The sequence below is a fragment of the Petaurus breviceps genome, unplaced genomic scaffold, assembly GCF_028583685.1.
Source record: "Petaurus breviceps papuanus isolate PSGF00001 unplaced genomic scaffold, PetGlider_PUasm1.0 90847, whole genome shotgun sequence".
NCBI lineage: Eukaryota > Metazoa > Chordata > Mammalia > Diprotodontia > Petauridae > Petaurus > Petaurus breviceps.
Window position 1 is genome coordinate 14,097,917 of NW_027187360.1, and position 70,733 is coordinate 14,168,649.

General features: G+C 39.2%; 1 protein-coding gene across 1 annotated transcript; it reads left to right on the top strand.

The window, feature by feature from the left end:
* The first annotated feature begins 8,929 nt into the window (after nucleotides 1–8,929).
* Nucleotides 8,930–30,513, top strand: CIMIP1 (ciliary microtubule inner protein 1). The gene is made up of 4 exons (XM_069072779.1): nucleotides 8,930–9,252; nucleotides 16,851–16,932; nucleotides 19,696–19,800; nucleotides 29,221–30,513. The coding sequence occupies exons 1-4, from the start codon at nucleotides 9,149–9,151 to the stop codon at nucleotides 29,374–29,376; spliced, it is 447 nt and encodes a 148-aa protein (XP_068928880.1). The 5' UTR covers nucleotides 8,930–9,148; the 3' UTR covers nucleotides 29,377–30,513.
* The last annotated feature ends 40,220 nt before the right edge of the window (nucleotides 30,514–70,733 follow it).

The following is a 70,733-nucleotide window of genomic DNA, read 5'->3' on the forward strand; positions in this document are numbered from 1 at the left end:
CTGCAACAACAGTACTGTCCCTCACCAGTGGACAGTATTCACTCTCTGTCTGCAGGACAGTCGCAGGCCTTCTTAGCGAACAGCCAGGTTCCAGGACTTCTTCAACAAAAGGACAGTCTTTCACCAGTGGACAAATCTGGCAAAATAACATCAAAACAGACAGACAAAGTACCAGCAAAACAGCCATGTCTCCTCAGTCCTTGGCAGCTCAGGGGGCAGGCCCCAAAAGTCCAGGGCAATCCAAAGCGGCCACCAGCAACTCTCCCAGTCTCCCTCTCTCCACGAGGTGCTGCTTCCAAAAAAAAGATCTTCCGCCTCTCTCTAGTGTCTCTCCAAATCTACATCACCAGCTCCTCCCAATTCAGGACTTTCTTTTCACATCAACAAGCCCATCCCACAGGTGGGATTAACAAACTCTGGGTTTTAACACAATCAATTTGAAAACCAAGCCAATACAGGGGAATCTTTAATTGCCATTACTATCACACGGTCTTAGGATGAAGAGGAGAACTAGCACACTAGTGCTTGAGTCACAGGAGAGAAGAGGCCCTGGTCACAGTCCCAGGTGGAGAAGAGAGCTTGCGATCACTCACAAAACAGAGCACAGACCAGGAGAGCAGTGGCCACACCTTTCCTTAGATCACAGCTCCTTGGAAGAACAAAAAACTTACAGACCCCAAAGTACCATATAATGCATCTAAACTCTTTAAAAAGGCTAAATTGGTGAAAAGGAGGAAATAGAGTAAAACCATACTAGTGGAGAACCTCAACTTTTCTTTCTCAGAACTAGACAAATCTAGCCCAAAAGTAAACAAGAAAGAAGTTAAAGAGATGAATAGAATATTAGAAAAGTTAGATATGACAGAGCTGTGGAGAAAATTTAATTTTATCTATATGGCTATATATGGTGCCTTCACAAAAACAAACCATTTATTAGGGCATAAAAACCTCACAACCAAATGCAGAAAGTAGAAATGTTAAATTCATCCTTTTCATATCATAATGCAATAAAAATTATATTCAATAAAGGGCCATGGAAACATAGATAAAATTAATTGGAAACTAAATAATCTAATCCTAAAGAATGAGTGGGTGAAAGAATAAATCATAAAGAGAATAAATAATTTCATTAAAGAGAATGATAGCAATGAGACAACATATCAAAATTTATGAGATGCAGCCAAAGCAGTATTGAGGAGAAAATTTATATCTTTAAGTGCTTATAACAATAAAATAGAGAAAGAGGAGTGGCTAGATGGCACAGTGAGTAAAGCACCGGCCCTGGAGTCAGGAGGACCTGAGTTTGGATCAGGCCTCAGACACTTACAACAAAAAAATTAGCCATGTAACCTTGGGCAAGTTAAAATAAAATAAAATAAAATAAAATAGAGAAAGATCAAATCAATGAATTGGATATGAAACTATTAAAAAAAAACTAGAAAAAGAAGAAACTAAAAATCCCCAATTAAATACCAAACTGAAAATTCTGAAAATCAAAGCAGTTATTAATAAAATTAAAAGTAAGAAAACAATTGAACTAATAAACAAAACTAGGAGCTGGTTTATGAGGAAAAAATCAATAAAACAGATAAACCATTGGTTAATTTGATTTTTTTTTAAAGAAAGAAGAAAATTAAATTACCAACATCAAAAGTGAAAAGGTATATTCACCACTAATGAAGAAGAAATTAAAGTAATTATTAGGAGCTATTTTGCCCAATTATATGCTAATAAATCTAATAATCTAAGTAAAATGGATGAAAATTTACAAGAATATAAATTGCCCAGCTTAATAGAAGAGGAAATAGAATACTTAAATAACCCTATCTTAGAAAAAGAAATTAAACAAGCCATAAACAAAGTCCCTAAGCCCCAGTACCAGATGGATTCACAAGCAAATTCTATCAGACATTTAAAGAAAAATTAATTAAAATACTACATAAACTATTTTTAAAAATAGGTAATGAAGGAGTGATACCAAATTCCTTTTATTACACCAATATGATGCTGATACCTAAGCCAGGAAGAACAAAAACCAAATAAAATTATAGATCAATTTTCCTAATTAATATTGTTGTAAAAATCTAATAATAAAATACTAGCACTAAATAAGTATAAATAAAATACTAGCAAGGGGATTATAACTATATTTCACAAAGATCATACATTATGACCAGATGGAATTTATACCAAGAACACAGGTCCAGTTCAATTTTATGAAAATATCAGCATAACTGACCATATCAATGTCAAAAAAACCAACAAAAATCATATGATTATCTCAAAATATACAGAAAAATATTTTGACGAAATACAGTACTCACCCTACTAAAAATACTAAAAAGCATAAGAATAAATGTAGCTTTTCTTAAAATGATAAGTAGTATCTATCTCTATAATAGGGATAAGCTAGAAAATCTCCCACAAAGATGGGGGGAAGGATGTCCATTATCACCACTATTATTCAATATTGTACTAAAAGTGCTAGCTAAAGCAATGAGAGAAGAAAAAGAAAACAAAGGAATTTGAATAGGTAGTAAAGAACCAAACTATCACTGCAGATGATATGATGGTATAGTTAGAGAATTCTAGAGAATGGTCTAAAAAACTAGTTGAAATAATTAACTTCAGCAAAGTTGCAGAATATAAAATCAACCAACATAAATCATGAGCATTTCTATATATTACCAATAAAATCCAGCAGTGAGAGATAGAAAAAGAAATTCCATTTAAAAGGACACCAAATAATATAAAATACTTGGGAGTCTGATGGCCCAGAAACTATATGAACACAATTACAAAACACTTTTCACACAAATGAAGTCAGATCCAGACAACTGGAAAAATATCACTTGCTCATAGTAGGACAAGCCAATATAATAAAAATGACAATTCTATCTAAGTTAATTTACTTATTTAGTGACATGCTGATCAAACAACCCCCCCCCCAAAAAATCTTATAGAACTAGAAAAAATAACTAAATTCATCTGGGAAAATAAAAGATCAAGAAAATCAATGAAAAAAATGTGAAGGAAGATGACTTGGCAGTACTAGATCTCAAACTGTATGACAAAATGGTAATTATCAAAATAATCTGGTACTGGTTAAGAAATAGAGTAGAAGATCAGAGGAATAGATCAGGTACACAATACCCAGTAGTAAATGATCATAGTAATCTAGTGTTTGATAAACACAAAGATCTAACCCTTTTGGACAAGAATCACTATTTTACTAGATAGATCACGATTTTATAAAAATTACTGGGAAAATTGGAAAGCAGTTTGGCAGAAACTAGGTATAGAGCAACATCTTACACCATATACTGAGAAAAAGTCAAAATAGGTACGTGATTTAGACATAAAGTGTGATATCATAAACAAATTAGGGGAACATGGAATATTTTATCTATCATATCCATAGATAAGGGGAAAATTTTATTACCAAACACGAGATATAGGGAATTATAAGATGTAAAATGGTAATTAAATTTTAAAAGGTTTTATGTAAATAAAAGTAATGCAGTAATGTAGCCAAGATTAGAAGGAAAGCAGGAAAGTGAGAAAAATATTGCAGGAACTTTCTGTGATAAAGACCTCATTTCTGAAATATAGAGGGAACTGAGATAAATTTATAAGAATATGAGCCATTCCCCAATTGATAAATGGTCAAAGGATATGAGCAGGCAGTTTTCAGGAGAAAAAAACACAGATATCTTTAGTCATATGATAAAAAAAATGTTCTAAATCACTATTGATTAGGGAAATGCAAATTAAAACAACTCTGAGATACTACCTCACACCTATCACATTGGCTAACAAAGGGAAAATGATAAATGTTGGAGGGGGTGTGGAAAAATTGGGACACTAATGTACTCTAATGTACTATTAGTGGGATTGTGAACTTATCCAACCATTCTGGAGAGCAATTTGGGACTATGGCCAAAGACTATAAAATCACGCATACCCTTTAACCCAACAATATCAACACTAGATCTATATTCCAAAGAGATCAAAGAAAAAGGAAAAGGACGTATATGTACCAAAATATTTATAGTAGCTCTTTTTGTGGTGGCAAAAAATTGGAAATTGAGGAGATGCCTATCAACAGGAAATGACTACACAAGTTGTGATATATGATTATGATAGAATACTATTGTGCAATGAGAAATGATGGGCAGAATGCTTTCAAAAAAGCCCAGAAAGACATTTGAACTGATACAAAATGAAATTAGCAGACCCAGGAGAACATTGTACACAGTAATAGAAATATTAGTGGGCATGTGAATGATTTAGCTATTCTCAACAATACAATGATCCATGATAATTCTGAAGGATTTATAATGAAAAATGCTATCCACCTCCAAAGAAAGAACTGATAGAATCTGAATACAGATCAAAGCATACTTCTTTACTTTCTTCATTTTTCTTGGTTTTTTTTTTATTGGGGGGGGGGGGTATGTATTTATTTTGCAGCATGGATAATATAGAAATACATTTTGCATGACTGCACATGTATAATCTATATCCAAGTGTTTGCCTTCTCAGTGTGAGGGTAGGGAATAAGGGAATTCAGAACTCAAACAATTTATTAAATGAATGTTAAAAATTGTTTTACATGCAGTTGAGGGAAAAAAAAATTTAAGAGTACCAGCCCCAGAGTCGGGAGACCTGGGATCAGTTCCTGGTTCAGATACTTAACACCCACACAAAAACATGTAACCTTGAGCAAGTTACTTAACCAGGATTGCTTAAAAAAAAATTTTTTTTAACAACTTCTTATTTTGATAAGGGACTACTCTGATCAACTACCTCACGCACATCTAAATGAGGAAAGTAAGACTCAGAGAGATTCAGTGACTTGTCCAAGGTGGAAAACAGCAAAGCTAGAATTTGAACCTTGGTCTTCTGACTCCTAATGCATTGCAGCATGGAATAATTGTTTTATCTCCCTATTTAAAGGGAAAACTTGGACTCACAAAGAAATCTAAAGAAATCTCATAGCCTTCCTGTTTGCTGTAAACCCCAAGCTCAGTCACTGGCATATTGTGAATACATGTTAATTAATCCAGAATCAATTCCTGTTCCCTCTTTTAACTATTTTGGTTGAGTGGGCATGTGTGACCCACCCTGATTTTGAGCCTTTGCCATGCGTTTCTAGCAGCCAAGAAGACACCACCCGGCTAGGGTCTGGGGAAATTGGTTACAATAGGAAAAAACACCAGCTGTGAAACCTTCCAACGCCCCGTTAAAGTACAAATCTGTTGATAAAGGGAGGTCAGAGAAAGGGAGAGAGGCAAACAACCCCCTGGGATTGTGACAGAACAAATAAGTGCTATCAGACCTGGGAAAAACAGCCTTCCTCTGCTGCTGAGGAGATGCTTGGCTAATTAGCTGCCATGGATTCTGTTAGTCAGCAAAGAGCCCAATCACACAAAAGGAGTTCACTCACTGCCTTAGATTTCTAGAGCTTGACAAGCATGAGAAAACATAAGCAAGAGAGAGTTTGCTTCTGTGTCACTAAAGTTCACTAAATTTTCTGTTCTTCTCACATATGTCTATTTTACAGATCTATATCCTTTCCTTTCCAGGCATCATAGAATTTTGGAATTAGAAAGGATCTTAAATGCCACCTGGTCCAACTTCTTATGGATGAGGAAATTGAAAGCCATAGGGGCCATGTAGCTTGCTCAAGGTCACAAGGTGGCCTCAGCAAAACTGGGGTTTGAATCCAGTTCTGATTCCAAATCCAGAGTTCTTTCCAGCTCCATCTGCCAATCTGGGCCCGAACCTTCTTTAGAATGTCAGCTCAGGCCCTATCTGGAAGCCTTACCTGACCACATCAGCCACACCAACAGTTCTCTCATCTGTCTGTCTGTCTCTGTCTCAGTCTATCTGTCTTTTTCTCTGTTTCTGACACTCTGCTTGTCTCTGTCTGTGTGTGTGTGTCTCTCTCTCCTCTCTCTTTGTCTCTCTGTACCTCAATCTGTCTCTCTGTCTCTCTCCCCTCTCTGTGTCTGTCTGTCTCTGCCTCTCTCTGTGTGTCTGTCTCCCCCTTCCTCTCTTAATATCTCTCTCTCCCTCCTCACTCCCTCCCTTCCTCTCTTTCTCTTCCCTTTTTTCCCTCTTTCCCTTCCTCCCTGCTTCCTTTACTACCTGTATCACAAATGTGAGATTTATAGAATGGCAAAGCCAGAAAGGACTCAGGAGATCATTTAGTCCAACCCTTTATTTTTCAGATGAGGGATTAAGCATCTATGGCTTTATATAGTTAGTTTTCTTTGCATGTGTATAGGTACTGCTTCCTAAAATAGATTGTCAGCTCCTTTATGGTCCACAGCTTTTTGTCATGTGCATCATTGTAGCCCCCAAGTGTCTAGTAAACACTGAATTGCTTATTACATGAAGAAAGTCAGAAGGAGAGCTGTCTCCTTACAGTAAGTAAATTTTCTTTGCTGGGGGAGGGGAGAGATATGAGGCCCAGGGTTTTGAGCAACTAGGAGCTGGTAGAAAAAAAGGAAAGGGTTTTCTGGAGTGTAGAGGTGCTAGGTAACATCACTGGAAGGCAGGAGAGCTTTAGAGTGGGGGATAATTTTGATTATCTAAATTGAAACAAGGATGGGGGAGATGAAAAAATACCAGAGAAAAGTAGAAGTGGGAGAGGGATTAGAGAAAATGTTAGGGAGTGAGATGATTTAAAGGGAGGGTAAATTCCACTATTATTTAGTTTGTTAATAACACTTTATACATGGTTATTGGGGGTTAGTGTTTGTAAGGCATTGTTATATCCATATTCATATTTAATGTATTTAATATTTAATCATAGCAAAATCCCTGTGAGGTAAATATGATATCTTCATGAGGAAACAGAAGCCAAGGTTGGTTAAGCCCAAGGTTCTATCCTTAATAGTTTAGTATTCAATGATCAATTAATCAACAACCAATTTATTAAACATCTACAAAATGCCAAGTACTATGCTAAGCAATAGCAAAAGAAAAAGAAAAAACAATCTCTACCCTCAGTGGGTTTACAATATTGCAGGCAAAGACAAAATGTACTTATTACATATGTACATACGTACAAAATATATATTGAGTTCAAATCTGGCCTCAGACACTTCCTAGTCTTGTGATCCTGGACATATCACTTTACCCTGTTTGCCTCAGTTTCCTCATCTGTAAAATGAGCTGCAAAAGGAGATGGCAAACCACTACAGTATCTTTGCCAAAAAAAAAAGGGGGGGGGTCATAGAGTCAGACACAATTGAAACAGTTGAACAAATATGTAAAATAGATACAGAATAGATACAATGTGGCATAGTAAAGTTCTAGGCTTGTGGCTGGAAAGAAAAGACCTGGTTTCAAATTCTACCTCAGATACTTTTAGTTATCTAACATGAAAACTTTAGAGAAAATTTATAATCTTTGATTTGGGGAAAACAAAATCTTTCAGCCTCAGTTTCCTTATTTGTGAAATGAGGATAATAACAGCACCTACCTCACAGTGTTGTTACAAGAAACAACTGAGATAACATTTGTAAAATTCTTTGCAAACCTTAAAGTGCTACATAAATGTTAGCTTTTATTATTAAACAAAGGGACAGGATAGGGTAGGTAGAGTGTCACTGACATCTTCAAGGATCAGTAAATGTTTGGTGTTAATTAGAAGATGGTGCTTGACAGCTTTTTTCATGGTGGCTAAGAACTGGAAATTGAGAAGATGACCATCAAAATTGGGGGACAGAAAAACAAGCTGTGGTATATGATTATGGTAGAATATTGTTGTGCTATAATAAATGACAAGCAGGATGATTTCAAAAAAACCTGGGAAGACTTACATGAACTGATGCAAAATAAAGTGACTAGAAGCAGGAGAACTTTGTACAGAGTAACAGCAATATAATACAATGAAGAACTGGGAATGACAACTATTCTCAGCAATACAATGATCCGAGACAATCCCAAAGGACTTATGATGAAGCAAGCAAGCTATCTGTCTCCAGAGAAAGAAATGATACTGTCTGAATACAGACTGAAGCATGCTATTTTTCATTCTTTTTTTCATTCTTTTCTATTCGAGTCTTCTTGCACAAAATGATTAATATGGAAATGTTTTACATGACTGTACATGTATAAATTATATCAGATTGCTTACTATCTCAGGGAGGGAGGAGGGGAAGGAGGGAGAGTAAAACAAAATTTTTTTAATTGCTTTAATATGTTATTGGGGGAAAATAAATAAATACACATACAGAAGGAGGGAGAGGAGGAGGAAGAGGAGAAGGAGGAGGAGGAGGTGCTTGGGCTGAACCTTGAAGAAAACTAGGAATGCTGAAAGGTGAAAATAAAGAGGGAGTACATCCCAGGCATGGATGTCAACTAGTTCAAAGATACAGAAGGAGATGGGGGTCAATGACCTTGAAGTCAAAGAATTCACAAGACAGGGGTTCCAGTACTCGCCAACTTCATGTGATTCTGGACAAACAAATCATTTGACCACTCTGGGACTCAGTTTCCTCCTCTATGAATGAAAGTTCAGAATGGCATAAGGATAGAACTTTGGGAAACACACATCTTTAAGTAATCAGAGGATGCTAGATTCAGAGCTGGAAAACACCTTACACATCATCCAGTCCAACAAACTCATTTTATACATAAGGAATCTAGTGAACAGAGCGGTTAATGACTTAACCTAGGCAGTAAGCAGCCAGGCTGGGATTTGAATACAGGTCTCTTGACTCCAAATGTCCCAGTGTTTGGGATCTAAGGTTCCTTGCGGTTCTGGCATTCTATTCTGTGAAGTGGCATAGCAGGAGAGGGATGGAATTCAGGGAATGGAACCCAACCCCACCTTGATTGCCAAACCAGGATTCTTTCCACCTTACCCCACTGCCTCTGAAGAAGGGAAAGTGGGGCTTTCTTGAGGGACAAAGGAGAGAAGGTGGATGGGAACACAGAATAATTTATTTCGAGCTTAAGGTACCTTAAGTAAAAGCGAAGAGGGAAGGGGCGGGGCCTCCAACAGCTTCAGAAGGGAAGCCTGCGACCTGCACAGGTGGCCTCCGCCTCCCACTCACCATCTCCCGGCAACACCCAGTTGCCAAGGGTAACTGTAAGGACACAATGACCCAGGCAGAAGCCCAAGTCACCCATGCCATTTGCACTCCGACTCGGACCAGAACCAGCCATGGCCCAGAAGCCCCTCACCAACTCTGCCGCCGATAAACTCAATTTCGTTGCACAGGATGAGATCTGGTAACTGCAGAGCCGCTGGGCCCCAGCAACTATCTGCCGACTGCCCCTGACCCCTGCTCCAGCCCGCTGCTCCACCTCCACCTTCTTTCCCTTCTCTCCTTCTCACACCCGCTCCCCAGCTCCGAAATACACTGCCCGAGACCCAAAGTTCCCAGAAAAACTGCCCGAGATCCCATGACCACTCCCCCGAAACAATACTACCCTGTCTGTGGCTCTTTGACTAAAAATGCCCTGCTCCCATCCATCTGCTTTTTCCCAGTACCCCATTCCTTTCTTCACAACCTCCGAATTCTTAATTCTAGAATTCTCAACCCTTCCTTTCCTAATCCTAACCCCTTAATCCTTCAGACTCTAATTTCCAGCCATTCACTCACCAATCTTCTATTCCCCCATTCCCTAGTCCCCAATCTCTAATCCTTCATTCCATATTAATCCCCAAACCTCTTAATCCACAATTCCCCATCCCCTAATCCCCAAAACCCATTGCTTAACCCTTCTTTCTCTAAATCCCAAGTGTTCACTCTAGAAAACCCAAAACCGAATTCCCTAATCCCCAAACCTCCTTTCTTTAATCCTTCAAACCCTTATTTCCAATTTCCCAAATCCTGGTATTTCAGTTCAATATCTATTTTAGGTTCTAGCCTTGACTAGGAAAGGTAAAGAAGCTAAAAGTGAGGCATAAGGAATCTGGTTGAAAAACTGTCCCCAGAGAATTATTCCAGGAGTGATATGACTAACCTCTGAACTTCCACCAAAATGCTTTGCCTCATAACTTTACTTCTTACTGTCTCATAACTTCATGAAAAATTACCCTCTAGTACTGGAATGTGCCAGGGTAGGTTTTTTCCTTGGTTGATTGTTTTTTTTTTTTTTGTAATCAAAATGGATTCGGTAGTTTGGGACTTTGCCTAATTTGAAAACCATGTTCTTTTTGAGCAATTAAAGATGTGGGGGTTACCATTATTTTTAGTTCTCTGATAAATTTTAATAAATTAAACTTGACAGGCTAAAGTTTCCAGATGTTTTACAGTCCCAACATTCATTTTCAAGTAAAAAAAAAATTGAAACTTGTTACAGCTTATTGGCAGTAGTCACAAGTTTGAGTATCCAGAATCTTTTTGTGACTTCTTTTCTCGTATGTTTCACCACTGAGAAATCTCTACCTGTCTACCAATTTTCTCCTTCTGTTTTTCCACACTTCAATATTAAAGAAAATACAGGCTAATGCAAGTTGAATAATACAAGAAGTATTTTGAGGTTATAAGGGATGGTGCTTTCATATTTCAATGATGTATTTGATCAGTGTGGTGTCTCCCTCCACTGATGAAGATAAAACTTCCTTAGTAGGCTGTTATAAGAGTTGCTAAGAGAGAAAAAGGGGGGAAAGTACATTACCCAGTAGCCAATTTTCTGCTTGTATAACTTCACATTTGGTTAGAGTGGTTCTCCAAAGACCAGCATAACCCATTACCTTCCACATTCTAAATTTCATTTCAGTTGAACTTATCAGAGTTCAACCAGACACTCTGCTGACTGCAAAGATGACCAAATAGGAAACATGAAATTTGTCTATACTAAAAATCATAAGATAGTCTTCCCAAAAACGTGATGAAAACTATGAGATAGTTGCATTTTCTCTAGAAGTAACACAGAAAAGTTGATAGGAAAATGGAACTTCATTTTAAGCAAAACCTCTGTTTGTTTGCTTGATTTTGTTAAAACATTCCAAACATCCCTTGCTCCAAATTTCAAATGGTTCTCTGATCTCTTGGGTAATTTTTATTTTAGTCTTGTTCTAAATGATTCTAAAAGCAGTGAGGTTCTTGCTTAAGCAACATTCCTTATGACCTGCTACGACATGCATGGTAGCAATTTGGAAGACTAGGTTTCAATGGATTCAGAGAAAGTATAAGTAGGATCTCATGGGCTAAAATTCTACAGGGGAAGTCAACCATGGTGGAAAGAGAAATTGTCAAGAATGGGATTCTTAAGGCATAAAAATAATTCCACTGAGGTTTAAAAAGGGATTGTCCAAAGAGATTGCTGTAAATGCACAAGGAAGGTATTGTCCAACTTAGAATGTGAAAAGAAACAACTCAGAAGATAGAAGTGAGGGCAGGTAATAAAAGCTGAGTACAAGTCCTACAAGAATAGTGTCAGAAGCACTAATACTGAAGATGAGCTGAGTTTGGCAAGGAATGCTAAGGGGGAAAAAAAAGAGTTTTAAGCTACAGTGAGGACAAAGGGGGTGGATAGGACAATGATAAATGTCAACAGAGAGAATGCCCATGAGAAGGATGATAAGAAACATACCAAAAATTATTACTAAGGCATTTATACTCAAGATAAATAAGGAGACAGTAAAAGAGCATTAAGGTATCCTTGATGAATCCAAGTCACCAGCCCCAAATGGAAAACAGCCTAGAATTATGAAAGCTCTGGCAGATAAGAATCCTTGTTAGAGATTTCTGAAAGATCATAGAGAATAGGACAGAAATCAGAGAAAGGTAAATATTGTCTCTATCTTTAGAGACTTTCAACTATAGCCTAGTGAACTTGATTTTTGTTCCTGGAGAGATTCTAGAACAAATTATAAAGGATGGTTAGTGAATAGCAAGAAAAGGAAGCTGTGATCACAAAGAATTATCCCAATTTTATCAGGAACCAGTAATGACAGAAGAGCCTCATTTCCTTTTTAGACAAGGTTATTACTGAAATGGACAAAAAAGGAGATAGTATATTCTTACCCAATTTGCAAATGACACAAAATTAGAAAAAAAAAATAGCTAATCCATTGGATGACAAAGGCAAAAGCTTTACAACAATCTTGAATGGATAAACCTTGAGCCAAACCTAGAAAAATGAAATGTTTTAAGGACAAATGAAAAATCTTCAACGCGTTTGTTTCCTTTTTTTTCTAATCACTTTTGCCGTTATAAAAAGTAGGATGTGTGTCTAATTTGCAATTCTTCTGGAAAAAAAAAAGACCAGGGATATTTAATGGAATGCAACTGAGTATAAGTCAATAGGGTAATGTGCCAGCCAAAAGCAAAATTAAATGCAATCTTAAAGTGTATTAAAAAAAGAAGTCTTATGTCCAGGACTAGGGGAGTGAGGATCCTAATATATTTTGCCCTAGTCAGACCCTATCTGGAGTATTGTGTTGAGTTCTAAACATCCTATTTTAGAAGTAGCATTGATAAGCTAAAGAACATTTTAAAAAGGGCCACCAGGATCAATTCAACAACAAATAGTTTATTAAATGCCTACTGTGGGCCAAGCACTGGGGATACAAAGACAAAAATAAAAGGGTTCCTACACTCAAGGAGCTCACATTCTATTAGAGAAGATATGTACTCATATAAGTACATATACAGAAAAAATATATCTCATATAATATGTATTTATACACATTTTATAAAATACATATTTATATGTATATGTGAGGTAGAAAGATACATACATACATACATGATATATAAAACATATATGAAGGGCATCTTTCTGATTTAAAATCTGGCCTCAGATACTTACTTTCTATGTGACCCTGGACAAATCACTTAACCCTGTTTGCCTCAGTTTCCTCATCTGTAAAATGATCTGGAGAAGGAAATTGCAAACCACCCCAGTATCTTTGCCTAGAAAACCTCAATTAGGGTCACAAAGAGTTGGACTCAACTGAACAACAACACTAAAATTTTCCTGGGTCTCCTTCTGATCTTAGCTACCTGGCTGACAGATCTCACCTTGATCTCAGAATGACTGAATTCTCTTAATTCTGGATTAAAGGAGAGCAGTAGCCAAAGTTGAGAGCCAGTAGCCAGGCTTTCAGCAGGCATTTCAGGGCTAATATTTCTACCTAAGAGACTAAGAATAGGGGGGAAAGGGGTGGTTGGAAAGGCAGAAATAAAGCCAAGGTGGCATAAAAGGAAATATAGTTGAGTTGGGACTAGGGAGTACAGACAGGCAAGTAACTTCAAAGAATTTACAGAGACATGACATAGACTGATGACCTAGACCTTAGCTTTGTATTTTTCTCTCTATTGAAAAGATAAGCCATGCCTTATATTGATCAATCAATTAATATGTATTTATGAAGCACCTACTATGTGCCAAGGCACTACCAGGTGCTGAAAATATAAGTAGAAAAATGAAACAATCCCTAATCACAAGGAGTTTACAGTCTAATGCTATGAATAAGATTATAGACAGGATAAATAAAAAGTGAATTAACACAAATATATACTAAGTAGTGAAATACAAAGTAGTTTGAAAGAAGAGGGCTTGAGATACATGGAGTAAATATAGCACAGGACCCGGACAACTCAGGAACCCTTCCCTACTTCATGTTCTGTGTGGATTATTATGGATAATAATAGCTATTCACAGTTAAACAAATATTACTCTCAAGCCCTGCCCACCCACACACTCCCCCAAGGCACTCTCTGCCAACAGACCAAGAATAATAAATCAAATAATAAAGCCTTTAATTAGGACAGAATGGCAAAATAAATCACACAAAAATTGATTACTAGACTCTTTTTACATCCTGCTCCCCTGCACAAAGGTGGCTAGGTAGTATAATGGATGGAGAGCTGGACCTGGCATCAGGAAAACTAAGTTCAACCTGACCATGGGCAAGTCACTTAAACTTAGTTTAGTAACATAAGCCTTAGTTTTCTCGATGTAATATGGGGATAATAATAACACCTACCTCACAGAGTTGTCATGAAGATAAAATGAGATATTCATAAAGCCTGGTACATAGTAGGCACTATATGAATGCTGGTCATTTTTTTATTACAAAGGGCTATATTATCCCACAGAACTCCATGTCAGCAAGGTAAAGGAAACACTCATCAGACAGTTCATACTCCTAGAATTGTATACCAGCTAGAACATTTCCTTCTTAATCCTTTTATAAATCATATAAAAGAGCTATCACAGGATGTAGTGAGTTTCCCATCACTGAAGGTGTTAAAGTAGAGTCAGATGTTTTTTTCCATTTTCCATGAATTCTGGAGAAGGATTTTTGCTGAGGTAGATGTATGGATGTCCCTTCTAGCTCTGAACGTCTGTGAAATCTTTGAGATAGGATTTTTAAATAAGATATACCTCTTTGCTTTATTTCCCAATTAGCATACATTGAGGATTTGACTTGCATTTAAATTTTAACCCCAATCACTAAGACTTTCTAGATTTAGCAATTCTAAACTATACCTAAATTTTCCATAATGAAAGGAAAGTATTCAAAATGAGAAAATCTATAGTCCTGCTACCACATGCCCTAATAAGCTGTCCATATCTGGAAAACTGAATTCAGTTCTGAACAAACTTTGACAGAAAAACATTGACAAATGAATCATGTCCAGATGTAAGTAACCAGAATAGTGAAAGCATCTCATACAAGGATCAAAGAAGTAATGGTGGGGTTTATACTAGAAAAGCCTGCATATATGATCATGTTCTTCAGATATTTGAAGAAAAATCCTAATAAAGATACTTTTTTTTTTAACTTGGCTCTGAAGAACTACTCCAAGATGGTGGAAGCTTCAGTAACACAAGTTTCGGCTCATCTGGAAGAATTTCCTAACAATTAGCACTGTCCAAAAGTGTAATGCTATGCCTTAAGAGGTAGTAGTTCTTATCTCTATTCTAGCCAAGCCTGAATAACCACTTGCTGAAGTAGCTATTGAGGTGATTATCGATATATCAGGTTTAGATATTCTCTTCTCTCTGGGTTCCATGACTCTTCTCTCTTGGTTGACCCACAACCTGTCTGGCCACTCCTTGGTGTTCTCCTCTGCTAGTTCAACATCTAAGCCCCATTCCCTAACTGTGAGTGTCCCCTAGAGCTCTCTTCTCTTAAGATTTCTTCTCTTCATTCTGCTTATACCCTTTCTCAGTCACCTTATCAACTCTCCCAGGTTAAAGTATTATTTTGATTGTGATGACTCCCAGATCTATGTCTCTCTTCTAAGCCAGAGTCACAAATCACAAACTGCCTATTGGACAATCATTAGATGTCCCATAGGCTCAATATGTCCAAACAGAGTTCATTATCTTTTCCCTCAAACCTACCTTCTTGCTAATTTCTTATTAATCTGTTGAGGGGACCACCATCCTTCCAGATATCCAGGTTGACAACCTCAAAATCATTTTAACCCTTTCATTTTCCCTCACTCCACATGTTCACTCAGTTACCAAGTTGATTCTTCCCACATAACATCTCTATTCACATAACCACTACCCTACCTTAGACCCTAATCTCCTCTCTTCTAGACTATGGCAATCATATTCTAATTGGTCTTCCCAACTCTCCTGTTCTCCAATCTATCCTCCACACAGATGCCAAAGCAATATTCCTAAAGGCAGAGGTGTAACTATGTCACTTTCCAGACCAAAGTGTTCTAGTGGCTCCCTACAGCCCTTCACAAAACTGCTCTAGACTTTCCAGGCTTATTATATGTTACTCTATTTTTACTGTGTTCTAGGGTGGAGTGGGGAACCTGCAGCCTTGAGGTCACATGTGGCCCTCTAGGTCCTCAAGTGCAGCCCTTTGAGTGAATCCCATCTTCACAGAACAAATCCCCTTAATAAAAGGATTTGTTCTATAAAACATGGATTCAGTCAAAAGGCTGCACCCAGGGACCTAAAAGGCCACATGTGGTGTCAAGGCCAAAAGGTTCGCCACTTCTGTAGGCAAACTGACTGGTCTGCTGTTCCTCACATTCAACATTCTGTCTCCTAACTTCTCCATACTTGGAACATACTTCCTTTCTACTGAATTCTGTCTTAAAATCCCTGGGTTCCTTTGAGGCTTGGTTCAAATGTTATCACACATTTGAGGCCTTTCTTAATTCTCCCAGAGGTTAGTGCCCCCCCCCCCCAAATGATTTTTGTGTATGTATTTTGTATTTACTTCCATTTATTCCTATTGTTTCTCCCAGCTGAATGCAAGTTCCTTGAGGACAGGTAGTGTTTTATTTTAGTGTCTGTATTTCCAGAGCTTAGCACACTGCCTAACACATAGTAAGCACTTTCTAAATGTTTTTCAAATAAATGAATAAATGAAGGGAGAGGCTGTACCAGCTGCTCTCTGAGGTCCCTGCTAACTCTGAAATCCTGCCATTCTGTTAATGATCACCATATAATTGGAAGTAGGGAGGTGGATAGAGTGCTATGCCTGGAGTCAAGAAGAACTGAGTTCAAATCCAACCTCAGATACCTACTAACTGTGAACCTGGGCAAATCGCTTAACTTCTGTCTGCCTCAATTTCCTTGACTACAAAATGGTGATTATAATTGTACTTACCACCCAGGGTTGTCATGAGGATTAAATGAGATAAGGTTTGTGAAGCATTTAGCACAATGCCTGGCATATAGAGTATATTTAACGAATGTTTGTTTCCTTCCTTTTGTCTTGCTAATTCTAGCCCAGGTTTGTTAGGTCACTTTAACTGTCTAACTTGGGAAATTAATAACACAGTACAAATTAATAATGTAAGTCAATGATGGAGCACAACTTTATGGGTTTGATTATTTGCTAATATAGCTCTGAAAATTTGCTTTCATAACTCTGAGATTATTAATTTCAGGAAATACCGCCTTCAAGCTGAGTCAGATGCGCGGCATAATTGGCCTAAGAATTGGGGATTTTTAACAATCTCTATGGAAGAGGTAATAGTTAATTTTAAGAGGCACATGGCTATGAAATGTACAATGTGCAAGAATGAAATTGCAATGTATCAGATAATGACTGAAATGACTATAATCTGTTAGTCCTCCAAATTTTATTTTTTTTGCCAATAAAATAGCCAGTGTCAGACAAAACTAAGAAAAATATCATTTCTTGGGGAGAGGGGAACACAAAATGAGGTTTTATAAAGACAAATATTTAGAAACCAGAAGAACTTTTCCTTGATTCTTTCATAGGGTTATTATTATCTTCATGTTCCAGAAATCAATAAGGAAAAATTTTCTTCACAGAAAATAAGCCAGCCCCCATCATTCTATTTATTTGGGACATATGTTCTATGAGGCAAGGGTAACAATGCTAGAAATACTTAAGGTTTCTATGATTTAATAGAAATAGCAATGAATTAATAACAATCCACTGGGGTCAGAGGATCTGAGTTCAAAACCCAGGTTTTCTTTTTTACTTATGACCTTGCAAAATTAATTTCAGCTCTCCTGCCCTCAGTTTCCTCATCTGTAAGTAACAATGATGAGTTACTACATGTCTTCTAAGGTCCTTTCCAGCTCTCTGGGCTTCAGACTCCATCTCTAAAATGTGAGGGTTGGATTTGATTACTTCAAAGGTTCCTTTTAAATCTTAGATCTTGATGCTGAAGTGCTTTATGCTAGGGAAGCAGCAGAATGTAATGGAAAGCACATTGGATTTTGAATTAGAGAAGTTGGGTTCAAATCCTCTTCTGCCACTTATTTCCCATATGATCCTATTATCTCTCCTCTCTGGGCCTCAGTTTCATCTGTAAAATGAAGAGGTTGAACTAGAAAACCTCTAAGGTTCCTTCTAACACTGAATCTATGACTATATAAATGTGAGATATAATCATTATTCTATTGGTCCAAATTTAGGTTACACTTTGCTCAAAAATTGTCCTAAAAGTAAACCACAGTTGTGTTCTGTGTTTACAATATAATCTATGTATTTTTTTCCTTTCCAATATATTTCATTTGAGGGGAGTAGTCTACATTTGGGTAGGCTAAAATGGTCATTTTCATCTTAGTGAAGATGACTCATTTTCTATGGTTCTGTTTCCTAAAAACCATATTCAAAAGAAGTCTATATCCAAGGGTGTGCTGGAGCCAGTTCTTACCAGCCAGAGCCAATTGTTAAACTTTCTGAGAGTGAATGCTTATACCTGAGAAATTTTCATATTCCAAATCAAGACTTAATTTGTTGTTTTGTTGATTGTCTAGACTTAAGAAAGTGATGGAGAAAATGTTAATGATGCAGATTGAATTTTAAATTGTCGAATAGCTTTTGAGAGCAAGTTATTAAGTATTTATTAAGTATTTATTAGCATACTACTGCCTATATCAATGCATTCATTCAAATTAGAAATTCAATAAAACCTAACCAATCTTAGATAAAATTGGACAGGCCATTTTGAATTAACAAAAAAGTTTGAATTGCCTTTAAAAAGAAACTCAGTTTATAACATTCCCTTCAGCAACTCAAATTTGGCTAAGGAAATGTTAACTAATAAAAGTGAGGGATCCTTAACTTTAACAGAAACAGTAGTGGTTTATATCTCTATTGTTATTTAAGAAAAGTGCTTTCTTCAAAACAACCCTTGTGCAGTAGTCAAGGAATTGTTATTACCTCCATTTTACATATGGAAATTGATGTTTAAAGAGATTCTAGCAGGCAAATCTCTCAGCCTTTATGAGCTTCATTTTCCTCACCTGTAAAATGAGGAGATCCATGCCATTCAAAGACTCTTCCAGCTGTAAATCTTTAACAATTCTATTCTATAGGGTAGAGAGTTACCCAAAGTTACCCTACTAAGGAATTCTAGACACCAATCTTGAGTCAATCAGTCATTAAACATTTATTAAGCACCTACTATGTGCCAGGCACATAATAAGTATAAAAGACAGTTCGTGCTCTCAAGGAGTTCACAGTCTAATGAGGAAACAACATTTAAACTCATGACCCCTTGGTCCTTGTCTTTTCCACTACAGACCAAATATTGTTATCATAGTGAGTTTGTGTTCTTTGGGATAAACATTACCCCTACCACAAATCTTGTTTATATTTCCTATGCTTTCGACAAAGTCTTTCTATAGAGATAATGCAAGTTAAAAAATTCAAGATAACATTTTCTTCAGTAATTGGAGATTTGCAATTAACTCTGGAGGGGTTGGAGAAGATTTAAAGTGGCTTTGATTACACACACACACACACACACACACACACACACAGACACACACATACACACACACAATCTCAATTTTAAGTTCCATTGAAGTCGGTATCAGTTATGACTGACTCCAGAGTTTAGAAGTCTAAATTCAGGGATAGGTTACAATGCATCCAAAGATCATTTTATAAAGAAGAATTTAACAAGGTAAAACATGACCCACTTGCCATTTATAAATCACTTGAAGTGGTCTACACTAGGCAATTACTCCCAGGTTCTACGAGTATTGACGTGATAACAACTATAGATTTCAAATTTTTGAGATTTGGTACAACAGAGCATGTTCTGCTTCTGTCCTTGCAAAGTACATATATATGTAATGCCAACATTAAACTTCAGTCTTAAGAAACTGGGCAGATTTTCAGGTATGAATTCATTATCTCCAAGTTTAGTTTGGGGAATTAAGCTGGGAACATTTTGGACAGCTTTCTGGGGGAAATAATCATGCTGAATTCAAATATTCTTTGGTGACCTAGACATTCTGTTTTAGTTACTGAGGAGAGAAGGGGAAGTACCTAAGCCTCCGAAGCCCAAGATAGAACTTCCAGGACATTTACGAATCCGGCCCGTGACACCAGTGGAAAAATATATTAAGGTTAGAAAATGGAATTTTCAATACTGTTTTCATAAATAAAAAATGAACCACAATGGAAATCATCTTCATTCTGGATGCAAAAAAAATAAAAATTCAGAGGCTAGAAGGATACACCACTGCACTGAATCTTAATTTAGAACTATAGAAATATCCCTTTCTAGTTTTCAGGACATTGAAGGATGTGCTGTGTTGTATATCAGATACATCAAATATTAGAGCTAGAAGGACCTTTAGAATATAGGACTTAAGATATTAACACTGGAAGGGACCTTTGAATATACAAGATAGAATGTTAGGCTAGAAAGGGTTTAGTCAGTCAGTAAACATTAATTAAGCACCGAATACGTGCCAAATGCTGTGCTAAGCACTTTACAAAGAAAGGTAAAGGAAAGTCCCTGCTCTCAAGGATCTCACAATCTAACAGGGGAGAAATAATAAATAACTATGTAAAAACAAACTATATACAGGATACATTAGAAACAATCAAGATTATTCAGAAGATATTGGAACTAAGAAGAACTGGGAAAGATTTTTTTTTCCTGTAGATGGGATTTTACCTGAAATTTGAGGGAATCCAGGAAGGAAAGATAAGGAAGGAGCATGAGGGACAGCCAGGGAAAATACCCCGATAAAGAGATTGGAATGTCTTGTTCAAGGCCATTGTCACTGGATCAAAGAGTACTTGTGGGCTGTAACGTGTAGGAAGATGGAAAAAGTGAGGAGGTGGGGACAAGGCAGGATGGGCTTTGAACTTCAGAGAATTAGATATTTGATCCTGGAAACAAATAGGGAGTGAATGGAATCTATTGAAGAGGGGGGTAATCAGACCTGAGTCTTAGAACATAGATTAAATCTGGAAGGAATTTCAGAGATTATCTAGTATAGCCTCTTGTAAGAGATGAGAAGTTAAGCAACTTGCCTGAGATCACACACATTTAATAATGAAGCAGGAACTAGATTCCAAGTCTTTTGGTTTCTAGTCAAGTACTGTTCCTTCTGTGTCTACATAGGAGAAGCATATAATTCTCTTTTCTCTCTACTTCTCTTAGCTATAAGGAAAGGCAATCATCTGAATAATGTGATGCCCAACATAATCTATGGAATCACAAAATTTAGAAATACAAAAAATGTAAAATTTAAGAGGCAGCTGGTGGCACAATGGATAGAATGTTACATTTGGTGTCAGGAGGATCCGAATTCAAACCTGACCTTAGACACTTAACTAGCTGAGAAGTCACTCAACCTCTGACTGCTCCAGCTTCCTCATCTGCAAAATGAGGGTAATAGCAATATTTTTCTCCCAAGATTGTTGTGAAGATCAAATGAGATAATATTTCTGAAGTGCTTTGCAAACCTTAAAGCACCATATAAATGCTGGCTAAATGAGAAGGTATCCTCAGAGGTCACCTAATACAACATTTGTTCTTCAGTCATGTCCAACTCTTTGTGATACCATGTACCATACTGTCCATGGGGTTTTCTTGGTAAAGATACTGGAGTGGTTTGCCATTTCCTTCTACAGCAAATTAAGGCAAACAGGGATCAAGTGACTGGCCTAGGGTCACACAGCTAGGAAGTATCTGAGGCTGAATTTGAAATCAGGTCTTCCTAGCTCTAGGCCCAGCTCTCTATCCACTGAACCATCTAGCTTAGCCTCCTAGGCAAATAGAGATTAGGTAGCTTGCCCAAAGTTATACAGCTGGTAAATATCTGAGATCAGATTTGAACTCAAGCCCTCCTGACTCAAGGCCCAGTGCTCTATTCAGTGAGCAATCTAGCTGCTCCACTAATATAACATACACCTGAACAATATCCCCTCTACAATACACCTGATAATCTATCATCCAGGCTTTCCTTGAACACCTTCAATGAGGGTTGGGGAGGGTGTGGCAGACCAACCAATTACCTCCTAAGACAACCCATTCCACTTTGGGACAGCTTATGTCTAGCCTAAATTTGCCCCTTTGTAATTTCTACCCATCATTTCTAGTCATGCTGTTTGGTGCCAAGGAGAACAAGCCTAGTCTCTCTTTCAAATGGCAGGAAATTATATAATTTGAAGATAGTTATTGTGTCCTCCCTTAATCCTACAAGTGTTAATCTACTTCAAGCTAAATATATCCAATTGCTTCAATCATTCCTCATACAGAAAGATCACAGGGCTCTTTGCCATTCTGGTCTCCCTTTTCTAGACCATCCTAAAGTATGAGTACAGTATTAAACATAATACTCCAGATGCAATTTAATCAGAACAGAGTAGAGTAAGACTATCATCATCCTAGTCCTAGAGAAAGAATTTCTCTTGTAATGAAGCCTGACATTGCTTTAGCTTTCCTTGGCTACTCTGGCATATTGCTGACAGGTTGAGTTTGTAGTACATTAAGACCTCACCTCCCCAGATCTTTTATAGACAAACTGCTATCTAGACATGTCTCCACCATCTTGTAGCTGTGGAATTGAGTGTTTGAATCCTAAGTGCTAACACTTTACATTTATTTATCTCTGTTAACTATGATCTTATTCGATTCAGCCCAGATTTCTAGTCTGTCTTTTTGGATTCCAGTCCTTTCATATCTTTGTGTCATCTGCAAATTTAATAATAATGGCATCTATGTCTTTATCCAAGTCACTAATACAAATATTAAATAGAACAAATTGTACATAGCAGAAATATATAGTTTCATATACAATCTTCTTTCCTATTATAACCTAGCTATAATTTATGTAGATCTTTAAAGTTTAGGGGTAGGTAGGTAATGCAATGGATACATCACTGCCCTGGAGTCAGTAGGACCTGAGTTCAAATGTGACCCGAGACACTTGACACTTACTAGCTGTATGACCCTGGGCAAGTCACTTAACCTAGATTGCCTTGCCAAAAATAAAATTTATAAAGCACTTTACAAATATTATTTCATTTAATACTCACAACAAACCCTGTAATGTAGGTTATATGATTATCTTAATTTTAGAGATGAGGAAACTGAGGCTGAGAGACTACGTGATTTTCTCAGAACCACATAGTTACATGAGTTTTGAGGCAGGATTTGAACTCAGGTCTTCCTGACTTTTAAATTCAGCACTCTACTCATTGCATCATCTAGCTGATCTTTGTATACTGAAGTATTTATGTTTGCTGACGTTTGCCATGTCATGATAGAAAATTAACATTGAGCATTTGAGGGAAAAAAAGGCTAAATACTATAGGGTCAAACCAGATCCCTGGAGTGTTCCAGTAAAGACCTCCTTTTAAGTTACAGGCAAATCATTAATTGCTATTCTCTGGGTTCAAATAGTCAAACAATTCCAAAACTTCCTGAAGATAATATCATCTAGACCACATCTCTTTTCCTACCCATAAGAATAACACAGTTTGTCAAAAGATTTGCTAAAATCTAGTTGAATTATATAGCATTCTCCTCATCTACTAAACTAACAATCCTGACCTCCCAAAAAAAGTTCAAACCTTTCATCTGACAGATCTATGCTCTTTCCTCAAGCTCACCTAGCTACTTAATGGCAAAGCCAGAACTAGAACCCAGCTCTTCTAATTGCCTGGTAGACACTGCATAGTGTCTAGTACACATCCATGCTTTCCTGTGGCTCTTTCTCAGGAATGATGCCACATCACTTAAGGATAGAAAAATTAAGATTTTTTTTTAAAAAAAGTGATTAAACTAAAACATTTCCCTCATGTCACTCTTTGTTTAACCCCATTTTCCACTATAACCAAACAAGTTCTTATCTCCACCTAAATCTGGCTCCTCCCCATATCACTCCATGCCCCTTTCTTCTTCCATATCTTCTCTCACCTGAAATATCCATCCCTTTTCCTTCCTCTCTCCAAGTGCTACCAATCTTTCAAGACCCAACTCAAGTCCCACCTGCATGATGATGATGTTGATAATGAGATGATCAATCAGTAAAAATTTATTAAGTGCCTACTATGTACCAGACACTGTGTTAAGCACTGGGGTTACAAAAAGAGTCAAGAGACAGCCATTCATGCTCTCAAGGAGCTTACAATCTAATGGCAGGGGAGACAACATGCAAATGAAAATGCACAAACAAGCTTTATATTGGATAAACAGGAGAAAATTAACAGAAGGAAGGCACTAGAATTAAGAGAGGCTAGCAAAGGCTTCCTGTAGATGATGATAATAGTAATAGCTAACATTTATATAGTACTTTAATTTTTTCAAAGTGCTTTAAGAAATAAAAAACAAAATAAGATTAGAATTAGCTATTGTTTTCTAAAGCTCCAGACAATGGCAACAGATGGAAGATTTTCCCCATATAAAGCTTCAGAGAGCACAATTGTTGTTCCCTGGGGGGTAAGAAATGGAAAATTGGGAGGAATAGTGAGTACAACTTTTAATTCTGAGTCTGGAGTAAATTGCCTATACTTAAAAAAAAAAAGAGCAAAAAACACTAGTTTCTTATTGGAAGCAGCATGGTATAGGAGAAAAATGGGTGGACAGGAAAACCTGAATTTGAATCCCACCTCAGACATTTATTAGTTTTGTAACCCTAGTCCAATCACCTATCCTTTCAGGCCTCAATTTCCTCCTCTGTAAAATGGAGAGAAGAGAAAGGTTGACCTCAATGACCTCTAGGATCCCTTTAACTTCTAAATCTACAATATTATGGTCATTAAAATGAATCATCATAATCACTGGTTATTTATTTAACTTCCTATGGGCAAAGGCATCGTGCTTTCTTTTGGATAAGATGGTGGCTGACTCAGTCCCTAATCCCAGGGAGTTTTTACAGCTGAGAGGGGTAATGTAAGGCACATGACTATAAGACAGTTAGAATTTGCTAAGTGCATGGGAGAGATATAAACAATGTAAGACAAAAAAATTGAAAGAGGGAGGCATCATCTAGAGGATAAATATGGGGAGAAACTGGGGAAGTTTCATAGAAGAGATAGCTCCTCCCCCCGCCCCCCCCCCACCCGCCCATAACTCTTTTAGAATTGGTAAGATTTCAGCAGGCAGAAACAGAGGAATCTGATATGAAAGATAAGTGAATGAAGGTATGGAAGTGGGAGAATTTCAGGAAAAGGCCTGGTTTGGCAAGAATATAAAGGGTATGAATGGGATCGGTGGGGGATAAAGCTAGAAAGGTAGATTGGAAGCAGATTGTAGGTTTTGAATGTCAGACTAAATTCAAATGATGAGAATGATCATTACGATTTTTATGATAAATTGTATGATCACAGATTATTAGAGGTAGAAGGGAACCTTGGAGATTATTGAGTATAGCCTCCTCATTCTATAGGTGATCAGTTAGAGGACCAGAAAGGTAGAATGATTCCCCCAAATTACTCAACAAATCATTGCTAGAGCCAGAAGCCATACCCAGGTTTCCTGAAACCTCAATGGAATATTCTTACCACTCTCTTGTACTGGCTCTAGGCAAACTGTTGAAGCCAGTAATAATGAAACAATAGTAGTTACTATTTATGTAGTACCTACTATGTGTCAGGCACTAAGTACTTTTTACAAATATTATCTCATTTGATCCTCACAACAATCCCAGGAGGTAGGTGTTATTATTATCCCCATTTTATAGTTGAGGAAACAGAAGTAAATCTAGGCTAAGTGACTTGCCCAAAGTCACACACCTATTAAGTGTCTGAGAAGGTATTTGAACTCAGGTCTACTTGACCCAAAGCTCAACTCTATACACTGCTTCTCTTATCCATATGATGATAGAACAAAAGCTCCTGGAGGGCAGACATTTTGTCTTTCTATATCTGGCACTTAGCCTGGCATATAGTAGGTATTCAATAAATTTATAGATTGATTAATGATGACAATGATGATGATGATGATGATGGAAGAAGAGGAGGGCAATAACTGTTTTTGCTTTGTGTAAGCACTTTGCACAGTGCTTAGTACATAGTCAGCACTCAAAATAAATGCATGACTGACAACACGCGTGCGCTCACACACACACACACTCACACACACACAAACCTTTCCTATAAAAGAGTTTCTCTCCCCTCTGTACTGCTATGAGTGTCTGGTCTTCCAAGACACTATCATATTTTCTAGTGTGCCTTTGATTATGCTTCCAGGTTCTGAACCATCCCAGCTAGAACTCTGTAGGAGATCTGTGTTGGGTTCCCAGAAAAATGCCAAAGGGGGGAAAAGTGATTATTAATCCTCTTCACATCTGTGGATAAAAATGACAGTCTGCTTTTCCTGTGAGCAATGGATCATCAGACTGTATCCTTTCCACTGAGGTGGATTAGATTTAATCCCCCCCTCCTACTCATTCCTTTCTGGAGTCTGGCTCCTGGTGGCTTCGGCATGGAGGAGCATCGGTTTCCCCATTCTGCTGCTCAGTGGGTGGCACTTGTGACCGCCATAATTATCTTTTCAAAGGAAGGGGCTCCACCTAAGTATCACAAACAGTTTCCAGCCTTGGCTGGAGAACAAAGAAGAATAGTCCTGGCAAGAGAACAAACTGAAACATTGTTTTCTCTCCGTGTGTTTCTCTATTGAGTAAGTCCCCAGATGTGAAAGCCATAGAGCAGAGCTGTTTTCCTGCAGCCCAGGCATTCCAGCCAAATTCTAGCCCAGCCCCAAGCAGAGAGCAGGGTTGAGTCGGCTTGGCTCAGAGCTACAGAGATACATGCATACACAACCATAGGTACATACATATATACATACATATACAGACAGAAAGATTTTATATATATACACACATATGTACATATATATGTATACAAACACATATATCCAATGAAATTGATCAATTCCTTTACTTTGCCATCTTTCTTTCTCATTGAACACAGAATTAAAAGGTCCAACTTAAAGTGTTGGTTACAAGAATCTCCCAGGACCCGTTTTTTTTTTAAGACTATTTGGCCTTAAAACTAATTTCTCTTTCTAAGCTGTCCCAATAGCAACTCCAGCTCCTTGAGCATCTCTTTGCTTTCTTTTTCTTTCTGTGGATTTTCTTAGAGATTAATTTTAGTACTTGATAGAGAAAATCTATTAAAGGGCAGATTTTTCTTCTCTCTGCAGCGGTTTAAACCAACCTAGACAGCTAAAGGGGTTATTACAAGCAGAGATGGAAAATAAGAAGATAAGGATGAGTTCAGTAATCCATAATATATTAAACACCCTTGTCTCTCACTTAATTCTGCTAGATCTAATATCCTTAGTCTGTGTCTTTGTCTAAATCACCTTGTAATAGCAGAACAGATGATTATGTAAAATTACAATCACAAAAAAACCTTTCTAAACATTTACCATCATTTTCCAAAATGCTCAAATCTGTTGATTGAATTGACAAATTGAACTGTGTTCTTTCGTTCCAGATATGATGCTATTTTCTTTGTTTTAATTAGATTCCGTTTTCTTTTATTCCATGTGTTCTAGACAGTGAGGGACTTTTTGGGGAGGGTTAGGGTGTGTGTGTGTGTGTGTGTGTGTGTGTGTGTTTGTGTTTGTGTGCGCACTAGAACCTTTTAATCAAAATAGGAAGGTTTTGCACAGCCAGAATGTCATCTGACACAATTGCAATAGATTTTTTAAAGGGCAGCTTGGACACAAAAATGTCAAACATTTTTATGAGATTCTTCTTTGTTAATGAAGTTATTTTACTAGAAGAGAAATATTAGGGACGTTAGTAATTATATCATAAAAAGTGTTTAATTGATTTCCAGGAATGATGTGAGCAACAGAATGCTTCTGATCTTAATATGCATTTTAAAGTTCATACTGTTGTATCCTCTGTGGATATTCTCCCTTGAAGGGTCAGTGTGGTGCTGGAGTGTTTCTGGGGTCTCTGAAGCTTCGGCAATGGGGCACAAACTCTAGCAGGTCCTTCCTACCAAGCTGAAAAGGATTCAGGGAGCGCTGGCTCCCCTGATGGCCTCTATGTGTCTACCATTACCGAGCCTTAAATTTCTGAGCCTCAGCTTCCTCATCTAAAAATAGGGATAACTCTGCTTTCCCCACAAGAATATTGCAGGAGGCAAGAGACCTGGGTTCTAGTCCCATTGTGACCTTGGGCAACTCATTTTCCTTCTTTGGGTCTCAGTTTCCTCACATGTAAATTGAGGCAGTTGGACCAGCTCTGATATTCCATGTTCTAGGACAAGTCTAGCTAAAGTAGGAAAGGGTCAGCACCTCTCTTGTGCAGGCCACAGAATCAGCCACAACAACAACATTTATATAACACTCACTCTGTGCCAGGAGCTGCACTAGGTACTTTCCAATTATTATCTCATTTAATCTTTATAACAGCCTTGGGAAACAGTTGCCATTATTATCTCCATTTTATGGAAGAGGAAACTGAGGCAAACTGAGGTTAAATCATTTACCCGGGGTCACAGAGCTAGTACTGTCTGAGGCTGAATTTGAACCCAGGTCTTCTAGACTCCAGGCCCAGCACTAGATCCATTATACCACCAGCTGCCAATAATTTAGAATTAGAAATTCTCTAATGCTACATGGAGGGGCTGTGATCTGTACTAGCAGAGGGCATAACCAAACCAATCAAATCTCAGCTCCTTTAAGACTAGTTTTAGTATGTTACTTTTTTTAAGTTCAGTTCCGTACATACCAGTCTTTAGAACGTTCACTTGCTGTTTAAAGCTCTTCACAACATGGACCCTTCCTACTCCTTGCCTTTTACTCCCTTCCACACAATTGACAGCGCAATCACACCAACCTATGTTCCTCCATCTTTGTGCCTTGGCATGGGCTGTTGCCCATACTTGGCTCACTCTCCCCACTTACCTCCATCTCTTAGAATTCCTGGCTTTCTTCAAGACTAAGCTTGAGCTTGCCCCTTCTTCAGGAAGTTTTCCCCAGTCCTCCCAGCTGCTAGAGAACTTCCCTTCTAAGGCTCTTTTCTACCTATATTGAACAGTACCCTGTACATATCTATTTATAAAAAAGTCTCCCCTATTAGAACGGCCTCCTTGAGGGCAGGGAACATATATGTGTGTATGCATATGTATGCATATAGAGAGAGAGATGTATCATATATATCATATATACATTATGTGTGTGTGTATATGCACATATATGTATATATACACAGAGAAATGTATCACATATCTCATATATATCATATACACATTATAAGTGTGTGTATGTGTATATGTATACACATGCACAGAAAGACTGAGAAAGAGAGGCAGAGAAAGACACAGAGAGACAACAGAGTATTTTCTTTGTACCCTCCAGCTATTACCAGAGTGCTTGCCATGCCATAAGCCCTTAATAAATAGACTGATAGTATACTGTATGCTCCTTGAAAATACAGCTTATTACATAGCTTTCTTTGTATCCACAGTAGAGCAGGTATATAGTAGGCACTCCATAAACGTTTGCTAAATTGAATATGCATTTGTTAGAAAGATAACTTAAGTCTTGACTTTTTCCATTTCAGGTCTACCCTTCACCACCAATTCCTCAAACTACTCAGGGTTTTATTGGTTGGAGATCCACAGTTCCTGGTCTGGAACTTGAGAAAAACTACAAGATTCTAAGCTGTAAAGGTGCCTATGCCAAACAACTTCAATGGCCTGAGCAGGGAATCTACTGAAGCCAAGGGTATAGTGTAGGACTCAGAGTAGGCCTTGTGCCTCCTTAAAGAACGTGAGAACCTTGATCATTTTAAGACTAACAAGAAGACAAGAAGTTAAAATAACTATGTGAGTTTGTAAAAAGAAAAAAAAAGCATGATGATGAGGCACTTAGCATAGGCTAAAAAAAAAAAATCCGTAACCTTTTTGGAATTCAGACAGGTCACATTCATTTGAAGAAGCCAGGTAGATTTAGTCTGTTGAAAGAAGTGTCCTGGTTTTATTCTTTCTGGTCAATACCTGTACATGCAAAGTGTTTTCGACTGTATTCTTTATGATACTCAAGTATTTTTATGAACATTATGTTATTATATTATGGATATTATAATGTGGGTATTATATGAGTATTGTAAGACTTTGAAACAAACTTTTTATTAAAAATTTGACTAATAAGAATTACAAATACAGTTATCCCTTCCACATCGCAGGGGCTAGAGGCCCCTGGAATTTCAACAATCCATGTAAAATTTTTTGTCCCTCTCTTCATGCCAGAGCAGAAGTCTGAATTGTTGTGGTATTTAAATATAAAGTATATTGATATTATACAATATTATACATATATTTTATGCATTTCTGAGCTTCTAAACTTTTTCTGTGTCATCTACTGGCCTTCACATGTCATCTGCAGCTTCCACAAAACTCCTAAAAAATTCCCATTTAATTTTTTTATGCTGACCCATAATACAGCAAAACTGCAACAGGAAAAGTCACAATATGTAAGGGATAACTGGAGTCATTTTCCTTGTTAAATGAAAAAATGAGACACTAAAGTCTTCCTGCCTCTAGAATTAGTGAGTCAACTTTTTCTTGCTCTATACCGTGTTTCCCCAATAATAAGACCTATCCCAAAAATAAGCCCTCCCCTTACTGTGTAACATTCCTCTAAAATAAACCCTCCCCTGAAAATAAGCCCTATTGAGATTGCTACTGTAGTGAAGGTGATCCCCTGCACTACACGCTACATTACGGTACTCTCTGTATGCACCGTCCCCCCCCCCCCCCGTGAAACACACGCCGTGCTGCGAGCTGCATCCAATCAGAGCTGCAGCAGTGAGTGCGTCATCCTGTTCTTCCCCAGTGATTTGCTTATTGAATAAAGGTACATTTTTTTGTTCACATTTACCTGTTTATTAAAATTGCTGTCAATGTTCATTAAAATAAGCCCTCCCCTGAAAATAAGCCCTCTGGTGTTTTTCTGCCCAAAAAATATAATAAGACAGTGTCTTATTATAAGGGAAACACGGGTACTATTTACAAACAAGAATGGGGGGGGGTGTATAGAGTGCTCTGCTGGGGTTGGAGTTGGACCCTTCTAGAGATGACTGATTATCAGGGGTTACACTCACTTACATGTATAAGCACATACACATTCAGATATCCTGTAGGGAAGAAATAGGTATTTAAGCCAGATTAAGTTGGCTTCAATGCTGGTGTTCCCTGGTCAGATTGGCCCAACCTTTGTATGAGTTGATAGCATACAAGAGAAAGACAAAGTGACCAGAGAGAGGGCTCCTAGAAACTCACAGAAGCTCAATTGTGGTGGTCCAGTTTTTTTCCCTCCTTTCTTGGTGGTGTGGTGTGTCTTTGTCTACTGCACAGCCAAAGAGAGCAGTCATCTTTTCCCATTTCCTCCTGTTTTCCCATAGGAGTCTTACGATGGGCTTCTATACTGTTGGAGAGTCAGATCACATAGGATATCCAAGAGGATAATTGAAAATAACATTCTAGCCTGGAATTTTGGCTTCAGAGTCATGCTTCTGATCTTCACAATTGGATCTAACCTCTCACCACTGAGAAAGATTGTCCAGAAGTGGGCATTTTTGTGACATAATGATAGTATACCTAAGGGGTCACTGAGGCAAAACTCCCATGTCCACAGACCATTCTCAGGCAAAAAGTAAGCCCCTTGATTTCTGGCTTGCTTTGGGTGCTCTCCCAACCTTGCTATAATAAAAAGACAACACAACAGTAGCATAATTATAACATTGTCATATCTCATATTTATTTTATATAATTATAATTATATTGTCTATAGTAATAAAGATGAGGGTGGTGATGAATCTAAAAACTTAGCCAAGTTATGCACTACTCCTGAAATAGAAATGACACAGAAACCTCCATCTCCAATTAAACTTCTTCCCATCTCCTCAAAAGGAGAATATACCTCCCCTCCTAAAGTACCTGCTGACATGGAAATTATCTCATGGAGAAGCCAACCCAAGAGTTGGGTACAGAAGAAATATGATTTCCCAAACAAGATTATCTCTGAGCCTTGCCCTCTCTCTGGAGGTCAGCAACTTGCCAGGTAAAGGAATAACATGACTGCACAAAAATCAGAAAAACTGGCCAAATATGTTGTCCTTTATGATAAGAACAGGGAGTCACCTGTTAGTAACACCTTGTTCATAGGTCCTGCCAAGGAATATTGGTCTTTACACAAACCATAAGGGCTATGTGTCATGGGTCCTTGGGCCATTTTGTTCTGGAACAAGTCAAAAGAGAGGAAAGACTAGTTGAGAGAGAGGCTATGGAAAGTATTTCAAGCTTCAAGTTTCCTGGTAACAGCAAGAGCAAATAATTGAAGAATTGTACAGGATTCAATAAACAGCCAGGATTATTCTTACAGTATATTTTCATATTGAGTTCCCACTCCCCATCCCCACCAAGTCTGTCTTGTAGCAGAGCTATGAGTAGCAATTTTGACCCATAGGGCAAGTTTCACAAAACACACCCAAGGCAAACAGAACCTAATGGCTCTCAAATCAACTTTAGTTTTTTTTTGGAGGGGGGAAGGTAGGGCAATCGAGGTTAAGTGACTTGCCCAAGGTCACACGACTAGTTTTGTGTTAAGTGTCTGAGGGCGGATTTGAAGTGAGGTCCTCCTGACTCCAGGGCCAGTGCTCTGTTCACTGTGTCACCTAGTCACCCCTCAAATCAACTTTATAAGGGAAATTTAGATTTAGTTGTTTGATGAAAGAGGCAGAGTCCTCAGGACACTGATACACTAGAGGTCAGAGATTTTTAACCTGGGATATGAGAGAGAGAGAGAAAGAAAGAGAGAGAGAGAGAGAGAGAGAGAGAGAGAGAGAGAGAGAGAGAGAATTATATATGTGTGTGTAATTGTATATAAATACATATTATATATTCATATTGAAACATATCAAAATATAGACTTTGTGTATCTGTTCCTATATACTTGGTTTCCTTCATAATCCTAAGTATTTTATGTTATGCATTTGAAATATTATTCTGAGAAGTCTTCTGTAGGTTTCATCAGACATAACACACAAAAAACCTTAGATAACATGAGTCTACTGCTGGGTCCTCTAAGAAACAGCTACCAGGAGAAGAAAGTCCACTATCTTTCACCTTTCTATTTTAACTAATCATTGCTAATTAGATGCTAAATTCAGTTGTTTTGGGGTGAAAAGGGTGTAAGTACTGTCATTACCCTTGAGATTTTAGTGCCCTGTGGGAAAACTCTGGTCCCCTCTTCCTAGTAATAGCTCTGTGAAGCAGTTATGATTGATGTGAAGAATCTGCTCTCTTCTGTACTTCAGCTTGTATTTTGACCTTTATCTCACAACGGCCAAGAAAGTCTCATAGTCAATTAAATCACCTACAATACTGTGAATATGGGATCTCTCGTCCTGGAGTCATCAAATCTTGGTAGTGATATTATGAACATTCAGAGATGCCTCAGCATCAACAGTCCAGAACCTGCCCCCAGACTCACTCTAGAATGGAATTTGAGAAATAGAAGGGAACTATCAATGTCATGTCCATCCCTCTCATTTTACAGATAAGGTGCTATGGTGCCACAGTGCAAGAAGGGCCTCTGGATCCCCTTGATCCCACATTTTTTCCCCTAACAGCAAGCCCAGGTTTTGGATCATTGGTACTCCCATTCATCTTTCTAGCTTCCATCACTTCTTACTTGGGTTCCCCAAATTTTAGGTCTCCCATAAGAAGACCACAGGATTTACTCTTTCCTCTATCCTTGCTCCACAATAATAGCACTCCATTCCCTTGGGTGACTAAAAGGGGTTTTACATATATATATATATATGTATATATATATATATATGTATGTATATATGTATATATATACATATATATAGTCAAAATATATGATGAGGAGAGGGAGAAGCCCAATAAGATATGGATATTTACAAGGAATCTTATACTTAATCCTGGTACTCAGGATTATCAGTTATGTCAGCAGATATAGATAGATAGATAGATAGATAGATAGATAGATAGATAGATAGATAGATGGATGGATGGATGGATGAACAGATAACAGAAAGATACATAGATCAGTGGATAGATAAGTAGATGGTTAGATAGATGAAAAGACAGATGGATAGAGAGACAGATAGATAGATCGATATACATGCATGCATACATGAGATTCCTAGTCTTTTGTGAGTGTCATGGACCCCTTTGGCAATCTGGTGAAACCTACAGACCTATGGACCCCTTCTTAGAATACTGTTTTAGATACATAAAATAAAATACATAATATTACAAAGGAAACTGATTATATCAAACTATACTTATTAAAATATTTTTGTAAAACCATGTTCATAGGGGCAGCTAAGTGGCGCAGTGAGTAAAGCGCTGGCCCCCGAATCAGGAGTACCTGAGTTCAGTACTGGCCTCAGACACTTAACACCCACACAAAAAAACTAGCCATGTAACCTTGGGCAAGTTACTCAACCCCAATTGCCCTCCAAAAAAAGGCAAAGAAAAAAAAAAACCCACATTCATGAAATCTAGGTGAAGGATCCTTTGTCCAAAGACTTGATACTAAGCCCTCTCTAGTTCATTCTGGATTAGGCTACAGCCCACACTCCTCCAGCATGTGCTTCTCCTCAGCCCTCAAGATGGGAAAGGATTTGAAAGCCTATGCAAGAACCTTTCTCACACAGCTCCCTCATTTGGTCCTCTGAGAATAATTTATCCTCAAATCACTGGCCAAAGGGCTTGGGAAATCTTATTCTTCTCCCACCCCACCCCCAAATCCCAGTAACACATAACTTTTCTTATTTGTGCCCCAGAATACCTTTCTGTGCTTTGACTCTTTCAAAAACTACCAACCCTTCAATCAATCAACAAACAGTAAGTGTCTACTATGTACCAAGTGCTATACTACATGTTGGGGATACAAACACAGATATGAAACTGCCCCTGCCCTCAAGGTGCTTACGTTCTAGGGAAAGAACATGTACAAATAAAGGTATGCAATGCACATATATGTGTGTGTGTGTGTGTGTGTATACATATACATACATACATATGGTATAATAGATATACATTTATATATATACACATATATTGCTGTTCAGTCTCATCTGATGCTTCATGACCCCATTTGGGCTTTTCTTGGCAAAGATACTAGACTGGTTTGCAGTTTTCTTCTCCAGCTCATTTTAGAGATGAGGAAACAGACAAACAAGGTTAAGTGACTTGGCCAGGGTCACAAAGCTAGTATCTGAGAACAGATTTGAACTCAAGACGACAAGTCTCCAGGCCTGGTATTCTGAGCACTGTGGTGCCACCTAGTGGCCTTGTCTGGCTCATACTAGACACTTAATAAGAGCTTATTGATTGATTGTTTCTGTTTTATGGCTGGTGCATCACCTTTTTCGGTTCTACTAGTCCTTGATAAGGTCCTTTAGACCCACTTCTCTTTGAAATCATTGATGGTAACTTCCTGCCTCCATGGATCTTTCCATTGCATTCTATGTCACCTCCAACCATGCTTCCTCTGAAATAATTGTATCCCATGATTCCCAGCTGTATAGAATTACCAGGTGAATATTAGTGTTAGAAAGATATATTCTTGGAAGACATTAAAGGACTTTTATGGGAAATACAAAACAATAGTAAAAACTTCAGGCTCTTAGGAGCTCTCAGATTTAGTGTTGGCATGAAAGTCGTGATCCTGAGGTTCATAGGGAGTGTGGGAGGATCAGAGACCTCAGTTACTTCTAGTTTGAGGCTAACTTACTTTCCTCAATCTTCGTGTCAAATTGCCCTCTGTTTCGCCATCTTTAAAATGAGGGAAGACAAGTCGATCCTTTAAGTCACAGTTTCTGTGCAGGAGTTCTGAGGAATCCCAATAATCTGCTGATGGTGATGGTAGGATAAGCATATGAGTTGATCATGCTATATATGAGAGGGATAGCTTTGGTGTGCATACCAGAAAATACTGGTGGTACCTTGGGGGTGAAGGTGTGAGGGGGCAACCTCTGACATTGAGAAATTCAGGTTCCAAATTAGAGAGCAAAATTGTTGTTCAGTTGTACTAACTCTCCATGACCCTATTTGGGATTTTCTTGGCAAAGATGTAGGAGTGGTTTGTCATTTCCTTCTCCAGCCCATTTTATAGATGAGGAAACTGAGGCAAGCAGGGTTAAATGACTTGTCCAGGGTCACTAGTAAGTGTCTGAGACCAGATTTGAACTCAGGAAAATTAATCTTCCTGACTCTAGGCCTGATGCTCTACCCACTGCACCACCTAGATGCTCTTAATGGGTAGAGAGCTAACAATGTTAGGAAAACTTGTGTTCAGGACCCACTGCTGACACACATTGGGCTGTGTGATCCTAGACAAGTCATTTTAACACGGGAGTGATCCTGGCAATTCTTTTAAGATGATAAATTCCAGAGAACCTGCATCGGGAGAGTTTCCTCACCCAGGCATTTCCTAGAACAATGAAATCACAAGCAGAAAGGGCCTGGGTGCCTAGGAGATTTAGGGTATGTCTTGGTAAATGTGTACCACCTAGTGCTGAGGCAGAATGCCAAGAGCTGAGTCAAGGGTAAGTTTCCAATCATGCTTTTCTTCAGAATGGGCTCCTATTCTCCTTACCCCTCCCAAACATTACTGTAGGCTGGACTTCTGCTCCCCATTTGGCTTCCCGCTTCTCACAAGAGGTGTAAGTCATCACAGTGGTGGAAATGCAAAGCTTGTAGATGGGCTTCCCCAAGGCAAAGGAGTCTGGTTACTGAAAATGAAACAGGAAAACTCTGCCTTCTGAGCACAAAGGAAATGGCCTTAGATGCTGGGCAGCTTTATCTGCTTCTCTCTTTGACACATAACCTATTTTACCTGAGTGATGTTTTGCTATGGCGAGATGGCTGTGTCTACCAAAACATCCAGACCATGAGAAAAATGCAGTCAGTCATCCAGATGTTTCCGACAGCCCAGATGTTTAGTATTAATGTAGACTAAACAACTGGATGATTGTCTACATGATACCAAAACATTAGGATTACAAATGAAAATTTTAGCCAGAGTCTGTGAGTCTCCTCTTAAAGAAACGCACTGAAGTCAACAGTCCCCCCACCCCCATTCTAGCATTTTGTCGCATGTGGCACATGAAAAACAGAACAGAAAGAAAAAAACTGTAGATTGCTTTCAAAGCCTGTCAATGACTTTTGGCAGCTAAGTTAGAGCTGTGGCTTTCCTTTGTATTATACTTTATCTCTCTGCCACAAGAATTTCATTTCAATCTGGTTTCAACATGTGAGTTACTCCACAAGTGGGGTTTGGAATGGACCTCTCAGCTGAAGTGTCACTTCTGATGGTAGTACTTGCTACTTCAAAATGAATCCAAGCTCAATCTTTAACTACATATGTATTATCTCATATTTATATGTGTCTATATCCTACTGTATTTCACATTGTTACATTATATATTCTGTTTCTATCTTTAACTATGTGTATATACATATACACATGCATACGTATATACATGTCGAGTTGACCTTTTGATTGAGTCACAGGATCTCAGAGTTGAAAGGATTTCAGAGAACATCTGGTACAAACCAAACATGAACAGGAATCTTCTCTAGAGGCAGCCAGGTGGCTCAGTAGATAGAGAGCCAGACCTGGAATCTGGCTTTAGATATTTATTGACTCTATGACCCTGGACAAATTATACAGCTAGTGTGTTGAGCAAGTCACAACTTGTTTGTCTCACTTTCCTTAAATGTAAAATAAGGATAATAGTACCTACTCCTTAGGGCTGTTGTGAGGATCAAATGACATATATTTATAATGTGCTTAGCATAGTGACTAGCACATAGTAGGTGCTTAATAAATGTTTCTTTTCTTCCTCTCCTTTCCCTCCACCTTTTCCTTCTTTCCTTCTTTCCTCCTTCCTTCCTTCCCTTGCTTCCACCTTCATTCCTTTCTTTCTTTCTTCCTTCCTTTCTTCTTCCTTCCTTTCCTTTCTTCCTCCCTTTCTCCTTTCCTTCCTTCCTTCCTTTTCTTTCTTCCTCCTTTCCTTCCTTTTTTTCTTCTTCCTTCCTTCTTTCCTTCCTTCCTTCCTTCTTTCCTTCCTTCCTCTCTTGCTCCCTCTACAATATCCCCAACAAATGGTCGTACAGATTCCAGCTGAAAGCTTCTAGTGCTGGGGAACTTGCTACCTCTCTCAAAGTGACCCATTAAACCTTTGAACTGCTTTAGTTGAAGGCTTTTCCTTAAATCAAGTCTAAATCTGCCTCTCTTCAATTTCCACCCATTGCTTCTACTTCTGCCCTCTGGCACCAAATGAAATAAATCTAATGTATTTATTTGTATTTGCTGTTTTTGTATTTATTGCTGTCCCTATTATTTGATTACTTTTATTTTTAGTAGTGATTGTTTGATTTATTAAATTTATATCCCTAGCACAGTGCATGGGACATAGGAAGCACTTAATAACTTATAGTTCATCAATTGGTAGACAATTAGTAAACTATTGGTAGCCCTTTCAAGTACTTGGAAACAGTTATTGTATCCGCAGAGGCCCTTGAGTCTTCGCTTCTCTAGGCTAATGTTCTTTTAGATGACCCTCCTATAGCTCTGTCTCCAGTCTCTACTCCATCCTAGTCACTCTCTTCTGGATGGATGTTCTTCGGTTTATCAGTTTCCTTGATAAAATATGGCTCCAAGGACAGTCTATATAACACTTGAGCTGGAGTCTGAGTGGGCAGAGTATCATAAGCCTCTCAGTTCCCTTGTCCTGGACACTCCTCTATTAATGTAATCTGATTTTTTGTTAGTTTTTTTTAATATATGTCATATCATACAGTTAACTCCAACTGACTTTGGAGCTTTGACTGATTTCCCTAGTTGTCAGTCAAAAAAAAAGACAGTCAAGTAAAAAAATCAAGTTATAAGTCAAACAACCAATTTGCTTTTATCAAAAATTGTTTTCATGACAGCTCTATTTTGACAGTTGACATTTGAATGTAGTCAGTCTACACTGTCAGTTGGTCTAGACACAAAAATCTGTTAGACCAACAGTCAAGCCATTAGCTGTGTCTACCCTCATCAAGGAGACATTACCACAAAAGCTGGGATAGGCCTGAGGCATGAGGTCAAGTCTTTTGAACCACAACTAAACAAGAGTGTTTAAAATTCCCAGGAAACTGTGCTTGGGTATTTTCCCATATAGACTTTTAATTACCTAATACCATCTTTATCAATAATTCAATAATGTGTTCACCCACAGACTAGCATATGCACTTGTGTTTAAAAAAGAAAAAAAAAGTGCTTCTTCAGGTATCAAATTACACCACACTGATTGTCCTGATTCCCCCTAGACTCATATGTTGACCTTTTGATGTTAAGCAATTTCAGTTGCAATAGTGAGTTAGTAATAGAGAGAACTGTCCAGTCAACTGCCCCAATTGTGAATGCAACTGGACAACACCAGAGTATTAAATTACCCAGTGCTGTTTCGAACTTGACATTTAATCTATGGAAATCAACCTCTTTATTGGAGTCCAAATGGGCCCATAAATGTCACTGCACACTGTAAAATACCACAACATTTCCAAGGTCAGAACAATGCTAGTAAACTCAATGTACACATTAAAGAAATACATCAAGACAATGAACTCCCCAGTGGATTTGTTTTTAAATGACTAAACTCAAGAATGATGCGACATGTAATTGGGATGCGGGCACCAAATAGAAGCTGTGACCTGTATATTTCAGTCCCAGCCAAATTAAATCTCCTGCATTAGAATTATAAGAGAATTGCATATTTGGCACTGGGAATATGAAATCAATGTCAAATAAACATATAGACTTCTCATCCTTTTTTTTTTTCAGTTTAAATATTACTTCAAGATGAGGCAGTGTGGTATAGTGAACTGGGTTTAGAAACAAGGGATACCTGGGGTTCAAATCATCTCTCTGAAATAACACACTAGTAATGTGGCCCAACATTGGTCCCTCAGTTTCTCAATGTTTCTCAGGTAACTTCAGGTGAAAGGAATTCCCACCCTTAGAGTCAGTCCTCTATGATGAAATACAGGTTAAGACCTCCCCCGCCCCCCAAAAAAATAATGCTTTACTTAATATTGATCACAATTTCCCTCCAACTCTGAAAAATATAACATTATAAGGTATGACAAAGTAAAGAGAAAAATTCTTTTGCTAACAGAGTAGATTTGGGAGACTGGTCACTTATTTCAGTAATGTCCCCATGGTTCTATAATGCTTTTTACAAACTGCCTAGCTAGGTGGCCCAAGATTCCACCTGCCAGTCAAACCTATCTTCCATTCTTGATACTTTATACTTTCACATTGTTTTGGACCCCAAATGGTATTCTCCACAACTTGATTCGCCAAAAGGTATTTGCCAGACTCATCTTGGCTCAGGAGCATGCCTCAGAGTTGATTTTGTTTTTTGGAAGTAGCACTGAAGATGTTCAAAACAAATGCTGTGAAAGCCATTGGCAAAGAGGAGCTTCCTAGTCATTTGGAACAATGACAACAGCGTTAAAATAAGGAGACAGGCTTCCAAGGAGACTACTTTGGTGGGAACAGATAAGTTCCAATCAGCTTATAAAGTAATGTGACTCGTTTTTCAAGTCATACTTCATATATAATAATTACTGTATCAACAGAGGAAAGGAAATTTCCTCTCTACATATCACAAAAATCTAAATTTAGAGGCAAAATGGACTTCAGAACTAGTTCAACTTCCGTATTTTACAGATGAGGAAACTGAGGCTCAGTGAGTTTTAGTCACACAAGTTATTTGACTTGTCATGTATTAGTTGAGGTGTTTGCCCCAACCATAGGCCTCAAATAGTCTGTGATCGCTTTGAAGACAAGAATTCATCTTAAATATCTCTCCTTTTGATGAAAAATTTGGGCCCAACATTCAGTGGGTACTCTATAAACGCCTGCTGGTTTGGTTTGTTAATAACAACACCTAATGTTCTGATAGAACCAGAAGGTTTATAAATGACTCTCCTTACACAACTAGGTGAGACAGGTCGCTCAAGTATTATTGTTGTCTTTTTTTATAGATAAAGAAACTGAGACCCAGAGTTGGTGTGCTTACTCTCTCCCAATGATTAAGTGTGCGATGTAGGATTCAAACTCAAGTCTCCTGACTCCAAGTCTAGAACCTCCTTTCATTCTACTGTTTCCTCTCCAGACTCTGAAAGAACTATCAAAGCAGTCGGACAACAGAAATGGTCAGCCTTAGCATCTAGCACAGCTTGTAGAGAACACCTATGCATTCTCGGCCTTGGATGAAGCACATGCTTGTGGAAGGGAGCGTGTGATTTTAATTTCTCTCGTAAGCGAAGGTCATGTTAGCCACTAGAAATGTGCAGTATGCCCAGGACTTCAATGATCCCCGGGCACAGTAGCACTTGGCCATTGTCTTTTCCAATCAGACACTATTTGCAATTTAAAGGTTGGCAAGAAAATCAGTAAAGCAATTCATGGAAACAGTAAAATAGACATTTTTAAGAAAAAAAAATTTCCTAAAAGAGTGAACAGATAAAGGAAAAAGTCCCATCCCCATGAAATTAGCTTGTTTTTACACAAAGAAGCATGGAAAAAAAAACAGATGAACTAATATAAAATGAAATAAATAAAACCAGGAGGACTAAGATAGATAGATAGATAAATATGGATATACATACACAGAGATATATGTGTGTGCATGTGTATGTGTGTATATACACACACATATATTTGCCTATATATACATAGGTATGTATATCTATCTATATTTATCTCTCTATATAGGTAAGCATTTATCTATGTATAAATACACATATGCCTATATATTTTGTGTATATATACATAGATTCATAAGTTTATATATGTATATAATTTATAATATGTATATATCAAACATATGTATATGTATGTAATTAACTATATGTACACCTATATATATTCGTATATACATGGGTGTGTATAGACATACACATACACACATGCTTATGTGTGTTCATATATACACATCTATGTGTATATAGTGTATAAGATAAAGGTATAGATATAAACCTATGTGTATATAGCTACATATGTAGGTACATGTAAATATACCTCTTTATGTATATCTATGTATGTACTTTTATATGCATTGTGTGTATAGGTATGTATTTAAATGTGTATATGTGTTTGTGAATATATGTGTGTATACCTGTGTTCATACATATATATGCATGCATGTATACACACACACAGGTAGCACAGTAGCACAATGGATGGGGTGATGGACCTGGATTCAGGAAGTTGATGTTCAGTTGTTTCATTCCAACTCTTCATGATCCTATTTGGGATTTTCCTGGCAAAGATATAGGACTGGTTCACCATTTCCTTCTCTAGCTCATTTTATAGATGAGGAAACTGAAGCAAATTGGTTTAAGTGACTTATACAGGGTCACCCAACTAGTAAGATGAGCCTTCCTGATTCCAGGCCTGATGCTTTATCCATCATGCCACCTAGCTTCCTAAGTTGTGTTGAACTGAGTCAGGAAAATATGAAATTCAATATGGCCTCAGACACTAATTGGCTGTGTGATTCTGGGTAAATCACCTAAACCTGCTTACCTCAGTTTTCTCATCTGTTTACAATGAGCTTGAAAAGGAAATGGCAAACCATTCCAGTGTGCCAAGAAAACCCCAAATAAGGTCATAAAGAGTTGGACATGATTGAAACAGCCAAACAATGCCTATTTATTTACATATATCTTTATATGCATACCTGTGTATATATAGGCACATATCTGAATATGTATATGTATGTGTCTGTATGTGTGTGTGCCTATTTAACTAGATCGTACTGTGGATTTGGAATCAAGAAGTCCTGTATTTGAGTCCTGCCTCAGATACTAGCTCTGTGACCTTGCACAAACCACTTAAATTCACTGAGTTCTTTTTAAAATTAAATTTTGTTTTCCCTTCAGATATATATTCTCTCCCTCTCCCTCTCCTCCCCACTCCTTCCAACTGAGAAAGCAAGGGGAAAAAAATAAACCATATTACAAACATGGATAGTCAAACAAAACAAATTCCCACTTTGGTCATGTCTAATACAAATGTCTCGATCTGTACCCTGAGTTCATCACATCTCTTTCAGGAGATGGAAATCATGTTTCTTGAGTCCTCTGGAATAGCTGGTCATTGTGTTGCTCAGAGGACCTAAATCAAGAACACAAAGAAAGGCAAAAAGCCAGTCCTTGCCTTCAAGGAGTTTGCAATTTAATGTATGCTAAATCCTTAATTTAAGACTTTTTTCTTTAGGAAGTTGCTGTTATAAGACAAGAATTCTTAACCTGGGGCTGTGAATTTATTTTTTTCAATGTTTTTTTATAACTGTATTTCAATAAGTTGTTTCCTCTGTAAACCTATGTGTTTCATTTAATTAATTTAAAAATGTTATTCATAGAAGGGGTTCCACAGTTCCAGACTGCTAAAGGGGTCCTCCACACACAAAAAGATCAAGAGTCCTTGCTGTAAGGCTATGTGTCACAGAATAGTTGAAATTCTCATCAGTGGAGAGTATTGCCCCTTCCAATGTAATTACCTCTTCTCTCTTTTAGACTGAGTTCCATGAGGGAAGTACCTTTTCTAAAGGTTGTATCTCCCCATGATGGGGTACCTGGGGTCTAGATCAATTTGTGAAACCAACTTGTAAAACCAGTCTGTGAAGTTGTAACTGCAATTTGTCCTTTCCCACCCTTGAGCTCTGCCCCTTCTCCCTATCCCACACTCCACCTAGGCAACACCCTGTGACCCCTTTTGTTCTTACTTAATCTCTTCATTTCTTCTCTGGCCTGGCCCACACCCTCCTTTGTCCTTGCCTTTTGTCTCCTGGCTTGGCCCAAATCTCATCTAAACTATCTATGCACTAAAGTCACAAGTTCCTCTTGGTCAGCTCTGACCTTTGTCTATGCACTGAGGCCCCTCCCATCCAGTCAGCCCTGACTATGGCAGCCCTACCCTTTAAAGGTAAAAGCATGTACCCCTCTCTCTTGCAGGTCCCCTAACGACCTCTTGCCCGCTTCTCATGGAAGGGTAACAATAAACTTCTACAACTCTCACTCCAATTAAGCCTGAGACCTTGAATTCTTTCCAGACGCTATTGCAGGTTTTCTGGTCTTAGATAGATCAGAATTCCTGCTGAACCTATTGGGATTCCGTCCCTCATCACCCTCATGCCCAGAATGGAGGCCTCCCATCATAAGTGCTTACTAAAGGTTTGTTCAAGCAAATTGAAACATTTTAACTGAACCTAGTCATCTTTTCATTAAACATCTACCACATGTCCAGTAGTAGATGCTATGGGAACTACATAAAAACCAATTGGGGGAAAAAAAACTATCCAAACACGTAACACTATTTGCCCTCCCTCTCCCCCCCCCAAAAAAAAATCTGGGTGGTGTTTTTTATTTCATAGTGTGCTTGATATTATGTTGCTTTAAAAAAAATGCCCAGAAGCATCTTAGGCTTTCCAGCTCCTGCTTATGAATGTGTTACTTTACCATAAGGAACATTGGCTGAGTCTTAGTTTGGGAAGGTCGGTTCTTGTTTAATGGGATGTGTTCTGCATCGGTGCATACAGATTCTGATTAGATGAAATTCAAATGATGATTTGGTTTGGGAGTTGTATTCACCAATAGAGAGCATTTTTTCCTCAAGAGAAAAAAGTTAACTACCAGTCGAAGCGACTGCAGAATGCATGTATGTAAGGTTGATTTATTTACTGTGCAGAGAGCTCTTATTTAATTAGGAAATAAATCTTGCTCCTCAGTGTATAAGTATCCCATTCCTATAAATATGTACATTGAATTTCTGTGTGCTTGCATCATTTATGTTCATGGGCTCCCCTACTCTCCCCAACCTTGGTCATCGATAAAGCCACAAGGGCAGCAGAGACAACAGCCATGGATGTGACAGTAACCTCCAATAATGCTAGAACTCTTAGCAATAGATGGGAGTGGTATAGAGTATAGTATAGGAATTGGTATGAAGAGGGCCTGGCCTGCGACTCTGAGGACAGTCTGTGGTCATGGTGCTCAGATTCCAGCCTACTCAAATGGATATGACTGGCTTTCCACTGTAGAAGTTTTGGAGGAAGAAGAGAAAATGTTGCCACTCCCTAGCCTAGACTGAGATATGGTCCTGGGATACCTGGGACAGGGCTAGATATGTGCTGATGTATGTATGACACCACCACCAATCCAGGCTATGATGAAACTTGTATTTTTTCTCCAGACCGACCTTTTCTCCAAATTTCCCCATTTCTGTTGAAGGTACAATTATACTTCCAGTTGTCCAGGTGAACAATTTTGGTGTCAACTATGACTCTTCCCTCTCTCTTAACTCCCATATCCCTCTCTCTCAACTCACTCCCATAGTCAACCAGTTGCCAAGTCTTATTGATCCTACCTCCATAAAATTTCTTGGGCTCCCCCAGTTCTCCACTCAGACCATTTTAATCTTATTTCAGGCCCTTAACACCTTTGATCTGTAACTATTTTTTAAGTCTCTTAATTGGTCTTTCTGTCTCTTGTTCCTTTTGATAATCCATCCTGCACACAGTTGCCAAATTGATACTCCTTAAATGTAGCTCTGACAATGTCACCCCTCCATGCTCAAAAATATTCAATGGTTCCCTACTTCCTCAACACAGGGATTCTAAATCTGGGGTCTGGGAACATTTTCTATAAAATATATTTTTATGCTTAAATTTCAATATCATTGGACTCCTTTGTAATCTGATGTATTTTATGCATTTAGTAACATTATTCTGAAAAGGTATCCATAGGCTTCTCTAAACGACAAAAAGACCCATGCAGAGGTGTGCTGGTAAACATTTAACAAATAGCTTTGGGGGAAGGGAAGGTATATTGTACAAATTACAACCTTTTAAGTTTAATTTGAATTATTTTCATTTTATCCATCACTTTCTTAAATCTAAACAATCAAGCCAATTTGTAGATTAGGGATTTATTTCCAAGGTGTAAATTCTCACACTGAAAATTAAACAATCAACTTTAAAAAGCAAGTACCAACTGGTTCCAGCACACTCCTGGATGAACTGCACACAAAAAAAAAAAGGTTTTAAATTTCTGCTATAGAATAATATATAAAATCTTCAGGCTGGCACTTAAAGCCTACTTCAATCTGGCTCCCTCTTTGCCTTTTCAGCTTTCTTTTTTATTACTCCCTACAGGCACTCTCTGCTTGAGTCAAACCAGTCTGCTGGCTGTTCCCCGTATTTGGCATTTCGTCTTTCACTACTATACTGGTCTGGAATGCACTCCCTCCTCATTGCCATTGAATACCTAGCTTTCTTCAAAGCATATGTCAGATACCATCTCCTACTTGAGGGCTTCCCTGATTCATCCAGTTACAAGCACTTTCCTCCTTGGGGTTACTTTGTATGTTTGTGTTTATTTAATTGTGTTCACCTTGTATTTTTTCCCCTTCCCAATAGATTGTAAGCTCCATGATGACAGGTACTATTTTTGTTTTGTCTTTGAATGTACAACACTTAGCCCATTGCATTGAATGTAAAAGGAGTTTAATAAATGTTAAATTGAATTAAATTCCATCAAATTGGGTTACCAAGTCAGGGAAGTTCTCCCCAGATTTCTTAGCCAATCCCTCTATCCTCCTGTATAAACTTTGAGCACATCTAGATTATAGAAACTTAGAGCTTACTTTTATTCAAGTCTTCTTATAGAAAATGATCGATATGGAAATGTTTTATGTGATTGTATGTGTATAACCTTTATCTGATTGCTTATCATTTCAGGGAGGGGGGGGAAAGGAGGGAAGGAACTCAAAACTTTATTTTAAAAAAGTTAAAAATTATTTCAACATGTAATTAGGGGGAAATTTATATACATATATGAGGAGACCATAAATACACACACATATACATTTATATGTATATGTGTGTATACATACATACACATACCATCATGGTAATGAAGTCCAAGCTCCCCAAATGAACTGGGCTAGCTTGTGAAAGTAGGAAGAAGTCAGGTTATGAAGAGCTTTATATTCCAAACAAGAAATATATATATTTTAATCCCTGACGTAATAAGGAATCACTGGAATTTCTTGAGTGACATGGTCAGACCCACCCTTTAGAAAAATTACTTTGGTGGCTTTGTGAAGGATGGATTGGAGTGGAGAGAGATTTGAGGAGGGGAACTCAAATACGCTATTGTAGTATTCTAGGAACAAGATGACATGTGCATGAACTAAAGTGAGGTCTTTGTGAATAGAGAACAAAGAGCAGGTGCCAGGGAGTTCTCTAGCACTTAATTATCTCCATGCCCCAATAGAATGTAAGTTCTTTGAGGGCAGGATTGCCTCATTTTTTTGCCTTGGTATCCTCATCCCCTAGCACAGTGCCTTGTAATGTTTATTGAAATGAATTGTTGAATTGAACTAACTCTCCCATAAGGCTCTACTATATAATATACCCCAATATCCAATGAACTTAACTACTCCTCCTGCTACATCAGAACAAATGCAATCAGCCCCCAGGTACCCTTGTTATTCAATTCACCTCTCACTAAGGACTGAATAAACAGAAGAAGACTACCAGCAGTAAACAAGAACAAATGAGAATTAACTGCAGAGCCAGAGGCACCTAAAAATCCCCCGGAAAAAGTAAGCACTTGGCTCTACTTAGATTAGGAAAATAAATGAACAGTGGGGAACAGAGATAAAGTAAGGTAGATGAGTGGCTATGGAATGGTTGTGGCATAAATCTGGTTGTATCTCATGGGAGTTTCTCTCTGAAGAGATGGAATCCTTCACTTGGTGTATTTTAAACACACATGAAGGTTTACTTGTCAGCTCTCATTCCACCCTACCCTCTAGCATGTCCCCACCCCCATCTATCATTCTCCATGTTGCTGGACCAATCACAGATATGAAATCTTGCTAGAGAAAGCACAGAACTGGTCTGAGATTGCAAATTCCCATGAAAGGGAATGTGATGAGCACATTTTTACTAAAATCATTTCCAACTCAGACAATCAACTCCGGAACAGTCATAAGCTGTTAACTGGTTTGCCAATTTGTGGCCCAAAGATTTCTAAACATGGAGCACATCAGGTAATGTGGAAGAGAAACAAGATTTTTAGATTTTTTTCAAACTTGTTTCCCTTGGTTTCTCAGACTGTCCCTTTAAAACTCCAGTCTTTTAGGAATCACAAGCATTTGGAGGCAGCTGGTAGCATAGTGGATAGTGATCTCTGGGCCTGGAGACAGAAAGACCTGAATTTAACTCCAGCCTCAGACACTTAATAGCTGTGTGACTCTGTGCAGGTCATTTGACCTCTCCCTCTCGAGTTTTCTCAACTCTAAAATGGGGCATCTGACCTTGGAGGGTTGTTGTAAGGTCAGTTGAGATAATATTTGTAAAAAGCACTTAGCACATAGTCAGCACTATATAAATATTTATTTCCCTTCCCTACTTTCATAACTATATTAAAATGAATAATATGAGCAAGAAAGAAACAGTGCAATGTAGTTGACAGAAAGCTGGCTTAAGGTGAGAAGGACCTGGGTTCAAGTCTTGCTTCTATGAACCTGGACAATATAAATTAACCTCTGTAAAGCCACACATGAGCAGCTTTCCAGAGGACAGCTGCTGTGAACAGCTTTCAAGGTTCTGATTATATAGTATAGTGACCTCTCTGTTTATTCAATAACAACTCAGAGCAAAACATTCATAGAAAATCAAAATACAGCATTTACAATGTTACAACTTATCACAGAAAATCAAAATACAGCATTCACCATGTCATAACTCAACAACTTGTCACTAAAATGGCCACATAGTTTTCACCAAAGTGGTCACTTAGTTTTAAACAAAGTACATTCATTTAGTCCATCACAAAATCCTTAATTCAATCACACAGTACAAAAGTCAAAGTTCTCCACCCCTAGGTCACAGTAAATGATCATCTTCTCAGTCAGTACATAGTATCTAAGTAGTTTTCTTTCAGCTTGACTCAAGGCTGTCTCTCAGTTTCCATGGTTCCTCTTCCATGGTCCCAGCTCCAACTGTCACCTGGGTTCAAAACCAGGGAGCTCCCAGTTCCTTGTCCATCTCCTTGTCCAGTTCTGCATCCAGTTCCCATTCCATATTGAAGTTCACAGTGTCCAGTCCACCTCAACTCCTTCACAGTTCCTGTTTCTGGGAAGACAAAGCTTGACAGAGCCACAATAATATTCACGCACATTGCCGGCACCATCAACAATTCACTATCTGCCTGTGAAATCAACTCAGACCCACCAACAAGGTCTGAGAACTCAACACAAACCACCAACATAGAAATCAACACATACCCACAAACAAGGTCCAAGAGCTCAGCATCATCAACATAGAAATCAACACAGACCCACAAACAAGGTCCAGGAGGTCAGCACAAATTATCAGTAAAGTCCCAGCACCTCCAAAACCCTCCTCCAGCACTTCAGTAAACATACAACCAGAAAATCCTTTTTCAGGGCTTCCAGTAAGGTCCCAGGGCTTCTGAACAAAATATCACAAACAAATATTAACACAGACAGAGCAGACAAAGAGTGCCAGGGTACCACAAGTTTTCTCCTTCTTGACTCTGCCACCACAAGAGTCCTCTTCTCAGTTCTGCTGTCTCTAGCCTGGAAATTCTCCTTATATGTGGTCATTAGCTCCTCCCCTTCCTGTTGCAGGAGTTCATGAGTTCTAGGGTTCACAAGCTGTGGGGTTCACACTTCTGTTTCTTAACAGACTTGATACAAGGCTCAAAAGAAACTTGAATTGAAACAAGGTGTTAATTCAATAGCTGAAACAAGGTGTGAACTACTTCTGTGCTTGCCATTACAACCTCTTGATACTTCCAGTTAACTAATAATAGTACAGTTTGTTGTTCAGTCGATTCGGTCATGTTCAACTCTTAATGACCCCATTTGGGGTTTCTTGGAAGAGATACTGGAATGGTTTACTATTTCCTTCTCCAGTTCATTTTATAGATGAGGAAACTGAGGCAAACAGGGTTAGGAGACTTGCCCAGAGTCACACAACTAGTAAGTGCCTGAGGCCAGATTTGAACTTAGAACAGTAGTGTTCCTGACTTAAGTTAAGACTGCACTGACTGTTGGGACACCCTGTACTTCCTGAAGAGAATGTAGCCATCTGCACTGATGAGTAAGTTCCTTACCAGGAGCTCCCTATAGGAATTAACTGAACAATTTATTTCCTCTTAGTGGGAGGTTGGCATTGTGTTCCCGACCGTGGGTTAGGGTTATATAGTCTGTCTCAGGGGTACTGTGTCACTCAGAGAGGCAGAAGAGTTGAGGCTTAGAATGCAAAGATTGGCTGCTGCCAATAGTCTCCCTCCCAAATATGCCAAACAGATCCCTGACCACCAACACTGTGCAGAGCACTATGTGAAATGCAAAATTCAGGAAAGATGCACCCTTGTCCTTGTGGAATTTACATTCTGTTATGGGATATGTTGTATCTGCTTATCTCTTGTGCTGGTCTGGCCTGTCTATAAGGAAAGGAGAGAAATTCAATTCAGCTCCCCACTCCCATCACTACCCCACAAATACTCCTTTCTCCTGAGCCTCCTCATACCCTAAAAGGAGCCCTCTCTGTGGCCATCTCCTAGGGATGGTGATAACCTACTTAAACTCATTCCTCAGTGATTAATAAATAGCCACCCCCCCCATACACTCTCCATCCCAAATATTCAGAGCACTCAGCTATCATGCACACTTCATTCTTCATCTTCTATTGCTCACACTCTTATACACATCCACCTCAATTCTACCCCCCTCACCATGTCCCACATTAAAGCTACCTCCCCCTTTCCACTATACCACCTGGAATGTTTTATCATAATTTTTTTTTCCTTTTCTTCTCCTTCCATTATCTGGATCTCACTTAGCACCACCAGCTCTCTCCTGATGACAAAGCCTCCCAGGTCACCATTTCCAGCACTGGCTAAACTTCCTCATTCCCCAACTCACTGCTTAAAGTGAGGGAATTAAAGGAATTAATAAATTAAGGGAATATTGAAACACTCCTTGCTCCCTTAATACTTCAGCCTTTACCACTCCAATAAGTTCTCCTTCTTTGAGGTTCATTCAATCCATATCTATCATCCAAACAAATTTCTGGAAGCCATTGCTGTAAGCAGCCCTCCAGGACACTCCTCTCCTTTCCTCAGTGAGTTCAGCACCTGGCTTTTTCTCCTGCCCTTAAACTAGAGGATTTCAATATATATTATCTCAAAACCCCTAATCTCCTCATTTCTCAATTTACTCATTTCCCATGACCTACTCCTCCACCCCACCTCATCTACACACAGAGATGGTCATATCTTAGAAGCTACTGTGTGGTACAGTGGAGAGAACAGTGGGCCTGGAGTCAGGAAGCTTCCTAAGGAAAGGGGTGAAATGGTTACACCCAAGCTTTAGGAAAATTGATTTTGGTATCTTTGTAGGGGACAAATTTGAATCACCCTTTTCTAACTAGCTGAGCTGACCCTCCCCAAAGAGGATTAGGTAAGAGAGTGTGGGTGGCTCAGGGTAAACCACACTATCTACTAGAATAGAACTTTAAATTCACATGCTCTTTTGAGGTTGGGTCAGTAGCATCATCTTCATCCAAATGATGAGTAGTAAGTTAAAATGATGGGTAATTGTACATACAGCAATATCTCTGATCAGAAATGTTCCTAAACAGGAGAGATTATGCCATCTCAATCCACCAGAAGGCATCACGGTATAGTAGAAAGAGAGCTGGTTTGCTCAGAGGATGTGGATTCACATCCTGACTCTGACACTTGCCTGAGGAACCATGGGACCATGAACAAGTCACCTAATAACCTTTATGAGCCTCATTTGATTTGTACGTAATACTGACCACTCTGACTCCACACTGCCTGAAGGCCAGGTAGGTCACATTTCACCTCTTCTCCCCAGGATTCTCTTGTACCCTTAAGGGGATTTGGGAATGTTTCTAGGTTCCCTGCCAGTAGCTCTAGCCCTCCACCAATGGTGTTGCCTCAACTGTAGGGGGTAGGTCCTTTATACCCTAGTTCCACTTAACTATTCATAGTCACATTAGCTTTCACCCAGAAATATTTACTTCAGAAGATATAATCACAAATATACAACCTTACTCTCCCAACATATCTCCCACCCACAACCCCTTTCACCCCCTCAGTCTCTGGGGAAGGGAAGAGGATTAGGTACATAGCTTGGTTCCATTTCCATAGAGCATAGTTCCACTTCCAAGTCTATAGCCTGCTTCAGACCCAAGGCCCAGGCACTCTGTCACCTCAGGGCTTCCATACTGGACTGGGGGGCTGCACCATCTCACCTACAATTCTGGCTCCAAGGTCATCATGTTTCCAACTCCCAGGTCCAATGAGCATCGCCAGTGGCACCTGAAACTGGAAAGGACAAACAACACGGACCAAGCAAACTCTCCCAGGCCCATTTCTCAGTGCTGGGATAAAAAAGAGAGCAGAATAGAAGGCAATCTTTTCCTGCTTACAGGTTCTGTTAAGAGCATTTGTGCCATGAATGAACTGAGCCCTTCACCCTCTGGACAGCACAGGAAACTGCACAGAGAAAAAAGGTGACAGAAACAAGAGCAAAGGTCTGAATCTCACCAGTTTTAAAGATGCAAGCAATCAGTCAAAGCAGGCTACACCCACCCACATGATGTGAACGCAGAAGCCTCTATGTTAGGCAGTCTGGACATGTCCCAAAGGCTCCTCAAGGAGCTTCCATGTTAGCAGGACTGGGCATGACCAGGCAAGCAATGGTTACACATAAAATTAGAGAGCTGGATTAGATTATCTCTAATGTCCCTTCCAGCTCTAAATTTCTAATCCTATGAGCCTTTTCAGGAAGAAATAACACAAAGCCTTGGGATTAGAATAATCAGCAGTATTTCATATTCTCTTAGTTACACAGAAAACTCAGAAAATACAAACTAGGAGAAAATTTACCAGGCCATATTTAGTAGAAAGAGCTTGAGGGGCAGCTAGGTGTCAGAACACCTCAGATACTTGCTAGCTGTATGACTCTGGGCAAGTCACTTAAATCTATTTGCAAAAGAGAAAAAAAGGAAGAAGGAAAGAAAGAGAGAAAGAAAAAAAGAAAGAAAGAAGGGAAGGAAGGAAGGAAGAAAGAAAGAAAGAAAGAAAGAAAGAAAGAAAGAAAGAAAGAAAGAAAGAAAGAAAGAAAGAAAGAAAGAGAGAGAGAGAGAGAGAAAGAGAAACAAAGAAAGGAGGGAGGGAGGGAAGAAAGGAAGAAAGGAGGGAAGGAAAGAAGGAAGGAAGGAAGGAAGGAAGGAAGGAAGGAAGGAAGGAAGGAAGACCATGAGACTTAATATCAGAAGATCAAATCAACTATACCTATATAATCATCAGATGTAGAGTTAAGTCAATAAGCATTTAGCTGGGAATATAAACACAGCAGAATGAAAATCAGTGCTGGCCCTCAAGGAGTTTATATTCTAAGGAAGGAAAACAACACCTAAAAGAAAACTTAATAGCTAGGGAGAGGGATGAAGAAAGAAGGGGGGAAGTAGGGAAAATCAAGAGTGTAGCTAGAGGAGAGAAGACATGGCTGGCCTGGACATCTTTAAAATGGAGGTTCTAGGAAGAACTGGTTGTAATGGTAATGTAATTTTGAATTTGAAGATTCCTTTGTGTTGGCAAAAGTAGCAGGTACTTAGCACTTAGTAACTGATCAAGCCTCTGATTGGGGGAACAGAAGGTATGAACTCCTGTCTCCTGCTAACTGATGTAACAGGAAGGGGTTTGAAGGAAGTGAAGTAGGTAATACTGTGTATATAAGAAAAGCCCCAGAGAGGCACAGTCAAAATTTCCTTGAGACCGTGATCTGGTGGCAGAACAGCTACAGAAGTATGGAGAACTGAGTCCTGAGAACTTGTGGTGGTGGAGTTTCTTCTGAACAGGATCTCAGGAACCCAGAGCCCAGAGCCAGGAGCCAGGAGCCCAGGTGACTGAAGCATGACCAGGATGCTGAGACTTTGTTTGTTTGCAGCTTGGTTGAGCCTTGAATCCCCTGGAGCAGAAATGGTGAAGGAGCTGACATGGACCAGACCCTATGAACACCAATGTGGAGCAGGACCTGCCCAGAGAGCTGGTCAAGGAACTTGGGAGCTGTCTGCCATGGAACCCAGGTGACAGTCTGGTGAATCCAGGTAGAATCTGGGACCATGGAAGGGAATCCAGGGAATCTGAGAACAGGCCCCAAGTCAAGATGAAGAAAAGACCTCTCCTTGGGTACTGAGTAATTATGGAATTACAGTTTACTAGTGACCTAAGGGATAGAGCTGTTTTGTGTATGATACTTAGTAAGACTTTGCTGAATAAGTGACTGATTGTACTTTGAGTACTTTGACTATTGTTACTGATAAGTGACTGATTGAGTTAATCAAGACTTTACCCCAAGAGTGGAAGACTTTGACTTCATACTTTGATTCTACTGATAAGTGGCTGATTGAATTAATTTAAGAGTGACTATTTTGTGACTGATTGAATTAACTTAAGAGTTACTATTTTACTTTGAGACTATGTCATGAATATTATATGGTGATTTTCTGTGATAAATTGTAATATGGTGAATGCTGTATTTTGAATTATGCTGTACCTTGATTTTCCATGGATGTTTTGCTTTTGTTATGGAATAGAGTGATCACTATACTGAGTAATCAGAACCTTAAAAAAAGCTATTCACAGTAGCAGTTCTTCTGGAAAGCTTCTGTGCATGGCATTACACTGGTCAATTAAAGAAGAGGTCACAGGGGTTGTAGGGTTCTTCCAGTATGAGAAGTCCAGGGTTAGAGTGACTTTCCAGAGTGATGAGGTTTACATAGCATGGTAGAGAAAGTCTAGAGAGTTGGAAGTGCATTGTGGAGAGGAATAAAGACATGGCTAGCCCTTAGAATGAAGCTTCTGGAAGGAACCAGCCAATCAGAGGAAGAGGTCTTAAAAGATCATCTGGTACAATCCCTCATTTCACAGATGAAAAAACCGAGGCCTAATGAGGTTACCTCAAACAGGAAGTAAATAACAGAAACAGAGTTCAACCTCAAGCCTTCTGGTTTTGTATCAAATGTTATTTCTACTGTACCCCAAGTATTAGTCCAAGTTCTATCCATATGACCTTGGACAAGATGTTTCCCTTCTGTGATCCTCCATGTTCTCATCTGTAAAATGGGGGGTGGGGGAGAATGGACTAAATGATCTCTTAAATTCCCTTCCCACTCTACTGTTCCATGAACTAGATCTTCCTTATAGAAGAATCAGCACCCCTGTTTGTTTCAAGAAATCACGACTTCACTGAGGCCAGAGATCAAATGAACTCATTGTATGTATTGACTTAAAATGCCTAATCACAGAAATGAAGGCAGTTGTGTTGATCCAGTGGAAACAGCTCTGGACACAGAAAGCTAATCTATATGGAGCTCCACAGTTTAGGACATCGCTAAATTGAATGCAAAATATGGCACCCTCCCCTGCTTATTGTAACTTCATGTTTTTGAAGATGGAAGTTCTTTTGCAAGTCAAAGATCACTGCTGAACATGAAGGTCAGGAAAAACTGTTTTGTTATGCAACAATAACACTTGAAAATCATCCTCATCTGGCTAGGAACTCTGCTAGTACAAAAGGTATTAAGAAGGCATTCATTCATTCCTTGAAATTTAGTTTTATGTGCAGAACAGAGGGAGACAGAATAAGAGACAGAGCTGAGGGGCCATCTAGTCCCAACACACAAATACACACACAAAAACACATACATACCCCTACCTTATTTCACAGATGAAGAAAATGAGAACCAGAAAGATGAAGTGATTTGTCCAAGGTCACAGAACTGATAGAGTTAGGGTTCAAACCCCAGCCCTTAGATTCCAAATCGAACACTCTTTCTACCAAGCTCACATCCAGACAATTTTTCTATTGGATTTTCTCAAATGGGCAAGTGCTGTTTTTCAGTGTCCCTCAAGGCCATATATTCCAACCTCATTATTATTTTATAGAGGAGGAAACCAAGGCCCAAACGTCCAAGTAGTTAATAGAGTCAAGATCTGAAACCAGGTTCTCTGATCCTACATCCAGGGATATTCCCAAACATCTGCCTTGCTGAATCCTATCCTTTCTTAAAGATTCAGTTCACCTTGCAGCTCTAACTGCTCCTATAAATTTTATCTACTCTGATAGAAATAACTTTTCAGCTTAGAATTTTTAAAAAGGTATATCAAGCCTAGAGAGTAATTATTTTTAATGGAAGACAACATAGCACAGTGGAAAAGGCAGTGACTTTGAAATCAGAGAAGCAATATTCAAACAGTTACTCTGTTTCTAACTCCGATTATGACCCTGGGCCCACTTAAACTCCCTGGGCCTTAGTTTCCTCATCTGTAAAAAGGAGGAAGAGGAGTTGAACTAGACATTTTCTAAGGTCATTTCCAGCTGGAAATTTAGGATCTTATGAATGCTTATAAAGGAGCCAGATTTTACAATTAAGCAACAGACTCCATGCAAGTAGCTTACATCCCCACAGGAGTTAGCCCAGTGAGTGATGGACTAGAGAGGCATATCATAGATGCTCGTTTTCTAATGTAACCATCATCCCTGCCATACCCACTGTGCACTGCTCTTTGAAGTTTCTTCTGCAGCATTAGATCTGAGAGGCCTGTTTCCATGGAATACTTCAGAGAAAAACAGCCTGCCATGGAGGATGCAAATTAATTACCCTTGATCTTTTCCAATAAGGAGGAAAAGGTCAAGCTATTAGAGTACAAAGCATAAATCCCTGCCTACCCCATTCCCCAGTAACATACCCTATTTTATTTACAGTTGCAAAAAAAGGGGGACTTGGAAAAAAAGTTTCTCAGAGGCCAGAGACACCTTTTGCATAAACTATTGTCCATAGTAAAGTTCAGCCCTTTCAGATCAAATGGTTTAGAACTTCACCCCCATCACTATAACTCATTTACTCTGCTAATTGCAAAATAATTGGGAAAGTGTCTCCATGACCCACCCCTGAAATGCAAGCACTGTTTGGGGCTGCTTGGGCTGCATTCATACCAATGGCTGTCCTTAGACAATTAATCACTTCTGTAAGTTGATCAGTTTTACTATTCAGTGCCATTGAAGTACTTACCTGTGCTGTGTCATGAAATGATCAAGAAGAAGATAGTTGGAAAAGAAGAGATAATCTTTCTTTCACCATATTTATTACTTAGGAGGATAAGGATAGATAGATAGGTAGGTAGATAGATAGATAGACAGACAGACAGACAGATAGGTACGTACATACATACATACATACATACATACATAGACAGATGATAGAGCATTTATTAAGCATATTGCTAAACATTGTGATAAGTGCCAGAGATCAAATATAAACAACAACAACAAAAATACATCCCTTAGCCTCAACGAGTTTATATCATAATGGAGGAAGACAACCAATGAAGAGAAGCTTGAAAGGAGATGGAAGTAGAGGATGCTCCTTTAAGAGAGACAAAACTGCTGATAAATAGAAGTCCAGAATGTTAGGCATGAAATCATTGAGTGAAGGGAGAACAGACTGGGCACCTCATTAAATTGTGCTCAGACATGAGACTGGGCCAGGGACTCACAAAGCGGAAGAGAGGGCCACAAGGGAAGGACATTTGGTAGGAAGGCTTCTGGTAGGGAGGTAGGAGATAGGGATAGGGACTATCTATACCTGTGATTTCATTGTAGGAAACACTTGGATCCCAATGCCCTGGGATTCCTCTAACAATGCCTGGATCGCTTCAGGCAATTAAAGTTAAAGTGACATACCTAGGGTCACACAACCAATAGACATCAGCAGTGCGTCTTGAACATAAGTTTTCCTAACTTTAATGTTAGCTCTCTACCCATTAAAGGCAGCTAGGTGGTACAGGGTGGAGAGTGCCAGGCCTGGAGTCAAGAAGACTCATCTTCCTGAGTTCAAATATGGCCTCAGACACTGACTAGCTGTGTGACCCTGGGCAAGTCATTTAACTCCATTTGCCTCAGTTTCCTCATCTATAAAATGAGGAAATGGCAAACTGTTCCAGTGTCTTTGCCAAGGAAACCCAAAATGGGGTTCATGAAGACTTGAAAATGACAGAAAAATGACTGAACAGCAAACTCTACCCATTATGCCATGTTCTCTCCTCATCATCATCATTATTTGCAGAGGATGGATTTTATTGAATGCTGGAGGATGGTAGCAAAGGAGACTAAAGGGAGTAATGGGGATGTTCTAGTTTCTTTAGTAGCACTCACCATCTAAGCTCCACAAGTAAAAAGGCATCTACAACTTCTAAAAATAAATAAATTTGATTTTGAGATAAATGAAATAGAGTACTAGAGAAGGTAAATGATTTGATCAATGTCACAAAGTAAGTTGTAGAATTAAGGTTTGAAACCAGGTACTCTCTGACTCCAAATTCAGTGTTCTAATAATTGATAATGATCTTGAGAATCTCAAAATCAAGATGTATGAGGAGGGAGAGGGAATCTTCCTGTCACATTTATTATAAAATGGATTGTTGTGAGGTGGCTAGGTGGCACAGTGAATAGAGCACCCGCCCTGGAGTCAGGAGGACCTGAGTTCAAATCTGACCTCAGACACTTGACACACTTACTAGCCATGTGACTTTGGGCAAGTCACTTAACCCCAATTGCCCTCCAAAAAACAAAAAACAAAAAACAACAAAAAAAATGGATTGTAGTCATTACAATGAACTATAAAAATTCTACACTGAAGGGGACTTCTTTAGCTTTCTCACATACTTAAAAATTAATATACATCATACCACACTTTTTACTGATGGGTATTCAAATCTATGTGTCAAAAAGCTAAACAAAACAGAATAGGTGTTGCCACTCAAAAAACAAAGTGGAGAACCTGCAGGAGTAGAGCTTCCCTTTTCAATTTTCTGTTCATTCATTGAATAATATTTACTGAACACCTACTAAGTGCAGGATCTTGTGTTAGAAAGTGTGGAAATGCAGTATTTTCCCTACAAAGGCTTATGTGTCAATAAGGAGACTAAAACATAGACACAAATAACCACCAAACAAGCTTACTGACTATGGGACAAATGCAGCTGATATAGACAGTCAATGGGCTGTGGGAAGTCAGAGGAAATCATGTCTGGGTGGGTCATAGCAGAAGAGATGTAACTTCTTAAGGCTCTGCAGGATAGGTAGGATTTGGAAAGGCAGAAAGGAGAAGGAATAAGGGAAGGACATTCCAGGGGAAGCAAACTGTATGAGAAAGTTGAAGGTCTCTCCATAAGGAGAGTTCAGAGAAGTCTATACCCACATGGAGAGTGGGCTAGGCTCCTTCTAGAGCAAGGGTTATTAACTTTTTTGTGTCATTGAACCCTTTCTCAAAATAATGATTTAAATGTTTAGAGGAAATGAATTATATAAAAGTTATCAAAATACTTGGGGGGCGGGGGGCGGGCGGCGGAGTTTACAGCACACCGTAATCACAACCTCTGCAAATGGATAGGTAGCAGGGATGGCTTTCCGATATGTCCTGGCACTGAGGGTGGTAGGGTGGGAGGAACAAGGAGTAGGGAGAAAGAGAAGGCAAGTATATGAAGGTCTGTGACCTCTTGGATAAATGCACTCAAGAATCCATAAAAGCACGGAAGTTGGGGGTGGGGAGGTGGAGGAGTGGAATAGGCGGGTATGACATTTAAAAACAAGGGTCTGACCAGTGCCAATTTCTCTGAGATGGGTCTCTACAAATAGCAATATTTTCTGAATCTACTTCTCAGAAAGGTCACGTCTCAGAACACCATAACAAAACACAGAGGGGGCGGGGCGGGAGAAAGAAAAAGGGTGGGAAACTGCCTTCCCCATCCTCCCCACCATCTCCCCACTTTCACCATCCCCACCTTCACCTCCAAGCACTTATTTCGCCCCCCACCCCCTGGGCTGACATTTGACATCAGCTTTATCTGTCCACTGTCTAGAGTGACCTGGACTGCAGTCTGATCCACACTTGACAATGTCTTACACCTTTCCTGGATTCCTCTCTCCCTCCCCACTGTCTCCAAGCCAAGCGAAAGTCCGTTAATGCTTTGATTCCTTGCGGGGGAGCAGGATAAACTCCCCTGGGCCGCGAGAATCCTCCTCTTTTGCTGACAAGCGACAGACACAACATTCTCCAGGGGAAATTGGGGAGGCTGAGAACAGGATGAGCGGGGGATGGGGGGAGGCTGGAGAGGGACGCGAAGGAGACAGGGAGGGAGCGACTATCTCCGTCTGGAGAAACTGAAAAACCACTGCTCCCCTTTCAACCAAGGCACAGTTGAAATCCTTTGTTAAACTGGAACAGGCAGGAGCCCTGCTCTCCACCACGTGCCTACGCAAATCAATGGCCCGCTTTGCTCCATTGGGGCGAAAAAGAAATATTTATAGCGTCTCTCTCACAAATAACCCCTCGTGATTTTTTTTCTTTTTTAAACAAGTACAGTCTGCTCTGCATCAGCCCCCACTGACATTTTGTGCAAATGTGCAGGGAAGAAATGAATTGTTTGAAGGCTTTCTGCCCCCACCAGATGTTTGTGGCTGGGCTACAGATTTCAATCAGCCAGCTTGGTGCACTGGAAAATCGGGCTCAGATTCCTCTCCTGGGATAAGAAGAACAATTCTCAGCATGGGCAAGATTACAGCAGACAGATTCTGCGACATCACAGACAGCCCAGAATCCACCACCCTCCTGGTGGTTTTGCTTCTTTTGGAGAGATGCACCAGGGACTTTTGTCTGCTGCACCCAAGTAGGAGAAATGTAGGTAGAGCAAATGACAGAAAAAGGAGAAATGTGAATGAGCTTTTCTCAGTCTCCTCTTCATTAAAGGCTGGCTCCATTGAGCAGTCAGGGGGCAAGAGCCCACAAGACTGAGAGAACTGAGCAGATACCTGCTAAGACTGTCAGAGTTGGAAGGGACCTAACATCATCTAGCTCCAACTTCTTTTTAACAGATGAAGACACAGGCCCAGAGAAGGGAAATGATTTGGCCAAGGTCACCTAAGTAAGTGACGGAACTCAGACTTGCAACCCAGGTCTTCTGATTCTCATGTCCAGTGCTCTCTCCACTAAGCAACACTGCCTTTTCCCTATACCTTGTAGCCTCTTCTGAGAGATAACTTTGTATTAGCAGAAAGAGAAATGTGGTATCAGGTATTGGGGAAGGAAGAATCCTTCCTGCCCTTGCCATCATCATTATCTACCCAGAAGCAAGCAGCCTTGACCACTTGGATATAGTGCTAAGCAAAGCAAAAGAAATTCATGCAAGCCTTGCTCCTGGAGAAGCTATTGATGGGAAGCAGGCAGGATTGTTTAGGGTCTTCAACTATCAATCATCAATCAGTAAACATTTAAGTGCCTACTATGTGCCAAGCACTGTGATCTGTAATGGGAATACAAAGAAAAAAGGCAAAGGACAGCCCCTGCTCTCAAAGAAATTGCAATCTAATAGAGGAGATAGCATGTAAATAAATATATACAGAGCAAGTTAAATACATGATAAATAGGAAAGAATTTTAAAAGGGAAGGTTCTGGAATTAAGAGGAGTTGTAAAAATCTTCCTGTAGAATGTGGTCTTTTAGCTGAGTCTTAAGGGAAGCCAGGGAGGTCAGTAGTTGGAGCAAAGACAGAGCTTTCCAGGCATGGGGATCGGTTACATAAAATGTATTGGGTGCCTTCTAGAACACAAGACCCAAGTTATTTATATGGCAGAATATAAGCTTCTTAAAGACAAGGGCCTCTCATTTTTGTGTTTGTGTCCTCAAAGACTAATGTAGAGCTTGACACTTAATAAGCCCTAGTAAGGGCTCATAGAATTTAATTGAATAGTGACCTCACTTATTCTTAGATCCAGGACTATTCTTTTCCTATCTTTGTTGAAAAACAGAATTTGAATCATAAAATCCTAGATCAGGAAGGGTCCTGCTCCATACTCCCTCTCCCTGCCACCTTCAGGGTAGAGTGTTGTCTTTTTCCTTCTTGAAGCTATCTAGGGTTCTGAGTCATGTGAGCAACAAGATGGAAGACTAGGCATTTTCTCTGATCCCCATGAACTCTCAAATCACTCTAAAACAGAAATTATGCACCAAAGATAAAGCAATGTCATCTTTCTCCATGGTCAGAATTCAAAAGAAAACAAAAAGATCCATAACTGACTTTCACTTACGCTGAGCTCACTTAGTTCCCTTTTCCTACCTCCCATGCTTCTGGCATGAGGCTGTACTAACAGATCCAAGGACTTGCAACACAGGCTTGCAGCAAAACCCACCCCCACACCCCAAGCCCTCTCCCTCTTTTCAATGTCATGGCAGAATTGGCTCTTGGCTTTAGAAGTTTGCTCCCAATGACTGATAGCCAGTTTGTATAGTGGCCATCAGCACTTCAAGTGCAAAAGCTGGCTGGGGGCTGCAACCCTAAAGCACCAGTACTGCAAAGCTTTGAACTGTCCCTGCAGGGGCAAGGAAAACCTGTAGCATTGGCAGGACAGCTCTCTAAACTGCCAATGCCAGATTAGAGAACTGAGAAATAGAATGAAGGGGACAGGACACTAGGAAAAGACACTATGTGGGAATAAGTAAGTGGGGTGGTACTGTTCAACCCACCTTTAAGGCTGAGGGAAAGAGTGCAGCATCCTGTTACAGCCAGTTCTGACCACCGAAAAGTCACCTGGGGCAGAGACCGAGGCTGGTGAATTGTGAATTGTCCAGCCTGGGAGGCAGCTGAGATGCTTTGAGATATAGCCCAGGAGGAAACCATCTTTATCAGGAGAGGGAGTCAGAAAGTGAGTAGGGGAAAATCAGAGGGGAAACAAAACACTGAAATTACTAAAGATCTGAGCAAGAAGATAACTCAAAGACCTTGAACATACATAGATAAATCAACAGGGAAAACATTAACTACAGAAGGAAAATACAGCCTCCAGATCTAGTAAATGAGTTCAGTCATCTATGAATAAATGCTGCAAAATAAAGAAAAATGAACCAACATTTGATGAGACAGAGTACCCTGTGGAATATGAGGAGAACATGGAACCACTCTCTGTTCCTGAGTAGTTCAAAAGAGAAGTAAGAATTATGAGAGCAGCATTTATGACCTACACAGCAAAAATAATGGGCATTAAAAAAAACTGTAGTCTGCAAATGGCAAGCCTCACCAAAGAAACAAAAGAGAGAACAAATATGTAATATATAAGAGTGCAAATATATAAAAGTGAAGGACAATCTAGAAGACAAGCAAAAAAGATCAATAATATTAAAAGAAAATATGCTCACTATGTAAGCAAAACATATTGATCTCAAAGACAGGATACACAGAGACAACCAAAGGATCATAGATCTCCCAAAACATAAGATGACAAAAAAAAACCCTTAACATTATAATGCAAGAACTAATAGGAAAGAAATGCCCAGAACTTCTGAACATAAAAATAAAATACCAACTGAAAGAATTCACACATCAACCCAGAGAGAAAAAAACCAAAGGCTGCAAACTCCAACATAGAGACTAAATTTCAGTTCAGAAATAGCAAGTTCTGTAAGCAATCAAGAGAAAGATCTTAAGAAAGGAAATTTAAATAACATCAGATTATTCTATACCCACCAGAAAACATAGGAGGGAATGGAATAATGGGTCTGGAAGAGCAATGGAGCTCAGGATTCAGCCCAGGGTGACCTACCCAAAATTTGAACTTGTCCATACGTAAAAAAAAAAAAAAAGCTTAGCCATGCATAAAAAGATGGACATTTAATAATAAGGAAGCTTTGAAACATTTTTAGAAAGAAAGCTAGAACCAAAGAGATTGTTTACTTCATGAGCAACCCCCCCCCAAAAAAAAACCCAGAAACGAAGGAGGAATGAATCAATGCAATAGCCAAGGACAGCAGCAACAACAGACAACAGAGAGATCATTAAGAAACTGCTTTCTAAATGTACACAAGGAGACAAAGGTGAAGGTGGAAATCCATAAGAGTGAAGAGGTAGACCTGGATCATTATAAACAGAACTTGGGACACCCTGCCTATGAGTGAATCAATGTTTTTTTGTAAAACTACATTACAACATGGGAGGACACATAAAAGTGGGGTAGGGAAGCAAGGGGCAGAGAGAAGAATGTGAGGTGTGCTACTGTCAAACATAGCAATGAAGGAAAGGTGACTGCTGTGGCCTCAGAAAAAGAAGAGCCTACAGGGGAGTCAATGAGGAGAAAGGGGAAGGATTGAAAAAAGGAGGGAAAGAAAGGAAGGCTTGCTTTGGTGGTAGAAAGAGGTTGCACTGATGAATACTCCTATGGGCGAAGAGAAATGGTCTGTGAAGGGAGATGGGTACCTTGTTCTGAAGCACTTATCTTTCAATACCAGAGTCTTTGTGGCACTCTATGACTGCAAATCTCAGAATATTACAATCCCTGTGGAATTAAAATTATGAAAGAGAGAACTAGGGCAATGGTGGTAGATGTAAGTAGGCTGTAGTATATTTTCATTGCTGACTTGTACTCAAAAAATTACTATTACAGATTTCACTGAGGAAAGCTGTGAGTAGCAAAGGAAGTGGCCACAGTCATGTGGTACAAATAAGGGACTACAGAAAAATAGCTTGAGTGTTCCTCCATGGATACATTGAAATGGAAAACAATCTAGAGCAGAAGTACTTAACCAAGTAACTTAAGTAACTTAACCAAGATCCCCAGGGTGCTGGATAGGTTTCAAAGTGTCCATGAACTTGGATGGAATAAAAAAAATCATTATTTCAGTATACTTGGTTGTCTTGGTAATCCTCCATATTTTATTCAATGCATTATTCAGTGAAGGGGTCCATAGACTTCACCAGACTATCATAGGGATTCGTGACACATACAAAGATTAAGAACCACTCATCTAGTGGAAGGCCCAAAATTACATTGGATTTATTATATGTGAAGAGTCTACAACACAACGTGAACAAGTACCATCCCAAATGGGAAGGCACAATTGTGTTGCACTCAGCACCAGAGAAGGTAATGCCCACACTGAAGAGGAACTCCATCAGAGTATGAAAACATGTCCCTTAAGGCTTGGAGAACAATGGATAGCTGAATTCTCACAATGACCTTTCTCCTATATTGTGGACAGAAATTGTTCCACCTTAGCCTTCTCTTACCAAGCAAAACAATGACAGTTTCTTTAACTTTTCCTCACACAATTACTGTAAACATGGGTTGCATTTTAGAGATAACAGAGCCCACAGTCTGATAACTGCCTGGAGGTCAAGTGTCCAGGGTTTCAGGCTAAACTCGGAATCTTCCTGAGAATGATCTTGTGCAAGTTTTTTCCTTCTCTGGGCCTCAGTTTTCCTATCTGTAAAATGAGATCATTCAACAAGACCTCTAAGAACCATTCTAGCTGGGAAGTTCTCTGATTCTATGAATCTGTCCTGTGTGTTCTGGAAAAGTCTGAAAGAGTTTTCACCCTATCCTTACCACCAAAGGGTGAAGAGAAGTCAATTTTGACCGTGGAAATTTAGGCTTTGAGATTCTCAGATGAGAGGCCCCAGAGGAGTGTTACTTTGGACACCACAGGAAAATTCCCTCCTTTGTGCTTTAGAAACTCAAAATAGAATGTGGTTGGATTTCTTGAGTATTCACCACCCAATATGTAGCACATTTGGGTTGAAAAGTGCTCAGGGAAAAACAGGGCTCTCAGTCCCTCACCTTACTGATTCAACAGATCATTGCCATATGGAAAGATCTTTTCCTGTTGGCTCTGGGTTTCTGCCTGTATAACTGAGGGCATTTCGACCTGGGAGTAGTTTTCATCTCAGCACTCCAAATAAACCAAGTGACAAAATTAAAAGTTGAAAGGCAATTTCTCTAAGTTGCTTGGGGGCTGGAAGGCATGTGGTGCCTAAGAATAAATGTGAATTGTTGTTAATAAGAGTAAGTAGATTTTCAAATGGTTGCAGTAAAGTCTCAAAGGCTTCAATTTGTGAAAAGTGAATCCCAGCAGCTATAGAAACGTCCACTTTCTAAAAGCAAACAATTTCCTCTGCACAGTTTGATACGTTATTGAAAGAGATCATGGTGGGAACGTGGGCACGGAGACAGACCAAGTGAAGTCACTGGGGTTCAAAACTATCTAACAAAGTACTGACCTAAGTGTGCACATGCCTGTGGAAACAATCCCACTGTGTACTTGGAGCACTTATTGGGGAGGTCAAATCTGTTCTGATCAGTCATGTTTCCATTTCCTTACTAGGGAACATTAGATCCAGCAATCAATTGATCAATAAGCACTTATTAACTGCCTACTATGTTCTAGGAACTGTGCTAAATGAAAGGGATGCAAAAGGAAGCAAAAGACAGTCCCTGCTGTCAAAGAATTCACCATCTAATGGGGGAGAGAACATGCAAACAATATATATGAACAAGCTTATATGAAGGATAAATAGAAAATAATTACCAAAGGGAAGGCACTAGAATTAAGAGGACTTGGGAAAAGCTTCCTGTAAAAGATGGGATTCTATTTGAGCCATGAAGGAAGCTAGGAGGCAGAGCTGAAGGGGGAGAGTGTGCCAGGCATTGGAAACAGCCAGAGCTGAGTGATAAAGTGCCTTGCTTATGGGACAGTCAGGAAGCCCAAGTAACGATCTAGAAAAATATATAAGTACCTAAAAATAATTAGATATAAGACAATAAGAGCATAGGAGGTGCTCCTGTGGGTCAAGCCTGTGGTCTATCTAAATCATATAAGTGCAAATATTCCAAAGGACCAGCTTAGTCCCAGCCTGGCCTAATAGGATCAACATTAAGATGTTTTTTTCAGTGTGTCAAGGATGACCCTCTCCTCCCTCCCTGCCACATACACAGACTCAAAATGTGTGTGTTTAACAATCCCTTCTAAAAATCTCCAAGACCCTAGGTTCGAGGGGAATGTGTTTCCTTTGTTCTGAAAGGAGAAAAGAATCTGCATTTTCGCTTTTTAAAGAAATTGTCAGAGTATTCATTCATTCAATAAACATTTATTAAGTGCCTACTGTGTGCCAAGCTCTGTGCTCAGCACTGGTTAGCAGTGTGCTTCCAGAGATCTGTGATATCCTCTACGTGGGCACTCCTTTCAAAGGTGCAGATCATGTCCCAGTGATGCTTTTGCATGATGTTTGACCCTTCTCTGCATCCTTCTCTAGCAGGAGAGCCACCCGATAGAAGGATTGCTTTCCTTGAGGCCCTTCTTAATATTGTATGGGTACAAGCTGAGTAGGCAGGCTGTCTGGTTTGCTCTGCTCCTCTACCCTCCCTAACTCCCTCCTCACCATCCCCGCCACTATATGACAACCCTGTCTGCTTTTCCTCTCATACATCTCTCTGATGATAGCCTTCAGGCTGCTTCTCCTGTGCAATTCTTTGTCAGTAACACACTGTTCAGGGAGACATGTTAAAGACTGATAATAAAATAAAGAAAAAAAGGACCATTGGCAAAGGCAGGAGCCTTAAACAAAAGGCAGCTGAGGTGGAATGGAAGGACCCCTGGACTGGTAATTGGTAGACTTGGCTTCTAATCCTATGACCCTGGTGAAAAAAAACAAAACCTCTCTTGGTCTCAGTTTCATCATCCATTTATAAAAGGGGGTAGGGGACTTGGAATAGGTGATTTTCAAGGTTCCTGTAGATCTAAATCTGATGATTTTATGGTACCCTAGTGTCTCCTCCACAATGTCTGCTTTCCTTTATTACTTCTCTAGCTCTCATTTGTAAAATGAAAGAATTGGATGAGAGCAATCAACAAATAATTAATTCAACAATTAAGTTATCAGTTACCTAATACATACAGAGTACTGTTAGGCCTTGGGGAAATATAAAATTTAGAGGAGAAAGATGGTAATTGATGATAATAGTTCACATTCATATAAAATCTCATTTGCAGATAAGACAAGATCCTTGACCTCAATGAGCTTATAATCTTGTAGAGAGATAAAATACAAACATAGATCATTATAATACACAATATTGTTAAGTGAATTTAGGGTGCTGTAAAACAAAGTGCTTTGTGAGGTCCAAGGGGAAAAGTCATTACAGATAAAAAGATCAATAAAGTTTACATGGAAGATGTGGTATTCAAGTTGGATTTTAAAGTACTAAGAAGAATTCAACAGTAAATACTAGGCATAGAGCATAGCCTGGATAAAAATATGAAGGTAGAAGAATGCAGAGTACATTTAGGTGAGTTTGTATTTTATCGTAGAATCACTAGGATAGTGTTTTCTGGTCAGGGGAGTAACATGGTCAGACTCATGCTTTAGGAAAATCACTGGCAATTCTATGGAGGATGGATTGGAGTCCAATTAGGAGGCGACTGAAACAGGCCAGGAGAGAGGTTATTAGGATCTGAACTAGAGTATTGATTATGTAAGAATGGGAGGGAAATCTGTGAGAAGGATAAAATGCAGAATGTAATAAGGTTGGAAAGGTACAATGGTATTCGATTGTGGAAGATCTTAAATGCCAGGCAAAGCAGTATGAATTTGACTCAATGAGTAGTAGGGAGCCTTTAAAGGATTGTAACCAGTGTGTCATGGTAAGATAAGGAATATTATTTTGACATCAGTATGAAGGAGGGATCAGTGGAAGGAGACAAGAGAAGTGGGAAGACCTGTTATGAGGCTATTGCAGTAGGTCAAGCAGAGAGTAATGATAGCTTGCATAGGGAGTAGTTTTGGGAGAAATAAAATTCAGGGAATAACTACAAAAGACATTGTGGGCAATGGAGGTGCTCTCTTGGTGAGTTCATCAACTCCATGAGTTCAAGCATCATCTCCACGGAGATGATACCTAAATCTAAATAGATATCTAAATATATATCCAGTCGTAATTTTCTCTCCTGAGCTTCATGTCCATGTCACCAATTACCTATTGGACATTTCCCACTGTAGGTCTTGAAAGTATTTCAAATGGGGGTGGCCAGGTAGCACAGCAAGTAAGAGCACCAGCTCCAGTGTCAGGATGACCTGGGGATCAAATCCAGGCTCAGATACTTAGCACCACACCCAGAAATAACTGGCCATGTAACCTTGAGCAAGTTACTTAACCCCGATCACTTAAAAAAAAAAGTATTTCAAACATAACATATCCCACACAGGATTTATTTTCTTTTCCCCAAAAACCACTCCTTCCCTGTTTCTGTCAAAGGTACAAACTGCCCTTCCAGACACCCAAGTTGCAGTCTAGGAATCATTCACCCTCCCTCATTTCCTATCTCTAGTCAGTTGCTGAACCTTGTCAATTCTGACTCCACATCATTGTTCTTGCTCCTTTTCTTCTCTGTGCTCCCATGGTCATTGTTCCTGTTCAAACCCTCTTACCTAGTCTTGCAGCAGCCTCCTAATTGGCTCCCTGCCTCAAGCCTGTCCCCACTCAAATCCATCCTTCAGGGAGCTGGCAAGGTCATTTCTCTAAAGCACAAGTCTGACTCTGCCATTCCCTTACTCAGGAAGACTTTCTTCACAGGCCACTCGGTGGTTCTGTATTGTCTGTAGGATAAAATAGAAACCCTTTGTTTGGCATTTAAAGATCTTTACAACCTGGCTCCAACTTGCCTTTCCAGGCTCATTTTATATTACTCCTCTTCCTGAACTTTTATGTACCAACCAAACAGGCCTACTTGCTATTCTACATACATCACATTCTATCTCCCATATCTGCTTTTTGCATAGTTTGAGCCCCAAGCTTGAAATGTACTCTTTCCTCACCTCAGCCTCTTAGAGTAGAATCCTTATCTCCTTTCAACATTCAGCTCAAGTACCACCTCCTAAAGGAGGCCTTTGATGATCCTCTCAGTCCAGTTGCCTGTGTTCCCCTTAAATTACTTTGTATTTACTTTATATAGAATTTGTATGTACTTATACGTATACCTGGTCCTTCCCTCCAATAGAAAGAAAGTCCCTTAAGGTCAGGGCCTAGTTTTGTTTTCATCTTTGTATCCCCAACAACCGACATAGTATCTGGAATATAATGAAGGCTTGTTGATTGATTAATTGTTGATTTTCTAGGTGCTCCCCTTTTCCAGCTCTGAAATTCTATGAATCCATAAAAGAAGCTCTTTTACTTCAAAACCAGATTTGCTCTGGTATTGATGACTGAAAGAATAATTTGATAACCATCACCATCCTGACCTTGGGTACTATTATTGTTGCTGTAAGAATCATAGTTATGCAAATGTCCAAAGAACTTACATGATAAGTCAAAAGAAATGCTGAGACATCAAGAGAGGAAAGAGAAAAAGTATGTGTTACTGCTGCCCCCTTCTGGATGGAATCTGAGTCCTCTCTACTCACATGCTCTTGGCTCTTGGCGGAGACCCCCATGGGGGGGGGGGGGGAGGGGGTCACTACTGGAGAGGCTCCATCAGTTCCAAAGACTGCTCAGAGGAATCCCTAGGGCTTTGGGCTCACCTTCTGCAACAATAGCATTCATGGACTATAGTCCCTGTCTCCTAATGTACAGAGTTGGCTTGCAGAATAAAGCCAATAGCACTAAAAGGTTTTTCTCATCTTAGACATCATAGGATTTAGATATGGATAAACTCATCCAGTTCAACCCTTTCACTTTTCGGAAAAGGAAATGGAGAAACAGGAAGATAATACAAATAGAAAATGGTAGAGCCAAGCTTCAAACTCAGGCCCTAGTCCAGCACTCTTTCCACTATAAGACATATTCTACTCTTCTCCAGGGATTTGGCTTTTAGAAGGAGGCTGTAGACCAAGTATAATAACAAGAGAAGGAGAAGGAGAAGGAGAAGGAGAAGGAGAAGGAGAAGGAGAAGGAGAAGAAGAAGAAGAAGAAGAAGAAGAAGAAGAAGAAGAAGAAGAAGAAGAAGAAGAAGAAGAAGAAGAAGAAGAAGAAGAAGAAGAAGAAGAAGAAGGAGGAGGAGGAGGAGGAGGAGGAGAAAAAG

Excerpts from the sequence above, each read along its gene's own strand:
- CIMIP1 (XM_069072779.1), top strand. The coding sequence starts at position 9,149 with ATGCCATTTGCACTCCGACTCGGACCAGAACCAGCCATGGCCCAGAAG. Across the intron at positions 9,253-16,850 it reads GTTGCACAGGATGAGATCTG|GAAATACCGCCTTCAAGCTG; the intron begins GTAACTGCAGAG and ends TATTAATTTCAG. Across the intron at positions 19,801-29,220 it reads CAGTGGAAAAATATATTAAG|GTCTACCCTTCACCACCAAT; the intron begins GTTAGAAAATGG and ends TTTCCATTTCAG.